Raw genomic sequence first — 68312 nt, 5'->3', positions numbered from 1 at the left:
TGGAAACTCAAATTCAATCCAACGCCTTGGTATGGTCCGGGTTGTTTCCACAGAATGAACACTTTCTTGTTAGGGTCTGTTTCTGTTCCTCTGTCCCCCCCACACACAGAAGCTCTGCAGCGGAGCGCCATCTATGGGGTCATAATACACAAATGCACACAGAAGGATCCACACTTGTATTTCAGGATCCACACAAATGTGCTCCGTTTCACATACATGTAAATAAGATCCAAATACAGAACAGAGTTAAGAGTAGGCTATTTTTGATCCACCGCTGAACCTGATACACACACGGGCCGGTCCTGCTCTGTTCAGGGCCCGGGAGCAACATCGCACGCGCAAAATATAGATTTCGTTTTTATGATCATTTTTAGCTCGTCATCGTCTCCTCTTAGTCATGTAAAAAAGGTCGTTGACCAAATGAACACTGATTCTAAGCCAATCACAGGAGCGCACCCCCACGAGGGTACGATCTCTTGCGTTTCTTGTTCGTGGTGCAGCGCTTCATATACGCATTTTGCGCTGTCCGGGGCTGACAGGTCAACTTCAACATGGCGACTAACAAGTGTAATGCCGCTTTACCACCAACCCGGAGCCGGAGCCGATAAAGACCTGGTTTTTCGTGGTCCCACCGCAGCGGGATCTTCGGAGGGGGGGATTAACCTGAGTGTACAGCTCTTGGAGTACAGCGAGTACAAGTTGTAACAGCAGTACCTCTGAGCACAGGGACTACAGCGCGACCACACACTGATACACACACACTTTATAAAGTCCGGCAGCACTAACCGGGTCAGTGTGGTGCTGTTCACTCTCCGGACTTTAATCACTGTTCCGTTAGTGAGCATTGGGAAGAGCAGGCAGACGTTCTCCTGTGTATTATTGCAGCTATGGGATGGAATCAGTACATGGGCTACACAGGCTGCCATCACAAGCAAAACCATAAGGAAAACTGCGCCGGTAAAATGAGTAGGAAACGGCTTCTGCCACAACAGGATGTCAGAGCAGTGAAGGAAGTCAGAGGAGCTGTGCTGACATCACCTGTCTGAAGCCAGAGACACTCTCAGAACAGCGCTGTGAAGAAACAGCGTCAGTTCAGACTAGGGCTGCGTACTGTGTACCGGTACTGTACCGTGAACATCGATTCGGTACAGGTCCAAAATACCGGAGCATGATGTACTGATGTACTGTACCGATATCAATTTACACCAAGTATGTGCTTATTTTGTGACTGAAGATGCGTAAATCCTCCCACAGAGACGGAAATGCCGCGCTGAAACTTGAAATCAGAGCCATCTTTGATTTGAGATCCTCTCGCCACAGTGGTTTCTTATCTCTAAGGCGGGTAGGTATATATATTAGGCTAGCTGTTGTGATAACAAAATTTGGATCAAATCTGAGCTTGATACTCCTGATATACTATGTTTGAATGATAATATTAGTATATATAGATAGTATGATCCACTATGGCAGGATCATACTATCGACCTGATGGCGTGCAAGCGACTGCGCAGGCATGTTTGTGTCCATCCCCTCTGAAAATGCGTCACTACAATTTACCGATGTTCCCTGAACGTCTCATTATGCATGTGTTGCCGATGGCAACAATAAGCCTTCGCTTGGTTCAGCACTACAGCCTGACACACCATACTACTGTTCACCTGCTGACATCTGTACAGGTGTTTCTGCTCCACAGTGCTCTGTCCTCTGTTTCTGTGAAGAGTTGTTGGGTTGAGATCTCTTTGTATGCTGTAGGAGCCATGACACGAAACCAATTATATTTGTACTAGTTCATATCTGGTTAATGGTTTGCATTATTATAGTAATATATTATTGTGTGTGTGTGTGTGTGTGTGTGTGTGTGTGTGTGTGTGATCGCAATGGGTTGGTTTCTTTGGGTCACATGGATATGGGCGGCACTCATAGGAATGAATTATAATTACCTGTTCACCTGAGGCAGGTGTGTGTGTGTGTGTGTGTGCTAAGTTGATCGTCTCGTTCTTTCATTAAAGCACTTTATTATTCACCTAATTTTTGATCTCAGTAGGTCACCACAGCTGTGCTTCCCTTACTTATCCTTTGTGTTAATACATCCTGTTGAATTTAGGTGAGGAGTCTCGGATTCTGTGAGACCATTTTACTGTACAGATTACCCTACAGTACTCTATTAGCATTATGTAGCTAACTCGCATTACTAGCATTACATGCCAGCCATATAACTTCCATGCATATTGAGTCCTTCACGCAGAGACACTTATCTCTCACACTTGTTAGTCGCCATGCTGAAGTTGACCTGTCAGCTCCGGACGGCGCAAAATGCCTTTATGAAGCGCTACGTCACGAACGCAAGAAACCATACCCTCGTGGGGGCGCGCTCATGTGATTGGCTTAGAATGGAGGAGACATCTGATTGGCTACAGACAGAAAACATTACGATGACGAATTGGGTGAGCGTTAGAGGAGTCTCAAAAAACCCACACAGGAGTGCACAGCGATCCATGCACAGAGCGGTGTGTGTGCAGGTTCAGCGGTTTGACACGGAAACAGATGTGTGTGGATCAAAAATACACATGTTTAACTCTGTTCTGTATTTGGATTTTATTTACATGTATGTGAAACGGAGCACATTTGTGTGTGCATTGAACGTTTGTGTGGATCCTGAAATACAAAGTGTCAATCCTTCTGTGTGCATTTGTGTATTATGAGATCTGACCCCATAGCCATCTGCTGGAGGAGACAGGAAGTCCTGCTGCTGCTTCATCCTCCAGATATTACAGATCAGTCTCACATGAATGAGATTTACACAAAGCATCTTTCATACAGCTGCACACACACACACACACACACACACACACACCCTGCTGAATGCACACAGTGTTTGGAGGTGGGTCGAGGTGAGATCATCGTACTCATTAAGTGGCGCCTTGTGCTTGGCACCAGGCCATAAACATACACACACACACACACACACACACACACACTTACCGTACAAGGCGTGTCGACAGAATAATGATGGCTGCATGACGGCCTTGCTGACAGCTCATCACACACAGACACACACACACAGACACAGACACACACACAGACACAGACACACAGACACACACACACACACACAGACACACACACACACACACACACACTGACTGGGACCTGTAACCTGAGGGAGTCTATCTGATCAGAAGTAGACCTTACATGTACCCAGTTCCTGTTTGTCTTTACATGTCATAATGCTTTTATCCACAGCGGCTCAAAATAGGTGCAATCCAACACAGGCATACGAGTTCAGAAGTTCTTTGTCTTCAAAGATTGGACCAACACATTTTTAGGGCTTCATTGATGGATTCGTTTCTGAAAAACTGGAACAAAAGATTGAACTCACAGTCTGCTGAGCTTTCTCTCAGAGGCAACTCAAGAGAACCAACTCTGAGCCACCTTACCCCGGCTACACAAACACAAGCAGAGAACTGAGAGATAAAACCATAAAGTGATAAAGGGCTGGGCAAAGTTCGGAAAGCAGCCTCAGAAACAGGAGGTCATGTGATACTGAAGGGTATCAAACCCCACCAACTGCACCCGATATGAATCTACTCACTGAGGATCATTGTTACTTTGTTTATATTTAAAAAAGGTAGAAAAACCTTTAAAATAAATCCAAATTACAAGTGTGCGAACAAAGCTCCACCCTCCTGTGACACACCTGATGCTCCTCACAACGAGACAAAGGTCACCTGTTGTACCGCAGACACACCGAGAGGCGGGCGGTCAGACTCACCGCAGAACTACAGCTCTGTCCACTCACAGAAGGTACCGGTGAAGAGGGGTTATTCAACAAGCTGCAACAGAACAGAGGTTGTTATCGTAGAAATGTATAATAGTCCCATTTCATTATACATGTCACTGTACGTCTCTTCTGCAGTTCCACTTTCCCACAGAACTAGGGTGGCCAGACGTCCGGCTTTTCAATGCCCTGTCCGGCGCAGCATCAAGCCGGACGCCGGACGTCTGGCCACCCTACTCTGAACACAGGTTACAGTCGGCTGTAACCACGCCAACACAGGCAGGTCAGTGGTCCCCCTAACACGCATACTCCATTAGCTCTCTCGCAGCATTCCCCCGTCTCGCTCTCTATGAACCTCCCTTCTCCACACCCCACCAATCAGAAGACACTCTCTCACCTACCTCACAGCCACAAGAACTGTCAATCAAAAACAGTGACACGGTCGCTGACATTCTGCAAAATGTAAATAAACTTTGAGTAAAACACATGAAAACATCCACATTATATCCAGTCTCGAACAACACACCCTTTCTCCATGAGCGTAACATTACAGAGCTGCAGCGAGAACATAGCAGTCTGTGAATCACTCCAACAGCACAGAACCCGGGTTATTGCATACAAACAATCCTAGCCAGCTAGGTCTGATCAAGTAGGCTGATGCTAGCTGAGGCTAGTTGAGCTAGCCAGCATGACAAAGGTACCAACCTTGCTCAAACATTAAAGCCCCCCCCCCCCAGAAGTGCACTTAGATGTACTTTTATTAATCCCCATGGAGAAATGAGAGAATTCTGCATCTGATCCATCCTGGTGTTAGGAGCAGTGGGCTGCCATATGTACGGTGCCCGGGGAGCAGTGTAGGGAACGGTGCCTTGCTCAGGGACACCACGGTAGCACTTTAGCGGGCATCTTGTAATGAGCTACCTTACCTCTGTGAGCAGTGCTACATCAGCCATACAGCATCCTGTACACAGAGGTGTAAAGTAACTAAGTACATTTACTCAAGTACTGTGATTTCGAGGTAGGCTACTTGTACTTGAATTGAGTATTTACCTTTTGGACTACTTTCTCCTTCTACTCCACTACAGTTCAGAGGTAAGGGCTGTACTTTTACCCCACTGCATTATTTAATCCCTTTAGTTACTGTACAGATTAGGATTACTGATGGTAAATATAACCCCTTAAATCAGACTGTAGTTCACCTGCAGTAAATCCAGCAGCTACCCTGCAGTATACAAAGCATTCAAACTAGCTGCACCTTTACCAGCTCTGAGAACACTTTAATGATCAATCATTATAAAACATATCAGAGATATTATTCTGAAATGGACCAATCAGACAATGAGTACTTTTACTGTCGCTACTTTAAGTACATTTAGAGGAGAGTACTTTCTACTTTCACTGGAGGAACATTTAGAATACTTTCACTGTGACAGAGTATTCCTACACTCTGGTACTTCTACTTTACTCAAGTACAAGACCTGAGTACTTCTACTTTACTCAAGTACAAGACCTGAGTACTTCTACTTTACTCAAGTACAAGACCTGAGTACTTCTACTTTAATCAAGTACAAGACCTGAGTACTTCTACTTTACTCAAGTACAAGACCTGAGTACTTCTACTTTACTCAAGTACAAGACTTGAGTACTTCTACTTTACTCAAGTACAAGACCTGAGTACTTCTACTTTACTCAAGTACAAGACCTGAGTACTTCTACTTTACTCAAGTACAAGACCTGAGTACTTCTACTTTACTCAAGTACAAGACCTGAGTACTTCTACTTTACTCAAGTACAAGACCTGAGTACTTCTACTTTACTCAAGTACAAGACCTGAGTACTTCTACTTTACTCAAGTACAAGACCTGAGTACTTCTACTTTACTCAAGTACAAGACCTGAGTACTTCTACTTTACTCAAGTACAAGACCTGAGTACTTCTACTTTACTCAAGTACAAGACCTGAGTACTTCTACTTTACTCAAGTACAGATCTGAGTACTTCTACTTTACTCAAGTACAAGACCTGAGTACTTCTACTTTACTCAAGTACAAGATCTGAGTACTTCTACTTTACTCAAGAACAAGATCTGAGTACTTCTACTTTACTCAAGTACAAGACCTGAGTACTTCTACTTTACTCAAGTACAAGATCTGAGTACTTCTACTTTACTCAAGTACAAGACCTGAGTACTTCTACTTTACTCAAGTACAGATCTGAGTACTTCTACTTTACTCAAGTACAAGACCTGAGTACTTCTACTTTACTCAAGTACAAGACCTGAGTACTTCTACTTTACTCAAGTACAAGACCTGAGTACTTCTACTTTACTCAAGTACAAGACCTGAGTACTTCTACTTTACTTTACTCAAGTACAAGATCTGAGTACTTCTACTTTACTCAAGTACAAGACCTGAGTACTTCTACTTTACTCAAGTAGAAGATCTGAGTACTTCTACTTTACTCAAGTACAAGACCTGAGTACTTCTACTTTACTCAAGTACAAGACCTGAGTACTTCTACTTTACTCAAGTACAAGACCTGAGTACTTCTACTTTACTCAAGTACAAGACCTGAGTACTTCTACTTTACTCAAGTACAGATCTGAGTACTTCTACTTTACTCAAGTACAAGACCTGAGTACTTCTACTTTACTCAAGTACAAGATCTGAGTACTTCTACTTTACTCAAGTACAAGACCTGAGTACTTCTACTTTACTCAAGTACAGACCTGAGTACTTCTACTTTACTCAAGTACAAGACCTGAGTACTTCTACTTTACTCAAGTACAGATCTGAGTACTTCTACTTTACTCAAGTACAAGACCTGAGTACTTCTACTTTACTCAAGTACAAGATCTGAGTACTTCTACTTTACTCAAGTACAAGACCTGAGTACTTCTACTTTACTCAAGAACAAGATCTGAGTACTCCTACTTTACTCAAGTACAAGACCTGAGTACTTCTACTTTACTCAAGTACATATCTGAGTACTTCTACTTTACTCAAGTACAGGACCTGAGTACTTCTACTTTACTCAAGTACAGGACCTGAGTACTTCTACTTTACTCAAGTACAAGACCTGAGTACTTCTACTTTACTCAAGTACAGATCTGAGTACTTCTACTTTACTCAAGTACAAGACCTGAGTACTTCTACTTTACTCAAGTACAAGATCTGAGTACTTCTACTTTACTCAAGTACAAGACCTGAGTACTTCTACTTTACTCAAGTACAAGATCTGAGTACTCCTACTTTACTCAAGTACAAGACCTGAGTACTTCTACTTTACTCAAGTACATATCTGAGTACTTCTACTTTACTCAAGTACAAGATCTGAGTACTTCTACTTTACTCAAGTACAAGACCTGAGTACTTCTACTTTACTCAAGTACATATCTGAGTACTTCTACTTTACTCAAGTACAGATCTGAGTACTTCTACTTTACTCAAGTACAAGATCTGAGTACTTCTACCTCCTGACAGTATTCATACATATACTTATGGTTTTACAATAACCAACGTTATTATCACCATGTTTCATTCTGCCCTGTCTCTGCCCTGTCTCTGCCCTGTCTCTGCCCTGTCTCTGCCCTGTCTCTGCCCTGTCTCTGCCCTGTCTCTGCCCTGTCTCTGCTTCCTCTGTTTATTTAATCCATCACTGGCTCACAACATAGTATTTGCAACTCTGAACAGCCACCGGCCCCAGGCGTCACACTCCAACCCGTCCGTGTTGCAACAAACACTACATAACAATACTATTGTTACACCCTTTCCCTTTTGAAGTGTGATACATCACCCAACAGTCCCACTCCAACAACACCACCCAACTGCAAACCCAAACCCTGTCACTCTCTTTGTCTCTTCTGCTAACAATAAACACATGACCAAATCAAAGTTTGTTCCAATGTTGAAAATAAATCTTCTCCCTGTGACATCTCAAACAATATCGTACAAATAACATTTAACCATGCTTTCCAACATTTCCAACATTTCCAACATTTTTATTTCTTTCATTATTTTCAGTGTCCCTGTACCACAGTTCAGCCTGCATAGTCCTTCAGGTACCCTGGGTGCTGTGCCCTGGTCCCGTCTTAGGTGACGTCGATTCCTCCGAAGAACACCTCCAGTGTCCAGCTGTACTGCATAGGACCTGTGGTCCACAGGATTCACCACCGTAGCCTTTCTCCAGACTGTGGGGATCAAACGGCTGTATTCTAACACGGTCTCCCCGTTTCAGTTTATCCATGTCCTTGGCTGTTCTGTTGAAGTATTTGGCTTGTCTCCTTTGCCTGTCAATCAGTTCTGGTGTTGTTTGTTTTACCTCTGGCTGCAGAAGACTATCCCTTGTTGGTAGTAGGGTTCTGGTTCTCCTACACAGCAGTCTCTGAGCTGGGCTTGTCTTTAGTCCTTCAGTTGGTGTGTTGCGGTGATCCAACATTGACAGGTATGGGTCCTCTCCTGTAGCTTTGGCTTTCCTCATCAGTCGTTTTGCTGTTTTCACAGCAGACTCTGCCTTCCCGTTGCTTTGTGGGTATCCAGGAGATAAAGTTCTGTGCTGAAACTCCCACAGCTGACAGAAACGCTGGAACTGTTGGGAATTGTACTGTGGCCCGTTATCTGAAACAACTACATCTGGAATACCCTGACGGGCAAAGTGAGCCTTCAGCTTCCTTATCACAGTACTTGATTTTGTATCTGGTAAGTAGTCGATTTCCCAAAAGTTGGAATAGTAATCAACTGTAATTAGGTAGTCTTTGCTGTCATAAGTGAACCAATCTGTACCAACCCTGGCCCACGGTCTACTTGGTACCTCATGTGGCTGTAATGTCTCTTTTTGTTGTTTTACATCGACTGATCTGCAAATGTCACATTTTGCTATGAATGTAGACACATTCTCTCGCGCGCCTGAGGCATCCCTCCACCCCCAGGTGAGCGGAGTGAATACGGCGGATGATCTCACTGCGGAGTGTGTCCGGGATGACAGCTCTCTCTCCTCTGAAAATGATTTCATCCTGAACGCTCAGTTCCTCTTGGAATGAGTAGTAGTGCATGATGTCCATTGGTGTGTCTTTCTTATCTGGTGGCCATCCCTTTTGAATGGTCTTATTTAGTGTCTGTAGTGTTTTGTCTTCTCGGGTAGCAGAGCGGATTGTGCTTAGTCTCTCTTCTGAGATTGGTAGGTAGTCTACCATGTTGATCGTCTCAATCTCCGCTTCCACTGAACCTGTAGTGGAGCTCTCCATCAAGTATGCTCTGCTCAAGGTATCTGCAAGCAACATGTCACGTCCAGGGACATAGTTCACATCTACAGGCTGATCCACTCCGTGCTTTCTCCACCGGTGTGATGATCTCTCTCCTTTGAAGATCCTTTAGTTCTTCCTTCAGTGGAGTCATCATGGCAACAGGGACTCGTCGTTTAGGAAGTTTCACTGACTCCATCCTCTCATCGATCTCAATCCTGTACTCTCCTTCCAGGCAGCCATCACCTGTGAACACCTCTCCGAACTCCTTCTTTATTTGTTCGATGGTTAGTTCACACCAGAGATGGGGGACTCGAGTCTAGTGACTTGACTCGAGTCAGACTTAAGTCGCCAGATTGAGGACTTGTGACTTGCTTGATCAACAGTGAGAAAAGACTTCGACTTGACTTGGACTTGCTACTCATGACTTGAGACTTGACTTAGACTTGCATGCAATGACTCGACAAGTCATTGCTGTCTTGGTTAATTGGTGAATAATAATAATAAAAATGTTTTCGATTGGATGTTTCCTGTTGCATGTGGGCGAACCTGGCAACCAGTAATCTCTACTAGGTGATGCGCCCGCCATCTACAGTAGAGCGGTCGGGGTTTGGAAGATGGAAGGTGCTACCAGTTCTGCTGCTACTGCAGCCAGTGTTCCCAAAATCATAACATTTGGATTTAAAGACTATTCAACTCAACTAAAGAAACGATTCGCCGTGTGCAAGGTGTGTAGCGCAAAAATATCCGACACATCCAGCACCACGTCAAATTTCATCCGCCATTTCCGACTACACAAAGACAGTAAGTAATGTCTCTAGCTAATTTCACATTATTGTTAATCTAACGTTAGCTGGCAGCTAACATCCCATCTCCATCAGTCAAACGTGACAAGAGCTTACTGTTTGCATCACATTAAGTTTTAATCATGTTGACTTAGTTTCACATTGATATCAAATAACAGACAATCTGACTGAAATACGGCAGCCTATCTGAAATTGCCAGATTGATTCACTTGGCAGATCAGGTCTAGCTAGCGCTAGTTGCTAGTCCAAAGTCTACCACATCAATGTAGCTGTTAGCTTGTTAAATCATATATATAAAGTATAACAGCCAAACAACATGCACAAACCCTATTACTGTAAATGTATGTATAAGTATATGATATATGAGAGATGCCTATGACATAAATGAGAAATGGGCCACTTTCAAGAGTAAATCGTAGTACAGAAGAGTCTCCATTTCATTTCCGTATGGTATTTATTAATGGGATGTTATGCAATGAAAGCATGAGCTTTTTTTGCACTTCTCCCCTCTGTCTAGATCTGAAGAGTACATCACTACTAAGGACACATTTGACACTCAGCCAATGATATCGCAGTTTATGACTTCAAGAACTCCAAGCAATACCTACAGCTTTAATCATCCACAGCAGAGAGCCATCAGCAACTCAATCCTGTCGGATCTGATAATTGACTGCAACCTGCCACTATCCATAATTGAACACCCAAGCTTCCAGCACTTTTTGACTGTAGTGGACAGCAGGTACGCCCCTGTGAGCCGCAGGACAATAACCACGAAGCTGGATGAGGTAGTGGCTGAGCGACGGATCAAGCTAAAATCAGACCTAGGAAATGCAGATAGTGTGTCGGTGACTGTAGATATATGGTCCGACAGACAGATGAGGGGGTTCTTTGGGGTAACAGTACACTGGCCGATGACTTCAGCTGATGACTCCCTCTCCTTAAAGTCGGCTTTACTGGCATGCAGCCGTTTCAAAGGATCACATACTGGTGAAAGGATTTGTGAGGAGTTTCAGCAGGTGTGTGAAGATTTCAAGCTGAGAAGGAAGTTGGACCACATTATCTGTGATAATGCGGCCAACATGAAGAAGGCCTTCACCACCTGCTTTCCAGGTCAAGAGGAAGAAGAAGACCTAGACGATGCTGATCTGTGGAATGACCTATCACCAGAGGATCAAGAGAGGGTTGACCTCTTTATCATGGCGAAGAGTGAATGCAGAATGCAGTGTTTTGCACATCCACTGCAACTGGTCGTGAGAGATGGCCTGAAAGAGACCAGAATTGTTGGTGCAGCCATTGCGAAAGCCTCCAGGTTGAGCCACATTCTCCATACAAGCTGCTCATTCAAAGAAATGTTTGAGTGTGAGTTTGGTCAGCGTGGAATCCCTGCCTGTGTTGCCACTCGCTGGAATTCCACTTTTAGGCAACTAAAAGCAGTGCTCAACTGTGATCAGCTTAAGCTTTCTAGACTTCTTTCTGATCCGGGCCATAAGGACACGGTATTCACAGCGAGAGAGTGGAATCAGATGAAAGCACTGGTGCACATCCTTCAGCCTTTTGCGGAAGCCACAGACCTCACGCAGGGGAAAAAAGTGACCATAAGCGCTGTGGTACCTTGTGTCCTTTCTCTTAACCACCACCTGGAAAATGAAAAGGGGAATATGTGCTACATGGGGGGTTTGATCTGTAGCCTACAAACATCACTCCAAAGACGGTTCAGGGGGGTCTTTGTGAATGTCTGGATGGTACAAGAATCATGTGACATGCAGTCAGTGCCCTTTTCTGACCCTCTATACCTAAAGGCTGCTCTACTGGACCCTTTATTTGGCACCATGTGGTTGACCCATGACGTTTTGGTCCCTGAAAACACCAAGGAGGCTGTGTCAATGATGATTAAAGGTATGTAACATTTTTATAGCTCATCAAATGTAAAGTTTACCCATGTTATAACTAGGATTTTGGAGGGGGGTGTCGATTCACTTCATACAGATTGTCATTACATGGTTGTTACTAATACTACGTATTCAATAGTGTCTTTCCTGTTCTTGCCTTTACTCATCAGATTTGATTCTTCAAGAGGCTTCTAAGACCACCCCAACCCCATGTGAGCAGGAGGACCAAACCACAACAGAGGAGCCAGACCATCAATCCGGACTGTTTTCAGCGTACCGCAAGAGGCAGAAAAAGGATTCAGGTTCAAGCCCCCATATTCAGCTGAACCACTACTTGGATATTTGCGATGGACAAAATGCCCTTCAGTTTTGGGCCATGAACAGGCACACCCTCCCCTCTTTGTTCAAGGTGGCGGTAAGAGTCTTGGCAATCCCTGCATCAAGTGCACCTGTTGAGCGTGTCTTCAGTCGTGGCGGGATTATAATGCGACCCCATCGTTCACGGCTGAGTGACAGAGTTCTGTCAAATTTGATTTTCTGCAAATGCAATGCATTGTAAACGGCTTTTCACCATTGTTAAGAAAAAGCTAGCAGCGTTCCACTTGTGATTTCTCTGATACATGCAAACACACTCCACTATCACACATGCGCAGTTGCGCACACACAGAGGACTCTCTCCTCCAAACACCCTCTCTCTCACACACACACACTCTCTCTCTCTCTCTCCCTCTCACAGACTCTCACACACACTCTCTCTCTCTCACCACACACACACACACACTCTCTCTCTCTCTCACACACACACACACACACACTCTCTCTTTCTCTCTCACACACACACACACATACACTCTCTCTCTCACACACACACCCTCTCTCTCTCTCTCTCACACACACACACACACTCTCTCTTTCTCTCTCACACACACACATACACTCTCTCACACACACACACACATACCCTCTCTCTCTCTCTCTCTCCCTCACACACACACACACACACACACACACACACACACATTCACAACATACAGTATGAGAGAGTGAGGCCTTTTTGAAGGAGTAGTGGACATAGAAGTTGTATTTGTTCAAGTTCATTCCTTCTTGCACTTCTTTGTCTTCTGTCTTTTGCAACACATTGAAAAAATGGTTGTAAATAAAGGAAGTGTGTGCTGCTGTTCCCAAGACAAACTGCTGTGTTGAGTACTCTGCTAATGATTGTTTGGTACACCAGGCCCTGTAGTCGTTCCTAGTCATTCTGATCCTGCTGGTCCGAGTGAGTGTTTATAATTATTCTTTAGCCTTATATCCCCTTCCTCTATTTGTTAGCCCTTTTGTGCAAAGGAGGGCTACATAAAACTTAGGCTGCAGTCTCTTAAAGTTTTAAGACGGTTGTCTTCCAGCTTATTATATTTCTATGACTTGACTTGTGACTTGCTTGACCTAAGCTATGACTTGACTTGACTCGACTCTCACAAAAATGACTTGGGACTTGAAGGTTAAGACTTGAGACTTGCTTGAGACTTGCATATGTGTGACTTACTCCCATCTCTGGTTCACACCGAGATGGTTCCTCTTCAGTTACGATGCTGTCTATAGCTAGAATGTTCTCATATTGTACTTTGATCAGTTTCATAGCTTCACTTGCCTCCCTGCCAAGCAGTGGCAGTTTGCAGTCCTCATTCACTACCACAAACTCCAGTCGGTATAGTTTGTGGTTTCTCGGGTTCCTCACCTTCACCTTGCATTTTCCAAGTGGATGCAGCTTGGTTTTGTTGTACATAATCAGCACTTTCTTTGTGCGTTCCATCTGTTTTTGATTGTCTTTACCACATTTTTTGCAGCGCTTTCCAAAGGCTGGACATTTGGCCTTGTTCCTTTCATGTGTCTTCCCACAGAACATGCATGACACAGTGTCCATGTTTTTATCTTGCCTTGCTGTCTGTTTCACTATGTGTACTTCTTCCACTGTGCTTCCTTCAATTTTGCTATTTTCACGTGACAACTCTGTAGCTCTGCACAACTGTAGACACTTGTCCAATGTCAGCTTTCCCTCTCTGAGTAACCTCTCTCTCAGTCCTGAGTTGTTGTTGCCACATCCTATTCTATCACGTATAAGTGAGTCCTTTATGTCTCCAAAGCTACATGTGCTGGCTAACACTGAGATCGATGTTTTCATCCCGTCCTTGATTTCTCATGAAAAAACGATACCTTTCTACTGTCTCATTTACCTTAGGGTTGCAATGTTCATCAAATTGTCCAATCAGTTCACTGAGTTTCCTCCTGGGAGAAGTCACATCGCTCATCAAAGTTTCACAAAGTTCCCTACCGGTCTCTCCGATCAGGTAGTAGAACAGTTTCACTCTTACATCCTCTGCCGCCTCAGGCATGGAAAGATCCATGTATAGTGTAAACTCCTCCTTCCATGATTTCCAAGCCTTCGCTATGTTGCTGGTGTCCAAACTCAATGTCGGTGGAGGTTTCAAACCTTCCATTTTTCACTGCCGACTGACTGGAGCGTCCTCTTCAACTCCCGCCATTTTCTTGTTAGCCGGTCCGCTAACGTTAGCTAGCTAGCTGCACCGTAGAAGTCCGTTTTTCTGCTCCGTCCTCTTTAAGTTTCCGCTGCCACCATGTTTCATTCTGCCCTGTCTCTACCCGACACACAATGGACGATTAAAGCATATTCCAGTTTGCTTACACTGTTTATTCAATCCATCACTGGCTCACAACATAGTACTTTCAACTCTGAACAGCCACCGCCCCCAGGCGTCACACTCCAACCCGTCCGTGTTGCAACAAACACTACATAACAATACTATTGTAACACCCACTGTAATTTCAGATGCCTACTGGTTACTGGTGGCGTTTTATGAGATGGTGTTTATCAGTGTATTGTTCGTTACGCCCAACACGTAAACACTCCCGCTCAGTCCGTTAGCTCATCTCTGTAAAACGGTCAGACTGATAGTTGAACAGCTGTGACTGCTAGGTAACCTCAGTGTGGCTGAAAGGAAAGGCTTTGTGCAAATATGCCAGCGCACGAAACTCAGGTGAAAGGATCTTCGGTTGGCGTGACGCTGAAGTCCTGCGAGCCTGCTGTACTCGTCTGCAGTTCGTTTAAACGTCTTCTGCCCTCTGGTGGATCATCCGGGCACTGCAGGCAGTCGAGCGCTTTAAATAGCCAAATCCAAAAAGTGACAGTAAGATGATATTGTTATTGATATTTCAATATGAATAGTTACTGAATTGAAGCAAGTTATAATCAGTGTATGTTGTGTAGCTTCTTTCATTTAAAGCTTGTGCTGAAGATGCGTTTGTGATGCAATCTGCTTCATGCTTCCCACAATGTTAAAAACCATAGAAAGGATCATTCATTGAACTAATTAGAGATTCAAATGTCATACTTAAAATATATTAAATGTAGAAATATTTTTAATCGTAATAGTATTTTAATCCGGTCTCATGCTAAATACTCTGATTATTGCCAATACTTATTGATTTTCTTATCCACACAATTCCATGGCTCTCATAATCTGTAGGTTATATTGAACAATTCACAGAGAACAACATCCTTTGTGTTAGCATGTAAACCATATCACACAAACCACAGCATCTACAGCTCGTAAAGTCAAATGAAGTGTTCAAAATCTTTATACAATCTTTAATATTTATTTTTTGTATTTTGATTAAAAGGTGCAATAAAAGCTCCTGAATATTATTTGATAGGTCAGGCTTTACACTTGTATTTCCATGTCCTGCGACTCTACTGAATATGCTGATTGATTACAGACTGAACTACAAGCAGCGATTACAATGACTCCAATATTGCGCAACACGTGAGCAAACTCTCCGATATTTTACAGGGAACTTTTGTCTGAACGCTCCTCAAAGGCAGTTTCCCAGTGAGACCGAGATGTGGGGGGACGACACATGTGTAGGTCTAACAGGTTATGCATACAAAAATATTCTTCACACTGACTGGGATTCCTGTGGGAAGAGCCTCACGCACACCCGGATCAGGGATTTGGTCCAGGAGAAATGAGTTATTAATGTTGGTATGCAGAGAACGTACCGCAGCCTCCAACATGCTCTAAATGTGAGCTGGTGTGAGGAACTGAAAGCTATGAATAATCACATTCATGTCAACAGACAGCATATGTCCCCCCCCCCAGGACCGGAAAGCATGCTCATTCTGTTTCATTCAGACTGCTCAACGGGTTTAGTGAAGGTTGTTTAAATGCTCCATATGAAGACTTTCATTGATAGTGAGCAGGATGGAGCTCAGGGATCTGATCCTGGGTCTGCTGTCCAGCCTTTTGAAATGCAGGCTGGGGTAAAGCGCCAAGCGTATTAGCAGTAGCAGAACATGTGAGGGGCGGGGTTAGCAAAGTTTGACCAATCACAAACCTGGAGAAGAAACCCGACAGCACAGCGTCATACATCAGGAAGAGTAAACGAGAGGGAGCTCTGATTGGTCAGTAGAGAGACAGCTCTGATTGGTCAGTAGGTGGTGAGCTGTGAATGGTCAGTAGAGAGGGAGCTCTGATTGGTCAGTAGAGAGGGAGCTCTGATTGGTCAGTAGAGAGTGAGCTCTGATTGGTCAGCAGGCGGTGATTTCACTCTGTTAGTAGCCCCCCTCCCAGCAGACTCAGTCCAATCGTGAAGAATCTCAGTGCAGTCCTGATCCACATCCTCATAGAGCCACAGAGGGAACCCTGACATGTTGAGACCTCAAAGCTTTATGATAGAAATGTATAGTAGGGGTCCCAACACCATGGAAACCGGATGCCTCTACTCGCCCTCGCTCTGCTGGCCGGTGCTCGGCCGGTAGCGTAAGCGTACATCGCTGGCAGGCAGCAGGATGCCCAGCCCGGCCCGGCTGTAGTCCAGAGAGACCTGGCTCTGCCCCGGCTCTAGCTGCAGGTCTAGGTACAGCAGCAGCAGACTCAGGAACTGCTTGATCTCGTTGACGGCGAAGTAGCGGCCGGGACACATGGAGGCTCCGGAGCCGAACGGCATCAGGAAGTACTTCAGTTTCTGCCCGCTCTTATAGAAGTCCGTCTTCACTCGCCCGTCCTGGATGAAGCGGTCATAGCGGAACGACTGGAACAAAAGAAGAAGAAACGGTAAAGTCCACTGAGACAAATGTAACGTCTGTAAAATTGGGCTTTAAATAAACTTTGATTGATTGATTTAAGAAGAGGAAAAAGGAGGAGGAGGAGGAGGAGGAGGAGGAGGAGGAGGAGGAGGAGGAGGAGGATTGGCGTCTGTATGATGCCGTGCTTTTCAGATCCATGACGCGGTCAGCAGAGCTACGTTAATGTGGAACTGTGCGTGGTTAAATCTGAACTGGGTTTGAGAAACAACAGAAGGGTCATGATGGGGGGGGTACCTGGGGGTCCTCGTAGATCTCGGGGTCCATGTGCATGCTCTGGGGGTAAAGGGCGATCACGTCTCCCTTCCTCACCACCGCCGAGCGCTCCCCGCCCAGCCGCAGACTGAAGTCCTCCTGGGCCACCCGGATGTTGGTGGAGGCGGAGGACAGGCGCAGCCCCTCGCTGATGGAGCTCTCTGTAATATTCATAACCAACATCAGACACAGACCCCTCCCCCAGCGGGGAATTTACTGACGCATGTCTATCTTATTATTGAGAGAGTGATCCATACCCAGGAGGATCATGTTGTCCAGCTGCTCTCGGCTCAGCGTCAGGTCCTCCTCCGGCCTGAACTGCCCCCCCGACTGCCTCAGGACGTCCTGGATCTCCCCCCGAACCGCCGCCAGTGCCGCCGGGTTACTCAGCAGAAAGTACAGCACCCAGAAGGAGGCGGGCACCGTGTTCCCCACCGACGCCCACAGGATGGTAAAGTGATGGGCTGCGGATCAAACCAAAGGTCACTCATACAGGAGTCTGTCTCCAGGGTCCCGGACATGTGGAGACCCCAAAGTTTCATGATAGAAATGTAGAGTAGGGGTCTCCAGCACATAGACCCTTAGCACAGTTAGCATGAATTGAGTTAATTAAGATATGCAGACAATAGTCAGAAAATGGCTCTGAGGATTTGGACACTAAAGGAGAGGTTTCGGGTTATTGAGGATCTTGAGTCCATTTCTGACATTTTAAGGATCAGAAATGGCAGATTTAACCAGAAAGGGGCCCCATCTGTACTCTCTGTGGACTGGTTCTGATACATATTGTGTCGATTATACAGTTTTAGGGGACTCGGGATCACTGGATTGGACAGATTGTATATTTGAAAAACAGTTGACCCCAGTAGAGGGGAGCCTGTTCATCCTCTCTACTGGTAATGGCTGCAGCCCTCCTGAGGGTCAGTGCTGACAGGGGAAAGGCGGTGAACTCTCTGGGGATCATCAGAGCAACAGACCTCCTTTATCGGTGTCCCTCAGCGTGGCGTACTGCTCCAGCACCTGCGAGCGCGTCCTGATCAACTCCGATTTAACCACCCAGTGCGACATCCTGTCCGGCAGAAGGTGCCCGATCAGCTTGCTCCGGACCGCCCGGGTTTTTCCCAGCAGGCCGATGGGCACCTGGGCGATGAGCAGCGGGAACATGCGGTCGAAGCGCTGGAAGTCCTCCCTCATGGCGGCCATGCCCTGGTGGCGCCGCCCGCTCGCCGGCCGGCCGTAGATGGTGAGGAAGGTGGCCTCGAACATAACGGCGTTGCAGAATTCGTACATGCTGCCGCTCCTCCAGCCCCCCCCCGCGCCCAGGTGGTCCTGCCTCAGCACCAGCATCAGGTTACCCATCATGCTCTCTGTCAGCGGGCCCAGGTGCTCGCCCTGCAGCAGCTGGTAGGAGCGCGCAATCTGCTCGCTCAGTCCCGGGAACCCCTGCCTCACGGGGGGGTAGCCGAAGGTGCTGGGGGCCACGGTGTCGGAGAACTCGTGGAAGTCCAGCTGCCGGCCCTGCTTCACAACACTGGGGTACAGCAGGGGGTCCATGATGAAAGTCATGTACTTACCTACAGGGGGGGGGCACAAGTATTTAGATGACTTTGTGGTCCTTGTACGGGCTGTGTGTGATGTGTGTGGTGTGTGTGGTGTGTGTGATGTGTGTGATGAGTTTGATGTGTGTGATGTGTGTGATGCGTGTGATGTGTGCGGTGGTATGTGGTGGTGTGTGTGGTGTGTGAGGTGGTGTGTGTGGTGTGTGATGTGTGTGGTGTGTGATGGTGTGTGATGTGTGTGGTGGTGTGTGTGATGTGTGTGGTGTGTGATGTGTGTGGTGTGTGATGTGTGTGGTGGTGTGTGGTGTGTGATGGTGTGTGGTGGTGTGTGTGATGTGTGTGGTGTGTGATGTGTGTGGTGGTGTGTGTGATGTGTGTGGTGTGTGATGTGGGTGGTGTGTGTGGTGTGTGATGTGTGTGGTGGTGTGTGTGATGTGTGTGGTGTGTGATGTGTGTGTGTGGTGGTGTGTGTGATGTGTGTGGTGGTGTGTGGTGTGTGTGGTGGTGTGTGTGGTGTGTGATGTGTGTGGTGGTGTGTGGTGTGTGTGGTGGTGTGTGTGGTGTGTGATGTGTGTGGTGTGTGTGGTGGTGTGTGTGATGTGTGTGGTGTGTGATGTCTGTGGTGTGTGATGTGTGTGGTGTGTGTGGTGTGTGATGTGTGTGGTGTGTGTGATGTGTGTGGTGTGTGATGTGTGTGTGTGGTGGTGTGTGTGATGTGTGTGGTGGTGTGTGGTGTGTGTGGTGGTGTGTGTGGTGTGTGATGTGTGTGGTGGTGTGTGGTGTGTGTGGTGGTGTGTGTGGTGTGTGATGTGTGTGGTGTGTGTGGTGGTGTGTGTGATGTGTGTGGTGTGTGATGTGTGTGATGTGTGATGTGTGTGGTGTGTGTGATGTGTGGCGGGGGGACGAACCTGCCAGGTGGACGGTGAAGACGTCTCCGTGTCTCCTCCTGAGATCCTGCAGGAAGGCCTGAGCGTCCCTCCCGAACTCCAGAGCTTTCCCCAGGAACGGGATCCATCCGGAGACCAGAGGGGGCTCTCCCTGCCTCCTGAAACACACACACACACCTTTAAATCATCTAACACACACACACACACACACACACACCTTTAAATCATCTAACACACACACACACACACACACACACACACACACCTTTAAATCATCTAACACACACACACTCACACACACACACACCTTTAAATCATCTAACACACACACACACACACTCACAAAATGTATTTGAAGGGTTCTTATTCTGAATATGTAGTGTTTCTGAGCGGGACTGAATGTATTGCAATGGGGAGGGGGGATTGGAGGTGTCCGGTACCTTGCTCATGGGTTAGGGTTAGGCAGTAGCAGTCCACTTTCATGTCTGTTCGGGGACTTGAACCGGTGACCCTACGGTTCCCAGTCCAAGCCCCTACTTACTGAGCCACTGCTGGACACTCACAGGAGATCAGTGAGTCACACACTGCAACTGCATGGTACTACGTATCCAGTACTTTGGCTGGAGGTGATATCTGTCATGCAGTACTTTGAACGGAGTATAAAGTATAATATGACGTATAAGTGTGTTTTAATAATACACAACACAAGTACTTATATTCACTGAACACAAGTACTTATATTCACTGAACACAAGTACTAATATTCACTGAACACAAGTACTAATATTCACTGAACACAAGTACTTATATTCACTGAACACAAGTACTAATATTCACTTTAACACAAGTACTAATATTCACTGAACACAAGTACTAATATTCACTGAACACAAGTACTAATATTCACTGAACACAAGTACTTATATTCACTGAACACAAGTACTTATATTCACTGAACACAAGTACTTATATTCACTGAACACAAGTACTTATATTCACTGAACACAAGTACTAATATTCACTTTAACACAAGTACTTATATTCACTGAACACAAGTACTAATATTCACTGAACACAAGTACTTATATTCACTGAACACAAGTAGTTATATTCACTGAACACGAGTACTAATATTCACTGAACACAAGTACTAATATTCACTGAACACAAGTACTAATATTCACTGAACACAAGTACTTATATTCACTGAACACAAGTACTAATATTCACTGAACACAAGTACTTATATTCACTGAACACGAGTACTAATATTCACTGAACACAAGTACTTATATTCACTGAACACAAGTACTTATATTCACTGAACACAAGTACTTATATTCACTGAACACAAGTACTAATATTCACTGAACACAAGTACTTATATTCACTGAACACAAGTACTTATATTCACTGAACACAAGTACTAATATTCACTGAACACAAGTACTTATATTCACTGAACACAAGTACTTATATTCACTGAACACAAGTACTTATATTCACTGAACACAAGTACTTATATTCACTGAACACAAGTACTTATATTCACTGAACACAAGTACTTATATTCACTGAACACAAGTACTTATATTCACTGAACACAAGTACTTATATTCACTGAACACAAGTACTAATATTCACTGAACACAAGTACTTATATTCACTGAACACAAGTACTTATATTCACTTAACACAAGTACTTATATTCACTGAACACAAGTACTTATATTCACTGAACACAAGTACTAATATTCACTGAACACAAGTACTTATATTCACTGAACACAAGTACTTATATTCACTGAACACAAGTACTTATATTCACTGAACACAAGTACTTATATTCACTGAACACAAGTACTTATATTCACTGAACACAAGTACTTATATTCACTGAACACAAGTACTTATATTCACTGAACACAAGTACTTATATTCACTGAACACAAGTACTTATATTCACTGAACACAAGTACTTATATTCACTGAACACAAGTACTAATATTCACTGAACACAAGTACTTATATTCACTGAACACAAGTACTTATATTCACTGAACACAAGTACTTATATTCACTTAACACAAGTACTTATATTCACTGAACACAAGTACTTATATTCACTGAACACAAGTACTTATATTCACTGAACACAAGTACTTATATTCACTGAACACAAGTACTTATATTCACTGAACACAAGTACTTATATTCACTGAACACAAGTACTTATATTCACTGAACACAAGTACTTATATTCACTGAACACAAGTACTTATATTCACTGAACACAAGTACTTATATTCACTGAACACAAGTACTAATATTCACTTTAACACAAGTACTTATATTCACTGAACACGAGTACTTATATTCACTGAACACAAGTACTTATATTCACTGAACACAAGTACTTATATTCACTGAACACAAGTACTTATATTCACTGAACACAAGTACTTATATTCACTGAACACAAGTACTTATATTCACTGAACACAAGTACTTATATTCACTGAACACAAGTACTTATATTCACTGAACACAAGTACTTATATTCACTGAACACAAGTACTTATATTCACTGAACACAGCAGTAAAGTGTGTTTTCTGTGAGTATTTGTGTGTATAAAGTACTGCGGGTACTGACGTAATGATGTAACCCCAATCCTCTCCCGTACCCTCCTGCGGGGAAGATTTGTCGTGTTTTCAGGTGAGTATTTGTACTTTTATACACATGGAAGTATCGCAGTAGTACTCACTTCGTACAGTAAAGTATGAGCGTCTTTTAAAGTGAGTAAAAGTACACGTAAACATGTTGAAGTATTGCAGAAGTCCTGACTGTGCTACCGGAAAAGTACCTCCTGCAGGAGAGTATGAGCGTCTCGTAAAGTGAGTACAAGTACACGAACACATACTAAAGTAATGTTGTGTCATCAGGTGGGTATTACTACGAGTATTTGAATTTCTGACCTCTTCCTGCGTAGACACAGGATGCAGAGCAGGCCGAGCAGCAGCAGCAGCAGCAGCAGCACAGGAGACATCATCCCGACACACTCACGCACGCACACACACACACACACACACAAACACACACACATACACACACTCACACGCGCGCGCGCACACGCACACATACACACACACACACGTATACAACGCGTACACGCTGCATCCGGACTTTCAAACTAAAAGCCCTGCTGCAATAGATAAATGTGAAACAGTGGAGGTAAATGTATTTTGTTTTTTTAAAGATGGTCAATGTTCAAATAATTCATAGATATCAAACGTTAATTCAAAGTAAGATAGATCCAAATATTTGTAATAAATAACAAATACATATTGGGGGCTTTTATTTTGAAGGAGACGCGTTGAAGATTCCGGTCCCATCGTTGTGCGCAGACTCGGAGGATCGGATTCAGTAGTTTTAAAATAAACTAATTACTAAAGATTAATTGACATTTTATTCATATGATCTTTTTCATTTTATTTTAAACATTTTCTTTAAGCTTCCTGATCATGTGCTTTCGAAAAATTAATAATAATAAAATAATAATAAAATAATGATAAAATAATAATAAAATAATGATAAAATAATAATGATATAATAATGATAATATAATAATAATGATAAAATAATAATAATAATGATAAATAATAATGATAAAATAATGATAAAATAATAATAATAATAATAAAATAATAATAAAATAATAATGATAAAATAATAATGATAAAATAATAATAATAATAAAATAATAATAAAATAATGATAAAATAATAATAATAATAATAAAATAATAATAAAATAATGATAAAATAATAATGATAAAATAATAATAATAAAATAATAATAATAAAATAATAGTAAAATAATGATAAAATAATAATAATAAAATAATAATAAAATAATGATAAAATAATAATGATAAAATAATAATGATAAAATAATAATAATAAAATAATAATAATAATATAATATTAATAAAATAATGATAAAATAATAATAATAAAATAATAATGATAATATAATATTAATAAAATAATGATAAAATAATAATAAAAAATAATAATAAAATAATAATAAAATAATTATAAAATAATAATAATTATAAAATAATTATAAAATAATAATAATAAAATAATAAAAAAATAATAATAAAATAATAATAAAATAATAATAATAAAATAATAATAAAATAATAATGATAAAATAATGATATAATAATATACAAATAATAATGATATAATATTAATATTATGCTAATAATTATATTATAATAATATACAAAAAATAATATAATAATTGTTACAATATTAATAAATATTATTCTTTTCATTTTAAATGAGAGCATCATTTATTCAATAAACATCTTGCTGTATGGCGACTGAAACATAAACTACAAGTTAAAATAATAACATTTACATTAATGACATTACTTATGTTTTCTGATTCTATTTATTTGAAAGATATTTGTTTTCCTGCTCTTAAAGTGCTGTATCGCAGTGTTACAGGAAAGGCTGCAGATAGAAATGTAAGAGAATCATACAATGTTTGGTAATGTGTATCCAGAACATTTGGTAATGTGTATCCAGAACATTTGGTAATGTGTATCCAGAACATTTGGTAATGTGTATCCAGAACATTTGGTAATGTGTATCCAGAACATTTGGTAATGTGTATCCAGAACATTTGGTATCCAGAACATTTGGTAATGTGTATCCAGAACATTTGGTAATGTGTATCCAGAACATTTGGTAATGTGTATCCAGAACATTTGGTAATGTGTATTCTCTGTGAAGTCTTTCCTACTGTAGATATTTGAGCTGTTTATGTTTCTGCTTCATTCAGCCATTTATACATTTTTAGATCTCCTCTTCTAACATAAAACTTTTAGTATTTAAAGTAGAAGCTGTAAACGTTCAGGACAGATTTTTATTCATCATCACAGAAACAGCAGAACAGATACGTCAGGATTTCAGTAGAAACCACAAAAAAAATCAATAATAAGTAAATACAAAATAATAAGAAATACAAAATAATAATCAGGATATAAATAAGAAATAAATAAGAAAAATAAGAAATATATATAAAATGGTAAATATATAAATAATAATGAATAAGCATTACATAGTAATAATAATAACAAAACTATAATCCGACACCTCTGAATGACTTGGTTCATGCAGGAACAGGAGCTTACACTGAGGAGTAAATGTGATTTATTACTAAACCATTCATTAAAACGCAGATTAAATTATAGCTTCCATGTGGGCCGAGAGACAGACGGACTTTAAAGGGTTCTTATTCTGAATATGTAGTGTTTCTGAGCGGGACTGAAGCTGGTCTAAATGTATTTGTTGGAGTTCTGTGAGGACAGAGCGACTGAAGCCCTCAGCTGTTCCTGGGAGAGCTGACCACAGCGTGCCCTCCGGCTCAAAGCTAACAGAGACACGTCCGCTCCGTGTGTCATTAACCTGAAACCCTCACTGACAAGACACAGACAAGACACAGACACACACACACACACACACACACACACACACACACACACACACACACACACACACACGCGTAAGTAAGTAAGAAGCAGTCGGAGGGGGAGGGTTCTTCCTGTCCCTTCAGACGTCTCGTCAGACGGACCCGTGGTCCCGGCTCCACGCCGTCAGCAACCCCGGTTCTGACCCGCCGTGGCGTCTGGCAGCGCTGTGGTTCTGAGAGGAGGCGGAGCATCACCAGTAGAACGAGCGGGACATGAAGTTGGTGGCGGCGCCCAGCCAGCTGTTCCCGTCCCGGTCCGATCCCACCCGGGTCACCGCCTGGTCGGGGTCCACAGATGGACTCTCATCCTCGGACAGATAGTCAGGCAGCTCCACGTTCTGCTCTGCTGCTGAACCCTCCTCCGCCAGCGGGACCAGAACCTGGAAACATTGTTATGATTTGTTGTTATTATTATTATTGTTGTTGTTGTTATTATTATTATTGTTGTTGTTATTATTATTATTATTATTGTTATTATTGTTATTATTATTGTTATTGTTGTTGTTATCTGCTTCTGTAGTGTGTGTACGCTTGCTGATTGGTCGGGGTGGTTTTACTCTCGGTGCATTTGACTTTCATATTCCATTCCTCAGCCTTAACGTACAATGTGCTGTTGATATTTGAAATGCTCCTTTATTTCTGCCGGTGTTATTGTTGATGGTTTGTCTCTTCAGTGTGACTGCCTCTCTCCCCATGCTGCAACACAAACATCCCCAGGTTGGGATCTATGAAGCTCTCCTTCTCCTTTAGAAACACCACAGCGTCCACACCAGACGAGGCATTAAACCAGAGCGCTCTGATACCCCACTTTACCGGAGGACAGTGAACGCAGCATCACATAACAACTGAAGCACTCACCTCCTCCCCCTCCTCCCCCCTCACCACCTGCTGAGCCCGCATCACCTGGGTGGAGCCGATCGCTGCCGCCAGAGCCTGAAACACATCCCATCATTCAGGAGGAGGAGCAGGGGGAGGAGGAGGAGGAGGAGAGGAAAAGGAGGGGGAGGAGGAGAGGAGTAGGAGGGGAAGGGGGAGGGGAAGGAGGAGCAGGAGGAGGGGGAGCAGGAGGGGAAGGAGGAGCAGGAGGAGGAGGAGGAGAGGAGGAGGAGGGGTAGGGGAAGGAGGAGCAGGAGGAGGAGGGGAGGGGGTAGGGGAAGGAGGAGGGGAGAAGCAGGAGGAGGAGAGGAGAACAGGAAGAACAGGAGAAGGAGCAGGATGAGCAGGAGCACCCTCACCTCGGCCCTCAGGTCTGAGCGGATGCGTACGATGCACCTCCTCAGGCTCATCTGGAAGGTGAAGCTGATGACTCCTCTGACCCTCAGCAGGGCCTCCTCACACTGGTTCCTCCGGCTCTGCAGCACAAAGGATTCAGAACCCATCAGCGCGTCCTACCAGCTGCTGCCCCCCCCCCCCCCCGTCTGAAGCATGGAGCCCACCCAGTCGTCCATCCCCTCGATGTGCAGGGTGATGGTCTTGGCCCTCTTGTTGCTGGACCCCAGGAAGAACTGCGCCCGGCGCCGGCCGCTGATCGGGCCGTCGGGCTCCGAGGCGCTGCCGGCGGCCGCCAGCAGCTCGTAGATCTCCGCTGCCAGCAGCCGGGTTTCTCCGGGGGTCGTGGACCTGCGGGACCACGGGAAGCGTTTTCAGTACAATGCCTACTTACAGGAAATCGGCTGTGAAGACCCCCCCCCTCACTTCTGCACGACGCTCTGCAGACTCAGCATCATCCCCAGCTCGCCCTGCAGCCTCTCTTGGTTGGATCGGCATTCTGCCAGGTACCGGACAGCCTGGGGAAACGACCACAGGGGGGCTCAGTTTCAGGGACTCAGCTGATTGGAAAACTTTCCCAAACATTTCGACCAATAGAACAGCCTGAGCCGCACCCTGCTCCGCCCACCAGCAGCTCACCAGCAGGGCGGAGTAGACCACCTGGGGGTTGGGGTTGTCCAGGAACAGGATGAGTCCCGGCAGGCAGCCCTGGTCCTGCACGATGGCCCGGCGATTCATGGGGTCTGCGGCCAGGTCCCTCAGCTGGTTCACCACCAGCAGGGGGTCGGGCTCCGCGGTCATGGTGGACGCTCACTCCCCCATGCACCAGCGCCTGGGGAGGGGCAGCAGACAAGCTCAAGAGTGTTTGTTTAACAGCGCTGAAGAATCAGGAGGCCTTCAGAACCAGAACTCACCAGACCACCACAGACCCTCATCATTGTATTTATCGTCAGCAAAGAAGTGTTCTTAACTTCAGGGAGTTTATTTGTAATGTTTGCATTTGTTGCTTAATTCATTCATTTCAGGATTTATATTATAGGAACATACTTTTTTATTGGCATATTTAATAACTTGGACTTGATTGTTTCTCCACTCCTTGACCGTCCGGTTTTAATCCACAGTCATTTTCCACAAGGCCAACATTTACATTAGTATTGATGATAAGAATCTGACACATGCTGAGTTTGGGGAAAGAGGATAAAAAAAAGTTTGGGATGTGACCTAAAGGAAAAAATAAAACGGCCTTTAATCTTAGAATCCTGAGAATTCTGAGATTTCAGACTGAGGGAGAGACAGAAAGAAGGCAGGAGCTTTCAGAGGCAGACTGAGGGAGAGACTGAAAGAAGGCAGGAGCTTTCAGAGGCAGACTGAAGGAGAGACTGAAAGAAGGTAGGAGCTTTCAGAGGCAGACTGATGGAGAGACAGAATGAAGGCAGGAGCTTTCAGAGGCAGACTGAGGGAGAGACAGAAAGAAGGCAGGAGCTTTCAGAGGCAGACTGATGGAGAGACAGAAAGAAGGTAGGAGCTTTCAGAGGCAGACTGAGGGAGAGACAGAAAGAAGGCAGGAGCTTTCAGAGGCAGACTGAGGGAGAGACTGAAAGAAGGTAGGAGCTTTCAGAGGCAGACTGAGGGAGAGACTGAAAGAAGGCAGGAGCTTTCAGAGGCAGACTGAAGGAGAGACTGAAAGAAGGTAGGAGCTTTCAGAGGCAGACTGAGGGAGAGACAGAAAGAAGGCAGGAGCTTTCAGAGGCAGACTGATGGAGAGACAGAAAGAAGGTAGGAGCTTTCAGAGGCAGACTGAGGGAGAGACAGAAAGAAGGCAGGAGCTTTCAGAGGCAGACTGAGGGAGAGACAGAAAGAAGGCAGGAGCTTTCAGAGGCAGACTGAGGGAGGGACAGAAAGAAGGCAGGAGCTTTCAGAGGCAGACTGAGGGAGAGACAGAAAGAAGGTAGGAGCTTTCAGAGGCAGACTGAGGGAGAGACAGAAAGAAGGTAGGAGCTTTCAGAGGCAGACTGAGGGAGGGACAGAAAGAAGGCAGGAGCTTTCAGAGGCAGACTGAGGGAGAGACAGAAAGAAGGTAGGAGCTTTCAGAGGCAGACTGAGGGAGAGACTGAAAGAAGGCAGGAGCTTTCAGAGGCAGACTGAGGGAGAGACAGAAAGAAGGTAGGAGCTTTCAGAGGCAGACTGAGGGAGAGACAGAAAGAAGGTAGGAGCTTTCAGAGGCAGACTGAGGGAGAGACAGAAAGAAGGTAGGAGCTTTCAGAGGCAGACTGAGGGAGGGACAGAAAGAAGGCAGGAGCTTTCAGAGGCAGACTGAGGGAGAGACAGAAAGAAGGTAGGAGCTTTCAGAGGCAGACTGAGGGAGGGACAGAAAGAAGGCAGGAGCTTTCAGAGGCAGACTGAGGGAGAGACAGAAAGAAGGCAGGAGCTTTCAGAGGCAGACTGAGGGAGAGACTGAAAGAAGGTAGGAGCTTTCAGAGGCAGACTGAGGGAGAGACTGAAAGAAGGTAGGAGCTTTCAGAGGCAGACTGAGGGAGAGACTGAAAGAAGGTAGGAGCTTTCAGAGGCAGACTGAGGGAGAGACTGAAAGAAGGCAGGAGCTTTCAGAGGCAGACTGAGGGAGAGACAGAAAGAAGGTAGGAGCTTTCAGAGGCAGACTGAGGGAGGGACAGAAAGAAGGCAGGAGCTTTCAGAGGCAGACTGAGGGAGAGACTGAAAGAAGGCAGGAGCTTTCAGAGGCAGACTGAGGGAGAGACTGAAAGAAGGCAGGAGCTTTCAGAGGCAGACTGAGGGAGAGACAGAAAGAAGGCAGGAGCTTTCAGAGGCAGACTGAGGGAGAGACAGAAAGAAGGCAGGAGCTTTCAGAGGCAGACTGAGGGAGAGACAGAAAGAAGGCAGGAGCTTTCAGAGGCAGACTGAGGGAGAGACAGAAAGAAGGTAGGAGCTTTCAGAGGCAGACTGAGGGAGAGACTGAAAGAAGGCAGGAGCTTTCAGAGGCAGACTGAGGGAGAGACAGAAAGAAGGTAGGAGCTTTCAGAGGCAGACTGAGGGAGAGACAGAAAGAAGGCAGGAGCTTTCAGAGGCAGACTGAGGGAGAGACAGAAAGAAGGCAGGAGCTTTCAGAGGCAGACTGAGGGAGAGACTGAAAGAAGGTAGGAGCTTTCAGAGGCAGACTGAGGGAGAGACTGAAAGAAGGCAGGAGCTTTCAGAGGCAGACTGAGGGAGAGACTGAAAGAAGGTAGGAGCTTTCAGAGGCAGACTGAGGGAGAGACTGAAAGAAGGTAGGAGCTTTCAGAGGCAGACTGAGGGAGAGACTGAAAGAAGGCAGGAGCTTTCAGAGGCAGACTGAGGGAGAGACAGAAAGAAGGTAGGAGCTTTCAGAGGCAGACTGAGGGAGAGACTGAAAGAAGGTAGGAGCTTTCAGAGGCAGACTGAGGGAGAGACAGAAAGAAGGCAGGAGCTTTCAGAGGCAGACTGAGGGAGAGACAGAAAGAAGGTAGGAGCTTTCAGAGGCAGACTGAGGGAGGGACAGAAAGAAGGCAGGAGCTTTCAGAGGCAGACTGAGGGAGGGACAGAAAGAAGGTAGGAGCTTTCAGAGGCAGACTGAGGGAGAGACAGAAAGAAGGCAGGAGCTTTCAGAGGCAGACTGAGGGAGAGACTGAAAGAAGGCAGGAGCTTTCAGAGGCAGACTGAGGGAGAGACAGAAAGAAGGCAGGAGCTTTCAGAGGCAGACTGAGGGAGAGACAGAAAGAAAGCAGGAGCTTTCAGAGGCAGACTGAGGGAGAGACTGAAAGAAGGCAGGAGCTTTCAGAGGCAGACTGAGGGAGAGACTGAAAGAAGGCAGGAGCTTTCAGAGGCAGACTGAGGGAGAGACTGAAAGAAGGCAGGAGCTTTCAGAGGCAGACTGAGGGAGAGACAGAAAGAAGGTAGGAGCTTTCAGAGGCAGACTGAGGGAGAGACAGAAAGAAGGCAGGAGCTTTCAGAGGCAGACTGAGGGAGAGACTGAAAGAAGGCAGGAGCTTTCAGAGGCAGACTGAGGGAGAGACAGAAAGAAGGTAGGAGCTTTCAGAGGCAGACTGAGGGAGAGACTGAAAGAAGGTAGGAGCTTTCAGAGGCAGACTGAGGGAGAGACAGAAAGAAGGTAGGAGCTTTCAGAGGCAGACTGAGGGAGAGACTGAAAGAAGGTAGGAGCTTTCAGAGGCAGACTGAGGGAGAGACAGAAAGAAGGTAGGAGCTTTCAGAGGCAGACTGAGGGAGAGACTGAAAGAAGGCAGGAGCTTTCAGAGGCAGACTGAGGGAGAGACTGAAAGAAGGTAGGAGCTTTCAGAGGCAGACTGAGGGAGAGACTGAAAGAAGGTAGGAGCTTTCAGAGGCAGACTGAGGGAGAGACTGAAAGAAGGTAGGAGCTTTCAGAGGCAGACTGAGGGAGAGACTGAAAGAAGGTAGGAGCTTTCAGAGGCAGACTGAGGGAGAGACAGAAAGAAGGTAGGAGCTTTCAGAGGCAGACTGAGGGAGAGACTGAAAGAAGGCAGGAGCTTTCAGAGGCAGACTGAGGGAGAGACTGAAAGAAGGTAGGAGCTTTCAGAGGCAGACTGAGGGAGAGACTGAAAGAAGGTAGGAGCTTTCAGAGGCAGACTGAGGGAGAGACTGAAAGAAGGCAGGAGCTTTCAGAGGCAGACTGAGGGAGAGACAGAAAGAAGGCAGGAGCTTTCAGAGGCAGACTGAGGGAGAGACTGAAAGAAGGTAGGAGCTTTCAGAGGCAGACTGAGGGAGAGACTGAAAGAAGGCAGGAGCTTTCAGAGGCAGACTGAGGGAGAGACAGAAAGAAGGTAGGAGCTTTCAGAGGCAGACTGAGGGAGAGACAGAAAGAAGGCAGGAGCTTTCAGAGGCAGACTGAGGGAGAGACAGAAAGAAGGCAGGAGCTTTCAGAGGCAGACTGAGGGAGAGACTGAAAGAAGGCAGGAGCTTTCAGAGGCAGACTGAGGGAGAGACTGAAAGAAGGCAGGAGCTTTCAGAGGCAGACTGAGGGAGAGACTGGAAGAAGGTAGGAGCTTTCAGAGGCAGACTGAGGGAGAGACAGAAAGTTTTCACATGAAATTTGTCTAATCTTTCTGCATATGTTCTTCAGTTGGACACATCTGATTCCGACAGGTACATTAGTAAACTGAAGCTCTCGTTTGAAGATCAGATTCTGTCTTTGCCAGATCCATACAATATAGATGATGGCTGGTATGCTGCTGATGCTGATACATTGCCCCCTGTAGGCTACAGGATCTTGACCTTCATAACTACCTGATTAACACTCCAGGCCCCGCTGGATACATTTAGTTTGTTTCTGAAGGAAATCGAGAAATCCCTACACCTTTTGCTTTATCTGGCGGTGCAACCCTGAACACAACACGTTTTCGTCCTCGTTTCACACAGCAGGAGCCGGCTGGATCTCTTCAGGTCAGTGGGAAGCCGCTGGCGTTCTGCCACCCGGAAGTATCTTGGCGCCTATTGCTCACAAACATTCTGAAATGGTCTATAATAAGAATGACATTTGCTGAGTTTGAGGAAGAGGCAGAACAGTTTAAAATAAATGGAATTCTGAAGAAAAAGATCCACCAAAAAAAATAGTTTCCCCCCCAATTTACCCCCCCCCCCCCCCCCCCCCCAACAAATACAAAACATAGTAAAAGTAAAAAATAAAGTAAAGAATTTTGAGATGAAAGCCAAGATCCTGAGATGAAAACATTTATATAAATAAATATATTTATCTTGTTATTTCAGAGAAATTATTTTTCAGGGAAGTAAATTTAACAAGTCAACAAATCAATTTCTGGAAACTAAAACATTTTACGATAATCTAAATAAATGTCGGAATTCTGAAATCCAACCAGAACTCAATTACATTTTCCCTTCTGGTCACACCCCAACATGAGTCCTCATGTGCCCCCCTTCTCATTTTAAGGGTTTTCAGGCATGTCTCCAGCACTGGAAACACCTTGAACAGGGAAGCCTTGGACCCTCACAGAGCGGTGATGCCGCTGCAGCAGCCCGGTAAAAGGCTCTCTTCTTCGGATCCGAGCAGTGTGTGAGCCGCCCCTCCGTCTGGAGCAATGCTAATGCTAACGGAGCTCACCTCGGAAGTCCCGGTGTTCGTCCCGGCAGATGAGAGCGTTCCTTCCCGGGTTAACCTCTGCTGAGTTTAATCACAGATACTGTGGTCTACTGTCAGTGATACAGGCTGGAGGTTCTTCAGCCAGCACACTCACGTTTCAACATCAAGGCCACTGATTGGAGGAATAGCAGCCATGTGATTCTGCTGACCAATCATCTGCATTGTTCTCCAGCGTTAAAGGACCCACGCCCTGTCTGTGCTAACCACGGTGCTAACACCAATAATAATACAACACAAATCAATACAACAATAATAGACTTCATGTGGAAAGTAACCTTTTATATTAAACAGACTACAAATTCAACAGTAAAATATTAAACATATGATTTAAGGAAAACTACATGGAATACATGACATAATAAAATAAAAGCCAGTAAATATTCATAATAATACAATAAAAACGACAATAATACACTTCATTTGAAAAGCATCTTTTATATTATACAGAATAAAAATAAAACAGGTTATAAGAAATAATGAATAGAATACATAAAACAATATGCAAAATACAGCCCTCTAAATATTGAACACCCTCTGAAAACATAGCTGGCAAAATACAGTGCATTTATTACAAAAGCTCATACTTTATATTGTTACTGACAGGTGAGTTGGATCAACATGACAGATTTGAAAAATCTAAATGAAACAAAACCTGAATTTCCTTTCTGTTTAAACACTGAAAATAAAGGGCACAGTTAACACAAAACACAAAGTGCTTTGTGATTGGTTTACATGTGAGTGTGAGTGTCCAACAGAGGGCGGCAGGAACACAAAGTTAATGTAAGCTTAAATGGAGAGGTGAACTTTATCCATGCCAAAAAACCAACAAGCAACCGTCCAATCACAGGCCTTAGAGACAGCCTTTCAAAAATAAACCATATAGCTCCCTCTGCACGGAGGTTTGTTTCCTGCTCGGTTTGTCGTCAGCTCAATTACGGGAGAAGTGCTGCCTCGATCTTTAGGAACCTCAATAGAAAGGTTCAGAATGGGCAAATGTAGAACTCATAATGTTGTCAGAATAATTAGAAACAATCATTTCTCCCTGGGAGGGTCCGCTTTAATGGCACATTTAGTTGGATCAAGAACGGTCAGCATGTTGTTCAAACTCTCTGAGCCTTCTGACTAAATCTAAGGCAACCACCAAAGCTCTCTGAGACGGGAAGCTTGTGTTGTAACATGTCTGCAGCCCACAGTGACAGGAAACACCAGCACTCTGTACAAAAACCTTTGGAGCAAAGACAACACAATACTGCTCAACTTCATTGCACCAGTCTCAACAGACTGATGGATTTAGGTCATATTTAACTCGCTATTGATGACATTTCAATGCAGAATCTCCATGAACTGGTGTGCTGCACAAACTTATCTTATAGAATAAGTTTCTCTGCTGGTCTATGATTTCAAATACCGCAGGGTTCAATCATAGATCCTCTCATGTTATATCTACATGCTGCTTTATGTGAAGAATTGTCTTTGTTTTGCAGACAATATCAAAAAGAGGAGTCTGATATAATCCAGGAAACACGGCAGCTGGATTTCTTTGGTTAATTACTCCTGTTTCAAACGTTTTATAATGACATTTATTGATAAAGGAATCACCAAACTATGACATTGATAACCTGCAGCAGCCAGGTACAACATGCTGCTAGCAGTCTGATAACCAGGAGGAAGAGTAACTGAAAGAAGAGAAGTACAGATCTGAGAGGAGACAGAGAGATTCAGGGAGGAGCTAAGATGTTCCTGAACTACAGAAGAGAGAGGAACTTCCATATTCACCAGAGATCAACACAGACCATCATCATCATCACCAGAGATCAACACAGACCATCATCATCATCACCAGAGATCAACACAGACCATCATCATCATCACCTTCATCATCATGCTGTCAGTGGATGTGTTTGTGTTTTATCTGCAGATTCTTCTTGTTCTAAAAGGTAGTTTACCTTCTGCTTTAATTCTACTTCCATTACCATCTGAAGATGAATGTGTTCAGTCTCTTAAAGCATTAAATGACGGGTTCATTTCTTTCATTCAGGTATCAAGTGTGAGGTTCTGACTTCACTTGATGAAGAAGTGTTCAGTCCAGAAGGCAGCCCTGTTACTCTGTCCTGCAGATACTCCAACAGTGATTATTTCTACTGGTATCGACAATATCCAGGAAAACCACCAATCTTGATCATCTCCCATCTGGAATCAGGAGGTATTATGTTGAATCCAGTTTCTGGACTGTCTGTTCAAGTGAGTGAGGGTAAAACCCAAATGGATCTGCAGATCTCCTCTGCTGCAGTGACAGACTCTGCTGTGTACTACTGTGCTGTGAGGCCCACAGTGACAGGAAACACCAACACTCTGTACAAAAACACCAGCTGACACACTGACAAGCTGCTGGAAGCCTTTTCTCCACACTGGTGTACTGAGCTGTTCACCTCCACTAGAGGGCCACATCATCAAGTAGGCGGTGCACGACTTCTGCACTGTGTTCAACCATTCAGTCAATAATAAGTGCTGCTGTGAAGAGAACAATCCTCACCCTGAATGCTGAGCATCAGCTACTTCCTGCTGCTGATTTAAACCTTGTTGTAGAGATGGAACATTGGCTGTGGATTATTCTTGCTGCTCTCTCCTTTGGTAAGATAGAAACTACAACATGTTTCTGGTAACTGTTTAAAGCTACTGATTGTTCTCCTTTAATCCATCATCTTTATTGATTCATCTCTTCCTCTGCATGGTCTCTTCTTCCCCAGAGTGTAAAGGACAAGACACAGTGACCCAGCCAGCAGGAGGAGTGAGCGCTGCTGAAGGAGACACACTTACACTTGACTGCACATTTAAGACCAGTGACCGAACTCCCTATCTGTTCTGGTACAAACAAGAAGTCAATGGTTACCCAAAGTACATGCTGAAGAGATTCTCAGGAATGAAGATAATGCTCCAGAGTTCCAGAAAGACAGATTTGATGCTTCAATCAACAAGACATCAGTTCCTCTGCAGATCTCCTCTGCTGCAGTGACAGACTCTGCTGTGTACTACTGTGCTCTGAAGCCCACAGTGACAGGAAACACCAACACTCTGTACAAAAACCTTTGGAGCAAAGACAACACAATACTGCTCATCCTCCCCCAGAGGGAGCCTCTCTCTGTCAGACTTTAGGGAAACAACACAGCTAATGTTCAAACAACTGAACCTCCTGCAGAGAGGCCTCCTTTATGTGATGCTTCAACACCACGTTGCTTGACTTCATCTCACACATTTATCCCGATCATCTTCAATCAGTGTATTCCACCATGTTCCAGAGTCCTGATGGAACTCCACCTTAAACACTTCTCCTCTCTCAGATTTATTCCCACAGGCTCTGAAACCTGCAGTCATCAAACCACTCTTAAAGAACAACCCAGGCGCTTCACTAATGAACATTTAAAGGCCGAGTAAAAGAATTGAAAAGTTGTTTCCAACAGTTAAAAGTCTTCATTGGCACTTAATAACTGTTTGGATGTGTTCCAGTCACCACAGCACTGAGACTGCTCTTGTTCAGGGCTTTAATGACATCCACTGAAACACAGACCGTGGCAGAATCTCAGTGTCAGTGTTATCAGATCTCAGCGCTGCATTTGACTCTGTGGACCACAACACATTACTAGACCCACTGGAGAACTGTGGGGGACTTTCATTGGTCTGAATCCTCCATAAAGGAGAGGGGAACTCTGTTTCTACAGGTAACTCCACAAGTGAGTTAACTCATCTGACCTGTGGGGTTCCTCAAGGCTCCATCCTGGGGCCTCTTGTCTTTAACATCTACATGCTACCACTGGCTCAGATAATGGATAACAATGAAATCAGTTACCACAGCTATGCAGACGACACACACGTGGTTGTGACCACGATATCCATTAGTTTGATTCTTTCCTCTGGGATTCACTCCTGGGCTGATAAAGGAATATGCGATTGTTGAGACTAAAAGCTATGTCCAGATGCGATTGAAAAATAAAATATTCTTCTTCATTTCAAGGTGATGCAGAAATAAATGAACATTTTCAAACAAACTATTCCTTACATAAACTGGTACTTTAAATGCTAAAAGGAGAAATAAGGAACCAAGCCACAGTGTCACACACTCCCAATAAGGTCTACAGACTATGCTTCAATCAGCCACACCACACTGCTGCAAACCCGACCTGCAGGAGTTACACACTCCACTTCAATAAATAGTACACACCACACAATCTCATGCTGTTGATCTAGTCGAAACTTATCAAGTGATATCAATTATGGAAATGTGTCCTACATAACCTCTAATTGTATTTTGGAATAACACAACAAATGTTGTGTGTGCTTTTACTCATCCTTGCTACATGAGGCCATCAAGCCATCAGCTGAAGAAGACTCTTTGCTGCGTCACTCTTCACAATCTGTCTGTGGTTTCATGTGGTGTTCCACAGGGTTCAATCCTAGGTCCTCTCACTTTGTAACTGGATTCAGTTTATCTCCAAGCACAATGTGATCGTAGCTTCAATTGGAACAGCAGCTTGTGTTGTTGTGGTGTTCAGGACCTTTATAATGTGGAGTGATGAAGGAATATTCAGAAAACAATGAAACACCTGCAGCTGGTACAACATGCTGCTAGCAGTCTGATCACCAGGAGGAAGTGAGAGAAGAGAAGTACAGATCTGAGAGGAGACAGAGAGATTCAGGGAGGAGCTAAGATGTCCCTGAACTACAGAAGAGAGAGGAACTTCCATATTCACCAGAGATCAACACAGACCATCATCATCACCAGAGATCAACACAGACCATCATCATCACCAGAGATCAACACAGACCATCATCATCACCAGAGATCAACACAGACCATCATCATCATCACCAGAGATCAACACAGACCATCATCATCACCAGAGATCAACACAGACCATCATCATCACCAGAGATCAACACAGACCATCATCATCACCAGAGATCAACACAGACCATCATCATCACCAGAGATCAACACAGACCATCATCATCACCAGAGATCAACACAGACCATCATCATCATCACCAGAGATCAACACAGACCATCATCATCATCACCAGAGATCAACACAGACCATCATCATCATCACCTTCATCATCATGCTGTCATTAGACTATTGTTTACATTCCCTTCTGTTAGTCTCCATTCTAAGAGGTACGTAACATTCTGCAGGAAGACACTAACTTCTAATGTTGATAAAAGGTGATCTATTAACTGAGTCTGTTGAATTACTCCTCTCTTCAGGCGTCAGCGGTGAAGATCTCTCTCCATTACAGACAGAAGAGTTCAGGTCAGAAGGCAGCACTGTTACTCTGTCCTACAGATACTCCAAAACTATAACAGTTAGTGAATATTTCTACTGGTATCGACAATATCCAGGAGAACCACCAGAGTCTATTCTCTACATCTCTACAACTTCTACAAGACTAGCAGACTCTCTGAAATCAGACAAAAGGTTCTCTTCTAAACTGTCTGAAGGAAGGAACATCGATCTGCAGATCTCCTCTGCTGCAGTGACAGACTCTGCTGTGTACTACTGTGCTCTGAGGCCCACAGTGACAGGAAACACCAACACTCTGTACAAAAACACCAGCTGACACACTGACAAGCTGCTGGAAGCCTTTTCTCCACACTGGTGTACTGAGCTGTTCACCTCCACTAGAGGGCCACATCATCAAGTAGGCGGTGCACGACTTCTGCACTGTGTTCAACCATTCAGTCAATAATAAGTGCTGCTGTGAAGAGAACAATCCTCACCCTGAATGCTGAGCATCAGCTACTTCCTGCTGCTGATTTAAACCTTGTTGTAGAGATGGAACATTGGCTGTGGATTATTCTTGCTGCTCTCTCCTTTGGTAAGATAGAAACTACAACATGTTTCTGGTAACTGTTTAAAGCTACTGATTGTTCTCCTTTAATCCATCATCTTTATTGATTCATCTCTTCCTCTGCATGGTCTCTTCTTCCCCAGAGTGTAAAGGACAAGACACAGTGACCCAGCCAGCAGGAGAAGTGAGCGCTGCTGAAGGAGACACACTTACACTTGACTGCACATTTAAGAGCACATCTCCCTCTCTGTTCTGGTACAAACAAGAAGTCAATGGTTACCCAAAGTACATGCTGAGGAGATTCTCAAGAAGTGGAGATAATGCTCCAGAGTTCCAGAAAGACCGATTTGATGCTTCAATCAACAAGACATCAGTTCCTCTGCAGATCCAGAAGCTTCAGCTGTCAGACTCTGCTGTGTACTACTGTGCTCTGAGGCCCACAGTGACAGGAAACACCAACACTCTGTACAAAAACCTTTGGAGCAAAGACAACACAATACTGCTCATCCTCCCCCAGAGGGAGCCTCTCTCTGATAGACAGTACATCATAAACAGTGCAGACTCTTAGACTGCATTCACACCTAACAGTCCTCTTCTCTGGTGCACATCAGACACCAGTTTGTGACGCGGTTTCATTTTTCAGAAGGTTGGGTTTGCGTTCACACAGCAAACCTCAAACAGACTATAAACTGTAAACAACAGCCAGTGCACGGAAATGCTGTTCAACAATTGGTCAGACATGAAGCGGGTAAAGCCCCGTATAATGAGACGTTCTGCAGTAAGGGGGAGGTGTCCCCGACCACAGGGGGCTCTGATCAGATTGTACCACGGCCTTTCTGCTGTGCTCAGGGACCAGTGAGGGGAGCAAAAGCAGATATAGCCTAGCTTATGTTCATAGCTGTTTATATCTGTGTGAATTAATGAGTGATTTCAGAATGAAGGACCCTATAGGCCAGTGGTTCTCAAGCTTTCTTCAATAATGTACCCCCTTTGAAAGAAAGTCAGCCAAGTCCCCCCTGCAGGGAAACAGCCTCTATGAAGAGGTCCAGCTGCTCCATCAGTGTCTGATTTATGAAAACCTTTAACTGAGAAACTCTTAAAGCCACATTTCAAATGTTTACATCCATCACTAAATTCATGGCAAAGCAATGACATCATGCAGTAACACTGAGAGACATCAGCTGCTTTGAACTGATCCTTTAATAAGCTGTACAGTTTAGTGAGGAACATGGGCTGGAGCTTCACTGAGGGTCTTTGTTATTCTCACTGACATCGAGGAGACTGCCGCTTTCACACTTTCTCCAGGCACTCTGTTTCTTGCCTCCCAATATTTTAGCTTTTCATTTTCTTTTGAAATCTCAGATTTTTTATCCAAATTTCAACTTTTTTGAATTTCTGAATTTTTTTCGAATTTCTGACTTTTCTTCAGATTATTGACTAACAGCAAGAACACAGAGCTCATGGTTGTGGCACCCAAGCAACACCTGACGAGGAGGAAGAGTAACGGAGAGAAGAGAAGTACAGATCTGAGAGGAGACAGAGAGATTCAGGGAGGAGCTAAGATGTTCCTGAACTACAGAAGAGAGAGGAACTTCCATATTCACCAGAGATCAACACAGACCATCATCATCATCACCAGAGATCAACACAGACCATCATCATCATCACCAGAGATCAACACAGACCATCATCATCATCACCAGAGATCAACACAGACCATCATCATAATCACCAGAGATCAACACAGACCATCATCATCACCAGAGATCAACACAGACCATCATCATCATCACCAGAGATCAACACAGACCATCATCATCACCAGAGATCAACACAGACCATCATCATCATCACCAGAGATCAACACAGACCATCATCATCACCAGAGATCAACACAGACCATCATCATCATCACCAGAGATCAACACAGACCATCATCATCATCACCTTCATCATCATGCTGTCATTAGACTATTGTTTACATTCCCTTCTGTTAGTCTCCATTCTAAGAGGTACGTAACATTCTGCAGGAAGACACTAACTTCTAATGTTGATAAAAGGTGATCTATTAACTGAGTCTGTTGAATTACTCCTCTCTTCAGGCGTCAGCGGTGAAGATCTCTCTCCATTACAGACAGAAGAGTTCAGGTCAGAAGGCAGCACTGTTACTCTGTCCTACAGATACTCCAAAACTATAACAGTTAGTGAATATTTCTACTGGTATCGACAATATCCAGGAGAACCACCAGAGTCTATTCTCTACATCTCTACAACTTCTACAAGACTAGCAGACTCTCTGAAATCAGACAAAAGGTTCTCTTCTAAACTGTCTGAAGGAAGGAACATCGATCTGCAGATCTCCTCTGCTGCAGTGACAGACTCTGCTGTGTACTACTGTGCTGTGAGGCCCACAGTGACAGGAAACACCAACACTCTGTACAAAAACACCAGCTGACACACTGACAAGCTGCTGGAAGCCTTTTCTCCACACTGGTGTACTGAGCTGTTCACCTCCACTAGAGGGCCACATCATCAAGTAGGCGGTGCACGACTTCTGCACTGTGTTCAACCATTCAGTCAATAATAAGTGCTGCTGTGAAGAGAACAATCCTCACCCTGAATGCTGAGCATCAGCTACTTCCTGCTGCTGATTTAAACCTTGTTGTAGAGATGGAACATTGGCTGTGGATTATTCTTGCTGCTCTCTCCTTTGGTAAGATAGAAACTACAACATGTTTCTGGTAACTGTTTAAAGCTACTGATTGTTCTCCTTTAATCCATCATCTTTATTGATTCATCTCTTCCTCTGCATGGTCTCTTCTTCCCCAGAGTGTAAAGGACAAGACACAGTGACCCAGCCAGCAGGAGATGTGAGCGCTGCTGAAGGAGACACACTTACACTTGACTGCACATTTAAGAGCTCTACCGGAACTCCCTCTCTGTTCTGGTACAAACAAGAAGTCAATGGTTACCCAAAGTACATGCTGAAGAGATTCTCAGGAGGTGGAGATAATGCTCCAGAGTTCCAGAAAGACAGATTTGATGCTTCAATCAACAAGACATCAGTTCCTCTGCAGATCTCCTCTGCTGCAGTGACAGACTCTGCTGTGTACTACTGTGCTCTGAGGCCCACAGTGACAGGAAACACCAACACTCTGTACAAAAACCTTTGGAGCAAAGACAACACAATACTGCTCATCCTCCCCCAGAGGGAGCCTCTCTCTGTCAGACTTTAGGGAAACAACACAGCTAATGTTCAAACAACTGAACCTGGTTCACACTACCTGACAGAGGACTCAGTACCAGACGTATACTGAACCAAAGATGTTGCTCCTGACACACACACTGCTTCTGTTAGTCCGTTTTGTTTCCAGGCTAGAAATCCAATGAAATCAATGAGTATACTCATTAGTAATTACTGACCCCAAGGTACAATGACACTCCCCAATGTGGACAGAATAGCTTCCATTAGGGTTAGAGGGTGAGGAGCAGATTTAGGAAGGTAGCCTTTAGAGAGTTCAGGTCCACAGGTCCAAGTTCAGAGTTCCTGTCCTGACTCAGGATGAGATGAGAGTCTGACACAAGCATCCGTAAAGATTTGTCTTTATTTGTAACTCTTTCTTTATTGTAGTTTTTCTCACATAACAGCTACAGGAGAGAAATAGTGCAAATGCAGGTGCTGTAAAATACAATGTAAGAAAAGGCGACATAACAACATTCTGACATAAACAGACTGTTACAGGAATGATGCATACAAACAAATACGGAAACTACAATACAAAAAGACATGTGAAGACAGAGAAGCCCTCGGACCAGTCCCCCCCCCTACCTCCAGACAGGGCCACATTACGCAGTAACGTCAACAAGGAGAAGGACGCACTCAGCTCCTTGCCCAGACTATGCATGTGTATTTCACATGCTGTCAGCCCACAACAGGTTGTTGGATGTCTTCAATGTACTTCCTAAAGCCACAGCAGGAATTCTTAAGGAGATGTGGTTTTCTTTTGAGGTCACATTTTTCTGACATCATGTATGAGGAGATTTCTTTAAGCCACACGGACACAGGAGGGGGTTCTGCACTCTTCCATAATAGAGCAATACTTTTGCTGCCTGCAATCATGGCCGGTTTGATGAGGCGCACCTTATTCCTTTTGTTAGAAGGGATGTCAGAGATATCGCCCAACAAGGCCAGTTTGGGTGTACGGGGAATCTCAAACCCAGAAATCTCTTGAAGAGTCTCCCATATTGACCCCCAGTAATGTTTGAACTGATTTCATTCCCAGAACATGTGAATTAGACTGCCTGTGTCTGTCTTACATCGAGGGCATCTGGAACTGATTCCTTTATCCTATGAAGTCTTTCAGGTGTAAAGTAGGTTCTGTGAATAATATTGAATTGCAAAAGTTGATGAGAAAGTCAGGGCCTCTTCACATAATGAGTCCCATTCAAAGTCTTCAAAGGTGCAGTTCAGGTCTTGCTCCCAGTTGGTCCTATTGTTCAGGGGTTTAACCTCTGTAAGGGCCAGCATGCGGTTATAGGTTAGGGACAGGATACCTCTGGGGGGCTCAACACCTTTTAGAACATTGTCAATTGGGAAGGGCTTTAGGGGAGAAGAGCTTTCACCATGAAGTGTGCTTAAAAAGTGCCTGACTTGCAAGTATTTGAAGAAATGAGTAGTTGGGAGCCTAAAGGAGCTACGCAGCTGCTCAAAGGTCATAGGTAAGTTATTCTGGTAGAGATCCCCAAATGTTTTCAGTCCCTGAGTGTGCCACATCTCGGTTATTCCACCTCTAAGTGCACCTGGCAGAGCAGGGTTGGTGTGGAGGGGGTATTTCTGTGAAGTATGATGACACTATTGAGATGTTTCTGGATATCAGACCAGATTCTAGCTGTGTGATGAATAAATGGATGATCAGTGCCATTCTTCAGAGTGTGGAATGACCCAATAAGAGGGATGCCGGCCAGCGGCACGTCTAACGAATGCACTGCTCTGAGTGCTTCCAAGCAGGAGGGTTAGCTAGTTCTGTCTGCCACAGCCATAATGTCCGGGACTGGGCCGCCCAATAATAGCGCTGAAAATCGGGGAGCCTCAACCCCCCGTGTTGGTATGTATTGTAAAGAGTTTTGATCTTAATTCTAGGAGGCTTTTTCCTCCAGATAAACGTTGATATCATTCTCTCTAACTTCTTGAAATAGTTCTCATGTACAAATATGGGAAGGGTTTGAAATAGGTAAAGGCATTTAGGTAGGACAGTCATCTTAATGCAAGTCACTCGTCCAATCAGAGAGATTGGCAACTGCATCCATCTTTCCAGGTCCCTTCCCACCTCCTTAATCAACGAGTCGTGATTTAGTGAACATATTCTGTCTAATTGGTGAGGGATCTTTAATCCTAAAGTTGTAACAAATTGAGTGGTCCACTGAAAGGGAATACTGGTCCTTGGGATTTCCTCGGCTGGAGAGTTGAGGGGCATCGCTACACTCTTCTGTACGTTGACCTCGTATCCAGATATCTCGCTAAACTTTGACAACAGGTCTGTGAGGGCAGGCACGGATGAGTCCAATGGAGTTAGGTACAAGATGATATCATCCGCATACATGGAGATGACATGGCTCTCACCCCCCGTGACCCCAGTGATGGATTGATGTGCTCTTACTGCGATGGCTAAGGGCTCAATTGCCAGAGGGAAAAGTAGTGGTGAGAGGGGGCAGCCCTGTCGAGTGCCGCGCTAAAGGGAAAGGTGGGGAAATATCAATGTTAGTCTGTATCCTGGCAGTAGGGTTGGGGTAAAGTCATTGGATCGATCCAAGCATATTTGGGCCGAAATTCATTTTGCGTAGAACCGCAAAGAGAAAGGGGCACTCTATGCCATCGAAAGCTTTCTCCGCATCGACTGAAATAGCAATGACCGGCTCTTCAACGGATTTGGCACAGTGCACAGTGTTTAGGAATCCTCTCACAGTATCTATTAAGGAGCGGTTCTGAATGAATCCCGTCTGATCTGCAGTAATTAGGGAGGGGATTCTTTTCTCCAGTCGAGTGGCCAATATTTGTGTTCAAATGTTGTGTTCGGAGGATAAAAGTGAAGTTGGCCTATATGAGGCGCAAAATGGAGGATCCTTCCCTGGTTTTGGTAAAACTATAATAAGGGCTTGCTCAAGGGTTTGGGGCAATTGGTGGCGATTAATGGAGTGATTAAACATCTCTAAGAGAGGGTCTTTTAGTTTATTGGCAAATGTTTTATAAAAATCTGTGGAAAAACCATCAGGTCCTGGAGCGTTCCCTGAGGATAAACCAGCCATAGCTTCTCGTTGCTCCTGTTCGGTTATTTCTCTGTCAAGCTCCTCCTTTGTTGCTTGCACTAGTATAGGGATACTTAGAAACTCATTCATATCATTTGTCTTCTCTCCTTGTGAGGTGCAGAGCTTTTTGCATCAGTCTGAGAAGGCTTGGTTTATAAGCGAGGGCTTGCGGACCACCCCCCCCTATCCAGCTGCCTGATGGCAGGGATGCATCGAGCAGCGTCCTCCCTTCTTATCTGCCGTGCCAACATTTTCCCAGCCTTATCCCCCTGTTGATGATCACGCTGTTTTAACCCAGCAGTGGCTTTTTCCACCCCCCGTGTAGTGAGAGCGTTACATCCTGCCTTTTTGGCAGCCAGCTGATCAAAAATGGGTTGTGTTTGTGATTGGAAGTGTTGTTCTTCAAGTGCTTGAATATCCCTCTCCAAAGAGTTTAACTGGGATTGATATGGTTTCTTTTCCCAAGAGGAGTAACTAATAATAGTGCCTCTTATTCAGGCTTTAAGGGCTTCCAAACGATAGACGCGGAGTAGCTTTCGTGTATATGTGAGTGGAAACGATATTCACGGGGAGACCTGTGTCCCTCCCGCCAGACATCCGGTACATTTAGATCTGGAAGTTCTTTTTGGAGTGTTTTGGCTGCTGATGTTCATTGTTTAGAGGTGCCAGAGGATCTGTCGACAGCTGGATCCAGAAGCAGGTTAAAATCCCCTCCTATGATAAGCTCAGATGGATCACACGTTATCTGAAGAAAAAGGTGAGCATAGAAGTCGGGGTCATCTTGGTTTGGTCCATAGATGTTAAGCATAGTAATCAATTGGTCTCCAATATATCCTGTTACTAGGATGTATCTGCCTCCCTTATCCTTCTCAACTTGGAAGGAGATCCCTTTCCTTATCAAGATAACCAACCCCTTCCAAGAGAGGTACATGAGGGATAGAATATGTGACCCTGCCATTGTTTCCCAGCTTGCAGGGCTCTGGATCTGTGAAGTGAGACTCTTGTCAAAAAGCCACATCAATTGCATGCCTTGTAAGGAAGGAGAGAACTTTAGGGCGCACTGTTGGCTTGCTGAGTCCATTAACGTTCCAACTGAGGAGCTTGTGTGTGATGGCTGCACACATGTGATGGTATAATTAGGGTCAGTGGATCACAACACCAAGTGTTATAATAGGAGCAGTAGCTGAAGACATGGATTTGCAAAACCTTCATGAGTTGACGTAAGAGCTTGTTTGTAAAAAGGAACAAATAGTAAAGATAAGAAGAACGTAAGAGAAATAAAATGACTGCCCTGTCTGGAGCCCACCCCCCCACACAAAACCCCATCTACCCCTAGAGAGGGGGAACTGGCCTTGGACTCTTTCCATAACCGTGCGTATTCTCACTGCGCTGCCCTAGCGAGTGAAATCAAGCTACCCAAACGGTGACAGAGTTGTAGAATCTCAATTGTGTGAACTCCGTTGTGAACATATATTCCCGAGGTTATATAGGGACATGATACAACTGTATTTAAACTGAGGTCTACAAGCAAATATTAGGGGGCCCCAAAGACAATAAAGGCCAATACGATATGCCACCATATCGCAAACAGCAGGTAGACCTGTAAGAGAGACTAAGTCAAGCACGAACTAGCAATAATCAAAGGGTGAGACGAATGGCCGAACTGAGGCAGAGCGTTGGTCAAGAAATCCATCTTCAGGTGACTGGTGAGAGCTTTCTTTACTGAGCATTTCTAGATGCTGTGGCAGAAAATGAAAACAATACTAAGTGCACGTGTGTAGTACATTTAAGAAAACTAAAGTGATGAGACAAAAGGAGAAGGCAGCTGGAAAAGCAGTCTGAGCCTCGTAGCAATCGTCCACACAGCCTTTATGGTGGGACAGGATGAAAAACAAAGGGAGTTGAATTTGATTAAAGGTGTGTGTTTTGTTTCTTTGGAGATTTGTGTTTTATATCATTCATGTTTTGATGTGTACTTTTATGCGGCCCCTGAAGGTTGATGGTTTGAAACCAGCATGAGGTGATTCTATGGCCCCGCCCACTGATGTTTATCTCACCCATTGAGATGATTAGTGAGATGAGGAACTAAAAGCACCATCATCTGATGTTGAGGAGAAGGGCTGAGCAGCAGAGAGGCTGTTTGCTGCTTCACTTCTGCAGGAGAACAACTCTGCTCATCTGCTGTCTGTTCTTCCTCTCCAAAGACATGTTGCTTCACCTCTGTTCACTCTTCTCTCTCCTCATAGGTGAGTGTTGGACCAGAGATTCAGTCTCATTCAACCCGCTGTATTAACCAGACCTTTCATACCTGGAGCTTTGATTGTGTAAGGCAGCAATGGTTGTGATATATGAAGACATTTGGTCATGCTTTATCTGAAAAAGATCAACGATGGCAGGAACCTGAAGACCCTCCATTGAGTGTCCTGATGTTAAATCTCCTGCAGACTAACTGACATGAATAACTGTCCTCCTGCAGCCCTGGGCTCCACGAACAGCATAACGCCAGAAAGAAGTGAAGAACATGTTGCAGAGGGCAGACACATCAGCCTGACCTGCACATATGAGGGGGCTATCTACAGTATCCTGTGGTACCGACAGTACCAGAGATCCAGACCAGAGTTCCTGCTCTACATCACAGAGGCAGGACAGATCCATTCCACTGATCCTGACTTCTCAGCTCAGATTGATAAAACAAAGAAACGAGTGGATCTGCAGATCTCCTCTGCTGCAGTGACAGACTCTGCTGTGTACTACTGTGCTGTGAGGCCCACAGTGACAGGAAACACCAACACTCTGTACAAAAACACCAGCTGACACACTGACAAGCTGCTGGAAGCCTTTTCTCCACACTGGTGTACTGAGCTGTTCACCTCCACTAGAGGGCCACATCATCAAGTAGGCGGTGCACGACTTCTGCACTGTGTTCAACCATTCAGTCAATAATAAGTGCTGCTGTGAAGAGAACAATCCTCACCCTGAATGCTGAGCATCAGCTACTTCCTGCTGCTGATTTAAACCTTGTTGTAGAGATGGAACATTGGCTGTGGATTATTCTTGCTGCTCTCTCCTTTGGTAAGATAGAAACTACAACATGTTTCTGGTAACTGTTTAAAGCTACTGATTGTTCTCCTTTAATCCATCATCTTTATTGATTCATCTCTTCCTCTGCATGGTCTCTTCTTCCCCAGAGTGTAAAGGACAAGACACAGTGACCCAGCCAGCAGGAGAAGTGAGCGCTGCTGAAGGAGACACACTTACACTTGACTGCACATTTAAGACCTCTGCCGAACTCCCTATCTGTTCTGGTACAAACAAGAAGTCAATGGTTACCCAAAGTACATGCTGAAGAGAGTCTCAGGAATTGGAGATAATGCTCCAGAGTTCCAGAAAGACAGATTTGATGCTTCAATCAACAAGACATCAGTTCCTCTGCAGATCTCCTCTGCTGCAGTGACAGACTCTGCTGTGTACTACTGTGCTCTGAGGCCCACAGTGACAGGAAACACCAACACTCTGTACAAAAACCTTTGGAGCAAAGACAACACAATACTGCTCATCCTCCCCCAGAGGGAGCCTCTCTCTGTCAGACTTTAGGGAAACAACACAGCTAATGTTCAAACAACTGAACCTCCTGCAGAGAGGCCTCCTTTATGTGATGCTTCAACACCACGTTGCTTGACTTCATCTCACACATTTATCCTGATCATCTTCAATCAGTGTATTCCACCATGTTCCAGAGTCCTGATGGAACTCCACCTTAAACACTTCTCCTCTCTCAGATTTATTCCCACAGGCTCTGAAACCTGCAGTCATCAAACCACTCTTAAAGAACAACCCAGGCGCTTCACTAATGAACATTTAAAGGCCGAGTAAAAGAATTGAAAAGTTGTTTCCAACAGTTAAAAGTCTTCATTGGCACTTAATAACTGTTTGGATGTGTTCCAGTCACCACAGCACTGAGACTGCTCTTGTTCAGGGCTTTAATGACATCCACTGAAACACAGACCGTGGCAGAATCTCAGTGTCAGTGTTATCAGATCTCAGCGCTGCATTTGACTCTGTGGACCACAACACATTACTAGACCCACTGGAGAACTGTGGGGGACTTTCATTGGTCTGAATCCTCCATAAAGGAGAGGGGAACTCTGTTTCTACAGGTAACTCCACAAGTGAGTTAACTCATCTGACCTGTGGGGTTCCTCAAGGCTCCATCCTGGGGCCTCTTGTCTTTAACATCTACATGCTACCACTGGCTCAGATAATGGATAACAATGAAATCAGTTACCACAGCTATGCAGACGACACACACGTGGTTGTGACCACGATATCCATTAGTTTGATTCTTTCCTCTGGGATTCACTCCTGGGCTGATAAAGGAATATGCGATTGTTGAGACTAAAAGCTATGTCCAGATGCGATTGAAAAATAAAATATTCTTCTTCATTTCAAGGTGATGCAGAAATAAATGAACATTTTCAAACAAACTATTCCTTACATAAACTGGTACTTTAAATGCTAAAAGGAGAAATAAGGAACCAAGCCACAGTGTCACACACTCCCAATAAGGTCTACAGACTATGCTTCAATCAGCCACACCACACTGCTGCAAACCCGACCTGCAGGAGTTACACACTCCACTTCAATAAATAGTACACACCACACAATCTCATGCTGTTGATCTAGTCGAAACTTATCAAGTGATATCAATTATGGAAATGTGTCCTACATAACCTCTAATTGTATTTTGGAATAACACAACAAATGTTGTGTGTGCTTTTACTCATCCTTGCTACATGAGGCCATCAAGCCATCAGCTGAAGAAGACTCTTTGCTGCGTCACTCTTCACAATCTGTCTGTGGTTTCATGTGGTGTTCCACAGGGTTCAATCCTAGGTCCTCTCACTTTGTAACTGGATTCAGTTTATCTCCAAGCACAATGTGATCGTAGCTTCAATTGGAACAGCAGCTTGTGTTGTTGTGGTGTTCAGGACCTTTATAATGTGGAGTGATGAAGGAATATTCAGAAAACAATGAAACACCTGCAGCTGGTACAACATGCTGCTAGCAGTCTGATCACCAGGAGGAAGTGAGAGAAGAGAAGTACAGATCTGAGAGGAGACAGAGAGATTCAGGGAGGAGCTAAGATGTTCCTGAACTACAGAAGAGAGAGGAACTTCCATATTCACCAGAGATCAACACAGACCATCATCATCATCAGAGATCAACACAGACCATCATCATCATCACCAGAGATCAACACAGACCATCATCATCACCAGAGATCAACACAGACCATCATCATCATCACCAGAGATCAACACAGACCATCATCATCATCACCAGAGATCAACACAGACCATCATCATCATCACCAGAGATCAACACAGACCATCATCATCATCACCAGAGATCAACACAGACCATCATCATCATCACCAGAGATCAACACAGACCATCATCATCTTCACCAGAGATCAACACAGACCATCATCATCATCACCTTCATCATCATGCTGTCATTAGACTATTGTTTACATTCCCTTCTGTTAGTCTCCATTCTAAGAGGTACGTAACATTCTGCAGGAAGACACTAACTTCTAATGTTGATAAAAGGTGATCTATTAACTGAGTCTGTTGAATTACTCCTCTCTTCAGGCGTCAGCGGTGAAGATCTCTCTCCATTACAGACAGAAGAGTTCAGGTCAGAAGGCAGCACTGTTACTCTGTCCTACAGATACTCCAAAACTATAACAGCTAATGAATATTTCTACTGGTATCGACAATATCCAGGAGAACCACCAGAGTCTATTCTCTACATCTCTACAACTTCTACAAGACTAGCAGACTCTCTGAAATCAGACAAAAGGTTCTCTTCTAAACTGTCTGAAGGAAGGAACATCGATCTGCAGATCTCCTCTGCTGCAGTGACAGACTCTGCTGTGTACTACTGTGCTGTGCAGCCCACAGTGACAGGAAACACCAACACTCTGTACAAAAACACCAGCTGACACACTGACAAGCTGCTGGAAGCCTTTTCTCCACACTGGTGTACTGAGCTGTTCACCTCCACTAGAGGGCCACATCATCAAGTAGGCGGTGCACGACTTCTGCACTGTGTTCAACCATTCAGTCAATAATAAGTGCTGCTGTGAAGAGAACAATCCTCACCCTGAATGCTGAGCATCAGCTACTTCCTGCTGCTGATTTAAACCTTGTTGTAGAGATGGAACATTGGCTGTGGATTATTCTTGCTGCTCTCTCCTTTGGTAAGATAGAAACTACAACATGTTTCTGGTAACTGTTTAAAGCTACTGATTGTTCTCCTTTAATCCATCATCTTTATTGATTCATCTCTTCCTCTGCATGGTCTCTTCTTCCCCAGAGTGTAAAGGACAAGACACAGTGACCCAGCCAGCAGGAGAAGTGAGCGCTGCTGAAGGAGACACACTTACACTTGACTGCACATTTAAGAGCCTACTGACCATCCCTATCTGTTCTGGTACAAACAAGAAGTCAATGGTTACCCAAAGTACATGCTGAAGAGATTCTCAGGAAAGTGAAGATAATGCTCCAGAGTTCCAGAAAGACAGGTTTGATGCTTCAATCAACAAGACATCAGTTCCTCTGCAGATCTCCTCTGCTGCAGTGACAGACTCTGCTGTGTACTACTGTGCTCTGAGGCCCACAGTGACAGGAAACACCAACACTCTGTACAAAAACCTTTGGAGCAAAGACAACACAATACTGCTCATCCTCCCCCAGAGGGAGCCTCTCTCTGTCAGACTTTAGGGAAACAACACAGCTAATGTTCAAACAACTGAACCTGGTTCACACTACCTGACAGAGGACTCAGTACCAGACGTATACTGAACCAAAGATGTTGCTCCTGACACACACACTGCTTCTGTTAGTCCGTTTTGTTTCCAGGCTATAAATCCAATGAAATCAATGAGTATACTCATTAGTAATTACTGACCCCAAGGTACAATGACACTCCCCAATGTGGACAGAATAGCTTCCATTAGGGTTAGAGGGTGAGGAGCAGATTTAGGAAGGTAGCCTTTAGAGAGTTCAGGTCCACAGGTCCAAGTTCAGAGTTCCTGTCCTGACTCAGGATGAGATGAGAGTCTGACACAAGCATCCGTAAAGAGTAACAAGAAGCTCCCAAATGAAGGCTCACTGAAGTTTGGTCTGTTGTTGGAGTTCAGTGGGGGTTTCATTGGGGGGGGGGGGGGGGGCTGTTGTTTCTATGTTTTCTGTTTCTCTGAGTTTTTCCTTTAATTCTATTTCTATTTGTTTTGGTTTGAATGTTCATTTGATTAAAGGTGTGTGTTTTGTTTCTTTGGAGATTTGTGTTTTATATCATTCATGTTTTGATGTGTACTTTTATGCGGCCCCTGAAGGTTGATGGTTTGAAACCAGCATGAGGTGATTCTATGGCCCCGCCCACTGATGTTTATCTCACCCATTGAGATGATTAGTGAGATGAGGAACTAAAAGCACCATCATCTGATGTTGAGGAGAAGGGCTGAGCAGCAGAGAGGCTGTTTGCTGCTTCACTTCTGCAGGAGAACAACTCTGCTCATCTGCTGTCTGTTCTTCCTCTCCAAAGACATGTTGCTTCACCTCTGTTCACTCTTCTCTCTCCTCATAGGTGAGTGTTGGACCAGAGATTCAGTCTCATTCAACCCGCTGTATTAACCAGACCTTTCATACCTGGAGCTTTGATTGTGTAAGGCAGCAATGGTTGTGATATATGAAGACATTTGGTCATGCTTTATCTGAAAAAGATCAACGATGGCAGGAACCTGAAGACCCTCCATTGAGTGTCCTGATGTTAAATCTCCTGCAGACTAACTGACATGAATAACTGTCCTCCTGCAGCCCTGGGCTCCACGAACAGCATAACGCCAGAAAGAAGTGAAGAACATGTTGCAGAGGGCAGACACATCAGCCTGACCTGCACATATGAGGGGGCTATCTACGGTATCCTGTGGTACCGACAGTACCAGAGATCCAGACCAGAGTTCCTGCTCTACATCACAGAGGCAGGACAGATCCATTCCACTGATCCTGACTTCTCAGCTCAGATTGATAAAACAAAGAAACGAGTGGATCTGCAGATCTCCTCTGCTGCAGTGACAGACTCTGCTGTGTACTACTGTGCTGTGAGGCCCACAGTGACAGGAAACACCAACACTCTGTACAAAAACACCAGCTGACACACTGACAAGCTGCTGGAAGCCTTTTCTCCACACTGGTGTACTGAGCTGTTCACCTCCACTAGAGGGCCACATCATCAAGTAGGCGGTGCACGACTTCTGCACTGTGTTCAACCATTCAGTCAATAATAAGTGCTGCTGTGAAGAGAACAATCCTCACCCTGAATGCTGAGCATCAGCTACTTCCTGCTGCTGATTTAAACCTTGTTGTAGAGATGGAACATTGGCTGTGGATTATTCTTGCTGCTCTCTCCTTTGGTAAGATAGAAACTACAACATGTTTCTGGTAACTGTTTAAAGCTACTGATTGTTCTCCTTTAATCCATCATCTTTATTGATTCATCTCTTCCTCTGCATGGTCTCTTCTTCCCCAGAGTGTAAAGGACAAGACACAGTGACCCAGCCAGCAGGAGAAGTGAGCGCTGCTGAAGGAGACACACTTACACTTGACTGCACATTTAAGACCAGTGACAATCTCCCTCTCTGTTCTGGTACAAACAAGAAGTCAATGGTTACCCAAAGTACATGCTGAAGAGAGTCTCAGGAATTGAGATAATGCTCCAGAGTTCCAGAAAGACAGATTTGATGCTTCAATCAACAAGACATCAGTTCCTCTGCAGATCTCCTCTGCTGCAGTGACAGACTCTGCTGTGTACTACTGTGCTCTGAGCCCACAGTGACAGGAAACACCAACACTCTGTACAAAAACCTTTGGAGCAAAGACAACACAATACTGCTCATCCTCCCCCAGAGGGAGCCTCTCTCTGTCAGACTTTAGGGAAACAACACAGCTAATGTTCAAACAACTGAACCTCCTGCAGAGAGGCCTCCTTTATGTGATGCTTCAACACCACGTTGCTTGACTTCATCTCACACATTTATCCTGATCATCTTCAATCAGTGTATTCCACCATGTTCCAGAGTCCTGATGGAACTCCACCTTAAACACTTCTCCTCTCTCAGATTTATTCCCACAGGCTCTGAAACCTGCAGTCATCAAACCACTCTTAAAGAACAACCCAGGCGCTTCACTAATGAACATTTAAAGGCCGAGTAAAAGAATTGAAAAGTTGTTTCCAACAGTTAAAAGTCTTCATTGGCACTTAATAACTGTTTGGATGTGTTCCAGTCACCACAGCACTGAGACTGCTCTTGTTCAGGGCTTTAATGACATCCACTGAAACACAGACCGTGGCAGAATCTCAGTGTCAGTGTTATCAGATCTCAGCGCTGCATTTGACTCTGTGGACCACAACACATTACTAGACCCACTGGAGAACTGTGGGGGACTTTCATTGGTCTGAATCCTCCATAAAGGAGAGGGGAACTCTGTTTCTACAGGTAACTCCACAAGTGAGTTAACTCATCTGACCTGTGGGGTTCCTCAAGGCTCCATCCTGGGGCCTCTTGTCTTTAACATCTACATGCTACCACTGGCTCAGATAATGGATAACAATGAAATCAGTTACCACAGCTATGCAGACGACACACACGTGGTAACATGATCACCAGGAGGAAGTGAGAGAAGAGAAGTACAGATCTGAGAGGAGACAGAGAGATTCAGGGAGGAGCTAAGATGTTCCTGAACTACAGAAGAGAGAGGAACTTCCATATTCACCAGAGATCAACACAGACCATCATCATCATCACCAGAGATCAACACAGACCATCATCATCACCAGAGATCAACACAGACCATCATCATCATCACCAGAGATCAACACAGACCATCATCATCACCAGAGATCAACACAGACCATCATCATCACCAGAGATCAACACAGACCATCATCATCACCAGAGATCAACACAGACCATCATCATCATCACCAGAGATCAACACAGACCATCATCATCATCACCAGAGATCAACACAGACCATCATCATCATCACCTTCATCATCATGCTGTCATTAGACTATTGTTTACATTCCCTTCTGTTAGTCTCCATTCTAAGAGGTACGTAACATTCTGCAGGAAGACACTAACTTCTAATGTTGATAAAAGGTGATCTATTAACTGAGTCTGTTGAATTACTCCTCTCTTCAGGCGTCAGCGGTGAAGATCTCTCTCCATTACAGACAGAAGAGTTCAGGTCAGAAGGCAGCACTGTTACTCTGTCCTACAGATACTCCAAAACTATAACAGCTAGTGAATATTTCTACTGGTATCGACAATATCCAGGAGAACCACCAGAGTCTATTCTCTACATCTCTACAACTTCTACAAGACTAGCAGACTCTCTGAAATCAGACAAAAGGTTCTCTTCTAAACTGTCTGAAGGAAGGAACATCGATCTGCAGATCTCCTCTGCTGCAGTGACAGACTCTGCTGTGTACTACTGTGCTGTGAGGCCCACAGTGACAGGAAACACCAACACTCTGTACAAAAACACCAGCTGACACACTGACAAGCTGCTGGAAGCCTTTTCTCCACACTGGTGTACTGAGCTGTTCACCTCCACTAGAGGGCCACATCATCAAGTAGGCGGTGCACGACTTCTGCACTGTGTTCAACCATTCAGTCAATAATAAGTGCTGCTGTGAAGAGAACAATCCTCACCCTGAATGCTGAGCATCAGCTACTTCCTGCTGCTGATTTAAACCTTGTTGTAGAGATGGAACATTGGCTGTGGATTATTCTTGCTGCTCTCTCCTTTGGTAAGATAGAAACTACAACATGTTTCTGGTAACTGTTTAAAGCTACTGATTGTTCTCCTTTAATCCATCATCTTTATTGATTCATCTCTTCCTCTGCATGGTCTCTTCTTCCCCAGAGTGTAAAGGACAAGACACAGTGACCCAGCCAGCAGGAGAAGTGAGCGCTGCTGAAGGAGACACACTTACACTTGACTGCACATTTAAGACCTCTGACAGAAATTACTATCTGTTCTGGTACAAACAAGAAGTCAATGGCCTGCCTTTGTATATTTTGAGACGTGACTCCTATGGAACAGAAGATAATGCTCCAGAGTTCCAGAAAGACAGATTTGATGCTTCAATCAACAAGACATCAGTTCCTCTGCAGATCTCCTCTGCTGCAGTGACAGACTCTGCTGTGTACTACTGTGCTCTGAGGCCCACAGTGACAGGAAACACCAACACTCTGTACAAAAACCTTTGGAGCAAAGACAACACAATACTGCTCATCCTCCCCCAGAGGGAGCCTCTCTCTGTCAGACTCAGCTGAGTTTATCAGTCCTCTTTCTGCTCGCTGTAGCTCAGAGTTTCTCATCATGCAGATATGATGCTTCTGCTTGTCTCAGTGTTGCTGGCTGCTATGAGTCTTGGTATGAACTCTGTCTCTTTGATATCAGTCCAACATTGAGACGGTTCTTTAACTCTGATACTGTTTGTTTCTGTTTTACAGAATGCAGAGCCCAGAGAGACAACGTGCTGCAACCTGCAGCAGAAGAGACCGCCACTGAAGGAGAGGCAGTCACACTTGGCTGTCACTATAACAGCACTTCATCAAATGACTATCTCTTCTGGTACAAACAGCACGGGAGCAGCAGCCCCACATTCATCCTGAGCCGCTTTAAGATCGGCACGGGGAAAACAGAGGAGGAGGACAGATTCTCTTCCACACTGGATTCAAGCTTAAGATCCGTTCCTCTGAAGATCCAGAAGCTTCAGCTGTCTGACTCTGCTGTGTACTACTGTGCTCTGAGGCCCACAGTGACAGGAAACACCAACACTCTGTACAAAAACCTTTGGAGCAAAGACAACACAATACTGCTCATCCTCCCCCAGAGGGAGCCTCTCTCTGATAGACTCCATAGGTTGTGATGATACAGTAATGTGATTTACCTGCTTTATAATTGAACATCAATGAACAATTCTCCACTACCATACAAACAAATGTACTGCCTCTGATTCACATCCACAGGTTCTGATGTTTGACTCAATCCGTTTGGTCTCAGGTTAAAATAAAGTCGCCTGAAGTAAAAACCCAGTGTCTCTGTCGATGTGCTGTGGTGTTCAGGATCTTTGAGATGTCTAGTGACGAAGGAATATTCAGAAAATCCTACAATCAATCAAAGTTATTTATCTACACCAACATCTGTTTCAGTTTCAGGAAGACGACCCCCTCTGTCCTCGGACACTCACATCAGACCAGGTACCCCCCAGTTAACGGGGGAAACAGAGTAACACACAAGGACCCCTCCCCCAGGACGGACAGATGTGCAGTAGATGTGTAAATTACAGAGATAATACATTCACAACAGAGGGGGTCCAGAGGATTGAGGGGGTGCAGAAGCTGGAGGGGGTCCAGAAGCTGCTGGAGGGGGTCTAGAGGCTGGAGGGGGTCCACAGACCGGATGGATCCAGGTGGAGGTCAGCAATCCTGACGGAGACATCAGAGAAGCAGTGAGGTGAGCATCAGCCAGGACCGCAGAGAGAGGTACAGCCAGGACTCAGGACCCTGACTCAGGACCCTGACTCTGGATCCAGGACTCAGAATCCAGGACTCAGGATCCAGGGCTCAGAATCCAGGACTCAGGAACCAGGGCTCAGAATCCAGGACTCAGAATCCAGGATCCAGGAACACAGCACCAGCCACAGCCCAACTCTGGATCCCGGCGTAGACAGACACCAAAAATACATTTTGGGGAAGCTGGGTTATTTGGAACATGAGAGTACACAGACAGACAGACGGACGGACGGACGGACGGACGAAAGAAGTAAGCTATCCCCTGACGGTCAAAGTCAGGGGTGTCCAAACTATGGCCCGGGGACCCAATGCGGCCCATGGTCCATTTTGAATCGGCCCCCGCCTGAAGCTTGCGCTTGTCTTATCTTGCACTTCCTAAATATACAGTATATGTAAACATGTATTACACAGTAAAATGTATATATAATATAACACATACTTTCTAATCTTGGTTCAGGGGAAAAAGGCCCAGAGATGTCTGCATCACAAGCTTGAGGTTGGATGAGCTGCTCGACTTTTTGAGCCTCTTCCTCACTGATGGCGAAAGGTCCGACATTACACAATCACAATAAAGGAGTCAGAATAATAATTGTGAACAGTGGCGGCTCCTGTAAAAAATCTCAGGGGGGGCAGTTTTTTTCTGATAATGATTAAGGTGGCCCATTCAATAGGTACATTAAGAAAGCCCATATCCATTAGTGGTTAGAAGATGAACTCAGACAGAGACCCCTCTCGCTCCAGAAGGGACAGCTGGACAGCTGTGGAGCAAAGCTGCATCAGGAGCCTCTAGAAGCAGAAATGGTGTGGGTCCAAGAAATGATTCTACTTATTATATTCATTATTTACATGAATCCAATGATGTAAAACTGATCAACAGGCCAACAGATATGTTCAGAACCACATAAAGACAGGGGCAGCATTCAGGTATTCACTGACTGAACACCGTAGCCTGTTTCAGATGCTCATCAACAGCTTCATCTAACTGAGCCACGAAGTCGAGCAGTCCGAGAAAGATGCCAGGGTTGGTGGAGCCCTCAGTTTCATCTTTGCCTCGCAAAGCCAGCTCAAACACCCCGCAGAATTTCACACACTGGAACAGCCGGTTGAGGACGTGGCGGTTCTGGCTCACCTCACCATTGTGGCGACGAACAGCTAGCCTGTATCCCTCATCCAGTGGAGGGGCAATGTTCCCCCTCCCAAAAGACCTCCAGCAGCTACCCGTGTGGATCCTCCACAGCTCATGTTTCTGTGTGTTCTCAGAGAGATGCTGCATATCTGTGACACCAGTCACCTCCAAGCATTGTCTGCCGTGCCCCCTCCAGGGTGAACCCGTAGGCAGGGGTAGCAGAAGACCTACCTCACAGCCTGCTAGATAGGATTTTCACTCATACCAATTTGTAGAACATCCTCGGGGTAGGCCCCCCCCCCCCTTGTAGAAACTTGTTGAATGGTTAAATGTGGTCTTGGAGGTCTTTGTTTTAATACCCATGTATCTGGATTTGCACTCCGACTAAAAGGAACGTCTCTCAAAGACACGATGGAGCTGCACTGAAGGCCAGCCCTCTTGAGAGTAGTCAGTGACTTAACACACACACACACACACACACACACACACACACACACACACACACACACACACACACACACACACACACACACACACACACACACACACACACACACACACACACACACACACACACACACACACACACACACACACACACACACACACACACACACACACACACACACACACACACACACACTAACAAGGCTTCCTGGGTGCTTCCTTTATGACTGGCTTTAGCTGCTGATAGGCCATCTGAGGGTGAGGTCATCCAATCAGCCGTCAGTCTGAGGTGAACAGGCAGGTACTGATCAGCTCCTGATTACCTGCAGTGTTCCCTCTCCTGAACTTCTAAAGGTGTTAGAGCATCGAATAGTCCAAAATCTGCTCCTATGGTCTATCTATCCTCTGTTCCTGGATCTCTGTGTGAAAGGTCCCCGGGTTAAGGAACAGTGGACAGGAGAACTCAACAGGACTGAGGAACAGAGGCTGCTTTGAGAACCCGACTGAGCGACACTATCCACGTATTGATGATGAAGGCCGTCCTTAATGAGTGTCCGCTGTGGGGAACTACAGCTCCTCTAAAGCTCTGAGAGCCTCTCCTCTGCACCGTGCTCTCTGATGGTGCTGTTTCTGCTTTATGAACCAGGACAGCAGAGACAGATACTCTGCATTACAAAGCCTGGGACTGAGATAATAAGGAAAGAGAAACTGATGCTGTCCCGTTCAGAACCAAGCTCTTTAGAAAGTTACGGTTTAAGTTTCAAACTGCTTCATCAGCACGGTGACTTTCATCAAACACATTTCTCACGATCGGCTGTTTCCGTGAACGGCCGGATGCTGTGGCACGGTAAATGTTGCTGCAAGGCATTGTGGGACAGCATGTTCTCCTTTCCTCTCCTAAAGGAAGGTCCAGTGTTTCCTAAAGGAGGCTATAAAGGAAGCTTCAGAGCTCCTTTCCTCTCATCTAGAGAATCAGAACAGCTCTTATCATGGCGGCCACTGAGGGACCTCCGGGTCATTTCGCTCCGTTAGGAACCTTCAGAAGATAGACTGACTGTTCCACCGGACCCTGACTTCAGAATACAGCAGGGAACACTTCATCATTCCAGCTCACCCCGGGTCTACCAGCAGAGAGGAAGGCGAGACACTGGAAGGGCCTTTCAGTCCTCTGGTACAACCAGGTGTTGTGAGACAAAAAGGGAGGATCATTAAAGGCGCACACAAACACACACACACACACACACACACACACACACACACACACACACACACACACACACACACACACACACACACACACACACGCACACACAGTTCATCAGAAAGGCCACAAGATGGCGCTGTCTTCCCACTGAAAAGCAGGAACCAAAAGTATGTGACCCTGTGACCCCCCCAGGAAACACACAGCCATGAATACAAACTCTGCTCTTTCACATTCGAGACACAACAGTTTTTACTTCAGAAAAACCTCAACCCGTTTCATCTGCTGGTACTGTCCTGTAAAGGGCATTTCTAAACTGGACCCCTCATCGAGTCTGTCTGCAGCTCACAGAGTCCTGCTGTGAACCCGGTGTGTGTGTGTGTGTGTGTGTGTGTGTGTGTGTGTGTGTGTGTGTGTGTGTGTGTGTGTGTGTGTGTGTGTGTGTGTGTGTGTGTGTGCTTAATAGAGATAGACAGGTGAACAGACAGATGGGAAGATAGAGAGACTGATTGGACAGCCTTTTTATTTGAGGACAATAGTTCTGTTCTCTTTCTGTGTCTGATTTCAGGTTCCTGGGGGGGGGGGGGGGGGGGGGGGGAGTCGTCACACCTCATAATAATGTTCCCTCTGTGTCCAGTGGGCTCAGCACTGCTCATGGAGGTAAAGTCCACAGAGAGAACACACGTGTTTCTGGTTGAAGCTGCTATTTTTATGTTTGCAGGTCTCTCCATGCCCTCGCCCCCCCCATAAATGACGGACCTCCTCTACCCCTTCCCGGGGTCCTCGAAACCTGCTCTCCATTCCCCGCTCCCTTTCAAGTGAATCATTAAAACCTCACCTGCTCACTGTGGCCTTTGACCCCTAACCCCTCACAGTGCCCCTGCTTCCTCCTTTATGTATTTGACTTCATTGTTTGTTTGTTTGTTTGTTTGTTTGTTTGTTTGTTGTTTGTTTGCTTTGCTGTCTCTCCGGTCTGGCCCGACTAGTCTTCAACCTCCACATACAAAGGTCTGGGCCCCTCTCTAGAGGTGGGGTATGTTGCCTCATAAGTGAAGTTATAAGTTAGCATGATCAAACGTAGGTAAATGATTCTGGGTACTTTAACATGGTTTCAGAAACAGCTCAGCTCTCCGGAGGGTTTATCCTGTCAGCAGCAGCCCCCCCTCGGACCACAGGAGCCTCAGATCGATTATAATAAGGGGAGATATGGAGGGTCTATTTCAAGCTGGTTATGTGAATCCGTTTTTGGGCTTTTTTCCTCAAATAAGATTTGTTAGGACATGTTTTAATCGACTGCATTTATTTGAAAACTGGTCTCCTCCACACACGAAGACTACTCCGTTATATCTGTTTATATACAGAGTTAAGAAGTACAATATAAGACCCTCACTAGTTTCAGCTGAAGGCCGATTAGAAAGGGACTTCAGGCCGCAGTTGGCCCCTGGGCCGTAGTTTGGACACCCCTGCACTGAATGCACACTAATATAAAACCCACAGGACAAAGACAGATGCATCTAAAGGTCTCTGATATGTTATTGATGTTATGTTTGTACAGCTTCATGCCATCCTGTATTTCCACGAGGTGTTGCATCACTTTGCAGCTGCAGGTTTTTCCGCCGTCACACGTGTTGGAAACATTTTGAGGTTTCCTTCTTCTGTGGTGCCGGATGTTCGTCAGATGGCGACCTCAAAGCCTCGCTTCTTCTTCTGCTGCTGCTTCTTCAACCTCCGGCACTTCCTGCTGCTCATATCCTGCCGGCGGTGAGGCTGCATGATACAAAAAAAGCCTCCAGATTTTTCCATCAGCGGTGACGTTTCCACGTGTTGCTGCTTTGCTTCCATGTTTTACTCTGAACAATAAAGTAATATCAAATATATAAAGGGGATATAATGAGGTCATCGCTGTGCAAGGCCGCCTCCTGCTGAGCTTTGATTGACAGTAAGAGGGTGGATATGACTTTGAATTGAAGCCGACTCTCCAATGAAAGCCACAATATGGTTGATAACCTGATTATATACAAGCTAAACACACCATAGCCAAGTCCTGGAGGTCGGGGACTAATCCCAGTCTGCAGGTCTGGCTTTGGAGGACTATCCGATTCCCTTTCTCTGCAGAAACTTACCTTTACGCTTTTTCGAAGGGAAGAACGCCACAGCAGCCTTTCTGTGAGATTTCATGTGCCGTGTGTGTGTTGAGTTTTATTTTACTACGGGACCATTTGATTTCAGAAACATGCAGATGTGTTTCCTGTTGGAACATTGGTCCTGAGGTAAATCCGCCATCTATTTAGCTTCTTCTTCTTTTATCGTGATCAATGTTGGAAGTGAAAATGTTCAATAAAAACAGTCCAACAGGTTTCGGTGCACGTGTTGTCTGTTGGTAGAATACCTGAATATCTTCCCCTTATGTGAGATGCAGCAGACAGAGGCTGGAGGTCTTTATATTTCAGAGGCTGGAGGTCCTTATATTTCAGAGGCTGGAGGTCTATATTTCAGAGGCTGGAGGCCCTTATATTTCAGAGGCTGGAGGTCTTTATATTTCAGAGGCTGGAGGCCCTTATATTTCAGAGGCTGGAGGTCCTTATATTTCAGAGGCTGGAGGTCTATATTTCAGAGGCTGGAGGCCCTTATATTTCAGAGGCTGGAGGTCTTTATATTTCAGAGGCTGGAGGTCTTTATATTTCAGAGGCTGGAGGTCTTTATATTTCAGAGGCTGGAGGTCCTTATATTTCAGAGGCTGGAGGTCTTTATATTTCAGAGGCTGGAGGTCTTTATATTTCAGAGGCTGGAGGTCTTTATATTTCAGAGGCTGGAGGTCTTTATATTTCAGAGGCTGGAGGTCCTTATATTTCAGAGGCTGGAGGTCTTTATATTTCAGAGGCTGGAGGTCCTTATATTTCAGAGGCTGGAGGTCCTTATATTTCAGAGGCTGGAGGTCCTTATATTTCAGAGGCTGGAGGTCCTTATATTTCAGAGGCTGGAGGTCTTTATATTTCAGAGGCTGGAGGTCCTTATATTTCAGAGGCTGGAGGTCTTTATATTTCAGAGGCTGGAGGTCCTTATATTTCAGAGGCTGGAGGTCTTTATTTCAGAGGCTGGAGGTCTTTATATTTCAGAGGCTGGAGGTCTTTATATTTCAGAGGCTGGAGGTCTTTATATTTCAGAGGCTGGAGGTCTATATTTCAGAGGCTGGAGGCCTTTATATTTCAGAGGCTGGAGGTCTTTATATTTCAGAGGCTGGAGGCCCTTATATTTCAGAGGCTGGAGGTCTTTATATTTCAGAGGCTGGAGGTCTTTATATTTCAGAGGCTGGAGGCCCTTATATTTCAGAGGCTGGAGGTCTTTATATTTCAGAGGCTGGAGGTCTATATTTCAGAGGCTGGAGGCCCTTTATATTTCAGAGGCTGGAGGTCTTTATATTTCAGAGGCTGGAGGTCTTTATATTTCAGAGGCTGGAGGTCTTTATATTTCAGAGGCTGGAGGTCTTTATATTTCAGAGGCTGGAGGCCCTTATATTTCAGAGGCTGGAGGCCCTTATATTTCAGAGGCTGGAGGTCTTTATATTTCAGAGGCTGGAGGTCTATATTTCAGAGGCTGGAGGTCTTTATATTTCAGAGGCTGGAGGTCTATATTTCAGAGGCTGGAGGTCTTTATATTTCAGAGGCTGGAGGTCTTTATATTTCAGAGGCTGGAGGTCTTTATATTTCAGAGGCTGGAGGTCTTTATATTTCAGAGGCTGGAGGTCTTTATATTTCAGAGGCTGGAGGTCTTTATATTTCAGAGGCTGGAGGTCTTTATATTTCAGAGGCTGGAGGTCTTTATATTTCAGAGGCTGGAGGTCTTTATATTTCAGAGGCTGGAGGTCTTTATATTTCAGAGGATGAAACCGCTTTAAGAAAGTCTAATCTATTTTTTGTGTTATATAAATAGAATAAAACACGAACCTGGGGGGGACAGAGGCTTCTCCACTTTTATTAAAAGTAAGATTTAGTGAAATATTTATGGACTCTAAATTATTGTGAATAATCCAATTATTGCCGGGATAATCCAGAAGACTTTCAAATCCTCCTAAGGGATTATAAGATCCAACATATTGTTACTATATCTTTCTAAGTACGCTTCATGTGAAGTCCAGCTGCTTTTAATTACTTACATTTTTCTATTCTACAATAAAAACTGCTGAATTCAAAATGCACCAAAGATTTAGATCTGAAAATATAGGGTTAATAATCTTTGACATATTTACCAGCTGCAGGTTTTTATGGTTTATATTTAGGATCTGTTCCTCACACCTGAACACAAGACACACACACACACACACACACACACACACACACACACACACACACACACACACACACACACACACACACACCCACATACACTTCCTGCCTCGCCTCGGTGCAGCGAGCGACCACATCCTTTGGAAACAGCAGCAGCCAATCATACCGCAGAGTCACACACCTCCACAAGATGACTGAAAGTGGAAATACCGAGTCAAAAATATATAAACGTTTTCCAGAGATCAGAGCCGCATTGATTATCTTATTTATCGAATACATTTTGTTCCATTTACTCTCCCTGCCCTCAAAATAAAATACATCAAATACTGAGACCAGTGTTTCCATGAAGGTGTGACACACACCATCTGATGCTCCACTGATGATAAACAATATGCAATAATATAATATATCACATTTAAATGATGGCCTGTTGTCCATTTTGAATCGGCCCTCAGCAAATTCTGAGGGTCTAATATATATATATTAGGGCTGTCAACGTTACTGCGTTAACACCTGCGATTAATCTTGAAACCATAACGTGTTAAATGAATCACATTCTCACGTTTGACCCCAAACTTCCTACCGTAATTCCAGCGCACATGTTTACCTGGCTGAATTACTGAAAGGCGTCACAAACACAGGTAACACGGTGACTGAGGAGGTCTCCCTGGTGTGCTTAACGGTACATTTCATTTTAAAAAGCTTCCAGACGGAAGTTCACATCAAACCAAAGTTGTGTGCACATATTGCAGTGATGAACTGTCCTTCCACCGAAGCACAACGAGCCTGAAGTACCATCTTTGCTGATGCTAGCACAGATGCTAGCTCTGAGACAGCATCAAGCCGTGTTCGCCAAACTACACTGGCAGAGTGCAGCAAGGGCAAGTCTGTCCACAGAGCGACAACAACTAAGCTAACCCATGCTATCGCTAAAGGGATCCCCGTTGACTGCAGGCCCATCAACATCGTTGAAGACCAGGGGCTTCAAGGTATTATCCAGATCGCCTCAGATGACCCATCATACAAGCCACCTGCTAGGGGAACTATTGTCTCCAGAATTCATGAATTGTTTGGCAGCGAAAAGGCAAAGAAGCGGAGCAGTTGGCACAGGCTACATTTATTGCACCGCCTGGAGACCACTGGACATCAGTAAGAACCATAACTACCTCGGTGTAACAGCACACCTAAGCGATGACCAATGGCAACTGCACTCGTTCGCTTTAGGTGTGGTGAAAACAGAGGAAAGGCATTTTTCAGAAGCATGTGCTAGTCAGTTTCTTGAAGTTGCAAAGGAGTGGGAGATTACAGACAAGGCCACCACTATAGGAACAGACAGCAGGCAAGGAGTCTACCATTCGAGCACATGCCCTGTGTAGCGCACATTATACAGAGGGTAATCACGGTGCCTCTCCGTGACAGCGGGTTTGACGGTGCTTTAGCCAAGTGCCGTAAAACAGTCGGACATTTCAAACACAGTCCTGCAAACACAGCAGAGCTGAAACTTCAGCAAGCCTCTCATGGGCAAGAAGAGCAGTCACTTGTCCAGGACGTACCCACACGCTGGAGTTCAACTCTCGAAATGATAAAGCGTGTCCAAAACATCAAAGACCCACTGAAGGCAACGCCAGCACAGCAGAAGCACAAATTAGCCATGCTAACCTCAGCTGAATATGACAGGCTGGCAAAGTTGGAAACACTGCTGGAGCCATGCAGGTAAGGTGACTTCCCATCTCCAATACTATCATCTCCAATTTTATTTTCTGGCAAATACAATGAATACAATAGTCACTTTGTTATTGTACTTCAGAACTAGTTGTAGGCCTGTCCCCTAAATGGGTGTTAAATGAATTAAAGGTGTAGTCATTAATACTGTTGGTTTGTGTGTTTGTAGGTATGTCACTGAGCTCCTGGGTGGTGACAGATATGTGTCCTGCTCTGTAGTGCTGCCTGCACTCTGCCACCTCTTGGTACGATGGAGGTCTCAGATGTTGACCCTGCCTACATAGTGCGCTTCAAGACTGCATTCACAGAGGACCTCAACAGACGAAAGGACAACACAAACCTGTTATGGCTAAAAGTAGCAACAGCTCTAGATCCCAGATTCAAGGACCTCAGGTGTCTGCCCAGAGCAGAGAGGGAAGAGGTGTGGCAAAAGCTGAGTGAGATGCTGAAGGACAGAGAACCTGCATCACAGCCATCCGGAGAGGAAATTGAACCAGAGCCACCAAGAAGAAGAAGATGGCCCTCCTACTGATGGGGTCAGAGTCAGAGTCTGATGATGAGGCACTGTCCACAGACAAAACTGTAGACAGGTATGAAGCAGAGCCCAGTGTCGGCAGAGAGGCATGTCCACTACAGTGGTGGGCGGCACACACAGGTGCTCATGGTAAGCTGGCCCATATTGCACAGAGGTGCTTGGCTACACCTGCCCCAACAGTGCCATGTGAGAGACTGTTTTCTTTGGCAGGCCACATTGTGCAGAAGAAGAGGTCCGCTCTGTCATCTGACAATGTCAACAAGCTGGTCTGCCTGAGCAACGGGTTGAAAGAAAAGTAGAGTGTATGAACAGGTGGACTGGAGTCATGTCACACAAGTTCACGCTGTTTAAAATAATCTGATTCAACTAAGAGTGAAAAGGGACTGCTCACTCTGTACCTTCAAAGACACCATGGCATTCAGTTTGTTAAAGAGGCCCACTGTTGCTCACTACAGCATTCATTTGGGTGAGATGTTACTTTGCAAACTCTTTACAGGCAAGCTGTTCACATTCACTTTGTAGCAGACGTCACTTTGTAACTGTTTATGTGGTTGTCTGCTAATCCTTCTAGTCTGCAGTTCATTATGGATGTTGTGGGCAATGCCAAGCAGTCCCTGACACTTCTTACTCAGCAAACTAATAGATTCTAGTTCAGAAATGATCACAACTAAGCTGAGATCTTATAATGAAGTGAAAACTTTGATTCCTCTAACCAGTTAGTCATGCATTTCTTTATTCCAACACCACAGATGATGTATTTGTTTTATCCCCCCAAAAATATATATATATATATATATATATATATATATATATATATATATAGAGGTATAGAGGTATAGAGGTATAGAGGTATAGATATTATAGGCCATGATTCTCTCACATCTCCAGAGTTACCTGCTGGTCTCAGTTCTCTATAACCAGCCCTTAAAGTGTTTGATCTGAATTTATAAAACACCATCATTGCAAACTGTTCAGCTTGAAGGATTAGTAGATAAAAAGTATGAATATCTAAAAGAAGATGATGAGGGCCACATGAAGGAGGGGTTAGGATCATGAGGACACAATGGGACATTTTTAAAAGTCACAATTTAGAAAAAAGAGTCAGAATTTATAGGAAAAAGTGATCAGAAATATATACCTGTGTGTGTGAGTGTGTGTGTGTGTGTGTGTGTGTGTGTGTGTGTGTGTGTGTGTGTGTGTGTGTGTTTGTGTGTGACTTCTTTAAACTGCAGCCTACACACCAGATCAACAGGAAGAGGAACATTCAGGTCATCACTACAAAAAACGTCCTCCTCTGCTCCCCCAACACGTCGCATTAATGTGCATAACCTGCATTAATGTGCATAACCTGCATTAATGTGCATAACCTGCATCAATGTGCATAACCTGCATTAATGTGCATAACCTGCATCAATGTGCATAACCTGCATTAATGTGCATAACCTGCATTAATGTGCATAACCTGTGCATAACCTGTGCATAACCTGCATCAATGTGCATAACCTGTGCTATTAATGGCATAACCTGCATTAATGTGCATAACCTGTGCATAACCTGCAGTAATGTGCATAACCTGCATTAATGTGCATAACCTGCATCAAGTGCATAACCTGCATCATTGTGCATAACCTGCATTATTGTGCATAACCTG

The 68312-nt window shown here is 44.7% G+C and overlaps 4 protein-coding genes and 4 gene segments (V, D, J or C); 6 read left to right on the top strand and 2 right to left on the bottom strand.

The window, feature by feature from the left end:
• Window positions 1-15361: 15361 nt before the first annotated feature.
• LOC134866561 (cytochrome P450 7B1) lies at window positions 15362-22665 on the bottom strand. 2 transcript variants are annotated; one of them, XM_063886776.1, is made up of 6 exons: window positions 22544-22665; window positions 19589-19725; window positions 18099-18695; window positions 17382-17588; window positions 17107-17285; window positions 15362-16817 (listed from the first exon to the last, which is right to left on the bottom strand). In XM_063886776.1, the coding sequence occupies exons 1-6, from the start codon at window positions 22615-22617 to the stop codon at window positions 16506-16508; spliced, it is 1506 nt and encodes a 501-aa protein (XP_063742846.1). In that variant the 5' UTR covers window positions 22618-22665; the 3' UTR covers window positions 15362-16505. The 2 variants fall into 2 exon arrangements, with proteins under 2 accessions (XP_063742846.1, XP_063742847.1); XM_063886777.1 differs by lacking the exon at window positions 22544-22665 and adding an exon at window positions 20008-20315.
• A 1823-nt stretch (window positions 22666-24488) lies between these two features.
• On the bottom strand, window positions 24489-35439 carry LOC134865787 (armadillo repeat-containing protein 1-like). 3 transcript variants are annotated; one of them, XM_063885510.1, is made up of 8 exons: window positions 32506-35439; window positions 31674-31905; window positions 27021-27213; window positions 26808-26899; window positions 26549-26732; window positions 26348-26464; window positions 25971-26045; window positions 24489-25492 (listed from the first exon to the last, which is right to left on the bottom strand). In XM_063885510.1, exons 3-8 carry the CDS (start codon window positions 27180-27182, stop codon window positions 25304-25306), a joined length of 819 nt encoding a protein of 272 aa, XP_063741580.1. In that variant the 5' UTR covers window positions 27183-27213; window positions 31674-31905; window positions 32506-35439; the 3' UTR covers window positions 24489-25303. The 3 variants fall into 3 exon arrangements, with proteins under 3 accessions (XP_063741580.1, XP_063741579.1, XP_063741582.1); XM_063885509.1 differs by lacking the exon at window positions 31674-31905 and having other exon boundaries at window positions 32506-35434; XM_063885512.1 differs by lacking the exons at window positions 25971-26045; window positions 31674-31905 and having other exon boundaries at window positions 32506-35434.
• Window positions 34063-37259, top strand: LOC134866553 (uncharacterized). Its single transcript, XM_063886769.1, is given in 5 exon segments — window positions 34063-34481; window positions 34583-34914; window positions 34983-35175; window positions 35292-35462; window positions 35465-37259. Coding segments are annotated over 5 exon segments (984 nt in total). The 5' UTR covers window positions 34063-34426; the 3' UTR covers window positions 35698-37259.
• LOC134865788 (Ig kappa chain V region 2717-like) lies at window positions 37259-38372 on the top strand. The segment is given in 2 exon segments: window positions 37259-37714; window positions 37805-38372. Coding segments are annotated over 2 exon segments (408 nt in total).
• Window positions 38373-40010: 1638 nt separating this feature from the next.
• LOC134865789 (Ig kappa chain V region 2717-like) lies at window positions 40011-41063 on the top strand. The segment is given in 2 exon segments: window positions 40011-40400; window positions 40491-41063. Coding segments are annotated over 2 exon segments (408 nt in total).
• A 7223-nt stretch (window positions 41064-48286) lies between these two features.
• Window positions 48287-51372, top strand: LOC134865642 (uncharacterized). Its single transcript, XM_063885302.1, has 3 exons — window positions 48287-50256; window positions 50347-50957; window positions 51074-51372. The coding sequence occupies exons 1-2, from the start codon at window positions 49836-49838 to the stop codon at window positions 50697-50699; spliced, it is 774 nt and encodes a 257-aa protein (XP_063741372.1). The 5' UTR covers window positions 48287-49835; the 3' UTR covers window positions 50700-50957; window positions 51074-51372.
• A 1549-nt stretch (window positions 51373-52921) lies between these two features.
• On the top strand, window positions 52922-53644 carry LOC134865645 (T-cell receptor alpha chain V region CTL-F3-like). The segment is given in 2 exon segments: window positions 52922-53171; window positions 53288-53644. Coding segments are annotated over 2 exon segments (349 nt in total).
• A 1677-nt stretch (window positions 53645-55321) lies between these two features.
• LOC134865643 (T cell receptor alpha variable 38-1-like) lies at window positions 55322-56829 on the top strand. The segment is given in 3 exon segments: window positions 55322-55573; window positions 55690-55820; window positions 56414-56829. Coding segments are annotated over 3 exon segments (462 nt in total).
• Window positions 56830-68312: the final 11483 nt, after the last annotated feature.

This window comes from Eleginops maclovinus, chromosome 6, assembly GCF_036324505.1.
Source record: "Eleginops maclovinus isolate JMC-PN-2008 ecotype Puerto Natales chromosome 6, JC_Emac_rtc_rv5, whole genome shotgun sequence".
Taxonomy (NCBI): domain Eukaryota; kingdom Metazoa; phylum Chordata; class Actinopteri; order Perciformes; family Eleginopidae; genus Eleginops; species Eleginops maclovinus.
This window is presented reverse-complemented; position numbering and strand designations above follow the sequence as displayed.

Excerpts from the sequence above, each read along its gene's own strand:
- LOC134866561 (XM_063886776.1), bottom strand. The coding sequence starts at position 22,617 with ATGATGTCTCCTGTGCTGCTGCTGCTGCTGCTGCTGCTCGGCCTGCTC. Across the intron at positions 18,696-19,588 it reads CTTCACCGTCCACCTGGCAG|GTAAGTACATGACTTTCATC; the intron begins GTTCGTCCCCCC and ends CCCCCCCTGTAG. Across the intron at positions 17,286-17,381 it reads GGACAACATGATCCTCCTGG|AGAGCTCCATCAGCGAGGGG; the intron begins GTATGGATCACT and ends TGAATATTACAG.
- LOC134865787 (XM_063885510.1), bottom strand. The coding sequence starts at position 27,182 with ATGACCGCGGAGCCCGACCCCCTGCTGGTGGTGAACCAGCTGAGGGAC. Across the intron at positions 26,900-27,020 it reads TGGTCTACTCCGCCCTGCTG|GCTGTCCGGTACCTGGCAGA; the intron begins GTGAGCTGCTGG and ends TCGTTTCCCCAG. Across the intron at positions 26,046-26,347 it reads GCTCAGACCTGAGGGCCGAG|GCTCTGGCGGCAGCGATCGG; the intron begins GTGAGGGTGCTC and ends GATGTGTTTCAG.
- LOC134865642 (XM_063885302.1), top strand. The coding sequence starts at position 49,836 with ATGTTCCTGAACTACAGAAGAGAGAGGAACTTCCATATTCACCAGAGA. Across the intron at positions 50,257-50,346 it reads GTTAGTCTCCATTCTAAGAG|GCGTCAGCGGTGAAGATCTC; the intron begins GTACGTAACATT and ends TCCTCTCTTCAG.